A 70,128-nucleotide genomic window follows, 5' to 3' on the forward strand; every position below is an offset into this window, starting at 1 on the left:
GGTTACTTTAACTCAAAGTTTTTCACTGGAAATGCATATGGCTATGAGGACATCTACTGGCCAAAGTAGAACAGATGACAGCAAAGATGTCAGTGCAAACGTGCAAACAAATGAGAAAATGCTTTTGACTCTTATTTGCATGTTTAAGGACCATGAGTGAAACATCGAATGTCAAGCAAAACGCAGAAAACTATTAGAACATGAATTAGAGAATGTTATTTCATTTACAAGTAATCCTCTCTGCACACAACCCCCACTATATGTTTATAAAATCTTATCTCATCTCCACACAAACAATAGTTGCTAGTAGGCTATATGAGGAAATAGTCAGAAATAACGGGGTTCTTTTTAACGGGTGAAACGGGGGCCACAGTTTTCAGGATTTACCAATTCATTCTTCTTCCACTAGATGTCAATACTGCCTCAGATTTCAGATTAAATCCGGTACCACAAATAATAAATAAATAAATAAATAAATAAATAAATAAATAAATAATAAATATGCCTATATGTCCGCGTCATGACAAGTATAGTAGTCTAATTTAAAATGATTCCATCTTAAAGAAAGAAAGAAAGAATTAATGAATCATGTTCCACTGTGACAACTGTGTAAATGCTGGAAACAACTGCTGAGGCTCTCTCTACACCGCTAGATGGCAGTGTCAAGCTGCTGTCTAAGCTGCTATCTATACCAGCTGCTCACTTGTCTCCTTTGGGGTGAAGGCAAAAACAAGCAGCCAATTTGGCCCAAACGCTCATAATCCGATTCAGATTTTTTTCTTCAAATCTTTTGATACAACTGAACTCTCAAACAGTTGTCTGTAAGGGCAACTATGGTGCTAAAATATTTAAGGAGTCGTAGTGTTTGTACTTATACAGCAGAAAAGTAGAGCTGGTACAAAAAAACGGTGGGATAGCCTACTTCTTATTAAATCAGAATTTTGTCAGCATACAGTTGTAAATATTGCTGTAATAATAGAGGCCTACTGGAGGCACTATTGCATAGGCAACAACCAGGCACTCGCTGTTGCATTGAGGAACAAATAATGATATGGAAATTAATAAATGAATTTGGGAAATGAATGTAGCCTATATAGAGATTTCCTAACCTGCATGTCACTGATTGGTCCGTGGCTTTCTGCAGCCTACGGCAGCACGTCTTTTGTGGAGCTGTCCACTGGAGCGTAGTGCTGAACCAACTGTTTCAACAAGACGGAACAAACCTGTGCTTTGCTTTTTGCTGCTGTGCTGCCTGTGCGTAAAAGTATGCACACTACAGATTGCGTTGTATGAGTCCACATAAAAGCAAACGCAAAACTTGCGAACCGAACCCTTTTAGTGATTTCATAAGTTAGGTTATATTATAGCCTACTTAGAATTAGACATTTCAAATGCAAATAAAATTGTCGTGTGCTAATGTAAAGTTTAAACTGAAGCAAGTTTTATTTTTTATTTTTGAAGCAAATGACTGGACAGGAGTTTGGACTCGGTATCTTGTGTTTAATTAGCTAAAGGATATGCTGGAGAGCAGCAGGACTGTGCGTCACAGCCCTCGCAGAAGATGGGAGGGGGGACACCTAGGGAGTCAACAAACTGCAGTGTGTATTCTCTCCACGGCCAACAAAACCAGTCCAGTTGATGTGAAATGATGACATAGCTCACTGCGTTACAGGTGACTGAAGACGAAGACGGCTGGTAGCGTGTGGTGGCGGAAGCAAGGAGCGCAGCCTGGCTTTGGAGACGGACCTCAAACAGAAAGCGCACCGATGGAGCCACCTCGTCTACTATGAGCTGCACGTGAAGTGAACCCCAACCTGGGACAGACGGACTGGAAATATTGTGGCAGCGCGTCACCTGAATGACGGGATATGAGACAATGAAGCAGCTATACAGACGACAGGGATGAAACCAGTCCAAGTCACCACAGTGGAAATGCGCTCGCAATGACGGACGGCGCAAAGCGCACGGAGAGGTAAAGCGGGAGGAAGTTATCCAGCTCATTAACGGGGCTCCCGGTGCTGAATAAGGGAACAAAAACAAGACAGAGCAGATGTACCGAGTGTGCGTAACCCTATAGACACATCAGCTGGGGGAAACGACTTTCTTTTTCAAAAGAGAAGACTTGAGCGACAAGGGGAGAGAATCATGGAGCCGGAGGGGACCACAGAGGGGCAACAAGCCGCTAATTTGGCACAATCTGCCGCCTTGAAACTGTCCCAGATGGGCGAAAGAACTAAACAACTGGGCACTGCCATCCAAATCCAAGACCCAGATCGGCAGAGACGGGTTATCTTAGTAATTGTCTGTACAGCACTTTTGTTAGACAACATGCTTTACATGGTGATTGTGCCAATTATACCCGATTACCTTGTAGAGCTACAGAATCAAGCGGACCATGCCCGTCCCGCTGTCATGCACACTAACTCTACGAACAGCACCATCCAAAAAGTCACCAAGGGGGACTTCGACCTGCAGATAGGTGTTCTTTTTGCCTCCAAGGCGATCGTGCAGCTTCTGGTGAACCCGCTAAGTGGCACGTTTATAGACAGGGTGGGGTATGACATTCCACTTTTCATCGGACTGAATGTGATGTTTCTCTCCACCCTTATATTTGCCTTTGCTGAAAACTATGCTACTCTGTTCCTGGCGCGCAGCATGCAGGGCATTGGCTCGGCTTTCGCGGACACTTCGGGGCTCGCCCTGATCGCAGACAGATACACAGAGGAGGGAGAGCGGACCAAAGCCCTGGGCATCGCCTTGGCTTTCATCTCTTTTGGGAGCCTCGTGGCGCCCCCCTTTGGAGGGGTCCTCTACGAGTTCGCGGGGAAGCGGGTGCCCTTCCTGGTCCTCGCCTGCATCTGTCTCGTTGACGGTATATTGTGCCTCGCCGTGTTGAAGCCCTTCTCGAACCAAGAGAGGGCAAATATGCCCGTGGGCACCCCCATGTATAAGTTGATGTTCGACCCGTACATAGCTGTAGTGGCGGGCGCTCTGACAACCTGTAACATCCCCCTGGCCTTCCTGGAGCCCACTATCGCCAACTGGATGGAGGAAACCATGGACTCCAGTCAGTGGGAGATCGGCATGACATGGTTCCCTGCTTTCTTCCCGCATGTCCTAGGTGTTTTTCTCACTGTCAAATTAGCAGCCAAGTACCCTCACCTCCAGTGGTTTTACGGGGCTATAGGTATGGTGTGTATAGGCGCCAGCTCCTGCACAGTGCCAGCCTGTAAAACCTTCGGCGAGTTGATGATCCCGCTGTGCGGAATCTGTTTTGGCATCGCCTTGGTGGACACGGCGCTCCTGCCGACGCTGGCTTTCGTGGTGGACGTGCGCCATGTGTCTGTGTATGGCAGCGTGTACGCTATCGCGGACATCTCTTACTGCGTGGCCTATGCCATGGGGCCCATCGTGGCCGGACAAATAGTGCACGACCTGGGCTTTGTTCAACTCAATTTGGGCATGGGTCTCGCCAATGTACTTTACGCACCGGCGCTACTTCTATTAAAGAACGTTTACGGGCTGAAACCGTCTTTCTCCGAGCGAAATATGCTCCTGGAGGACGGTCCGACAGGACTGTATGATACTATTAAGATGGAAGAGCGAGAGAAGAAGAGGAAGGGCTTGTGTACGACGATCGACGAGAACGGCGTTAACACCTTTGCGCAAAGGTCCTATTCGGAGGAGGAATCCTCGGGAGAGTATGCGTAATTTACGCATACTCTCCTGAGGATTCCTGCGCAGCGTAAAATATCTGAAACTAAATAGAAAAGTATCAAAGTGCCCATATAGTGATACCTGAATCCCCTCTGTTACACCATCCAGTCGAACCAATTACATAATCTGATTAAGATTGTGCAACAAGAGGATTTAACACCACTACTTCTGGAGACAATTCCTCTGGGCATTGTCATGTCACGTAGCCTAAAGCATTTGCAGTAGAAAGGCGCTGGGCTGGCGTTTTGTTCATGTTAGAGTGAGAGTATAGTGAACGATTTGTTGAGATTAAATGTCTATTCATTATCAGTATTTATCATTGTATCAAAACTGGATTCCATATCATATTCAGGGATTATGTGTAAATGTATTTGAACAAAAAAGATCAAATGAAATGTATCCGTCCTTCAATATAATTCGTTTTGCCAGAGTTGTGCTGCTAAAGTCAATATGCAATATGTCACAAGACACTTTTAGAGAGGTATAAAATAGGTGGAATTGAAGATTAAGTGAAACCTGCGTCTTGTCTGTATTCTATTTATTTTGGATGATGTTCTTCTGGAATGCATAGCCTATATGAATTCGCAACTGTACATACGTGTATATGAATGTACATAAATAAATCAAAGGTATGTGAAACTGTCCTTGTTTATGCTATGTATTTCTTCTTTCAAGAGATTTTATAAAAGAAAATTATTTAATTCAATGCAGCATGGCCTATTTTATGGCCTGATTCCGCACTGTAACAACATTCTCACTGATGACGCTGTCGAAATTATAGGCATATTTATAAACCACAATTAATTTCTGGATTTTCATTTTACATCACGCTCATTAACTCAAAGACCGAATAAATGAATATGTAGAATGAGGCCTTTTCCTGGTCCTGATGAATGCCAATAACCTCAAATGAATTCAGTCAGCCCAGTAGCTTCTTACAAACTAAATACATTTATAGGCTAATAATAATTGCATGTATTCTGTGTTTTTGCCGTGCGTAAAATCAAAAGCGTCTATCAAAGCGTCAACGCCTTTGATGTGGTTGGGCCAAAAATCGCAAACTCTACACAGTATAAAACACACAATGGCAATTAAATCATATCAGTCTGTCTGTCAGTCAGATCAAAATCAGTGAGATAACGCAGTGTACGAAGATACGAAGATGGAAGTCTTGCGCGCAACTGGCTGAAAAAAGTGCGGCGAGAAGATTGAAGTAGCCATAGGAGGGAGATCTTGCAAACCATATCGAAATCTGCACAGTGAGTGAGCATTCAAGGCGTTAAACCGGTGTCTAAATAAGGTGGGGTGAAGATGTGAAGTGCCTAATAAACTTCTCGGCGAATAGCAGAGCTTATGGGAGGAGCCTTGCTGCCAGGAGGGCTAGGTACTCTCAGCATCTCTCCTGAGCCAGCGGAGGAGTTGCGCTCTTTCCATGCCGGGGAGTAAAGGATGCTCAAAATGAGAGTGCATCAAAGTGGTGGAGTTTGAAGGAAATTATCTTCGATGGATTCCAAAAGATGAACAAAGCGGAACTTCAGACGGGTGAGACTGTTTCTTCCTGCTGGTAAGAGATTTTGTCTAATTTGGCACACTCAGTTAGTGTGATTTATCGACACTGATAGAATGTAAACATCACATTAGCATGCTTTCAGTGCAAATGTGTGAATAATGCTGCATGTTAAAACCTTTCAATGTGCATTTTTTTCCCTACAAAGTTATGACAGTATAATAAATAATTTAGTAATTAATGCTGTGCAGTTGGCCGAAACATTTCCCACAGGAGTGCAACATTTAAAGATAATTGCCTTGAGCAGGAGTGACTTGTAAATCACAACGGCTGTCAGTCGGCAAAGCTGTTTGCCGAATTGACCTACAGGGCAGAGCCTGATACTGATATGAATGCCATGTCTTGTATTTGTGCACACAGAGACTGTCTGTCAGGAGTTGCACCTGCTTGACTGCCCTTCTGGACGTCCAGCATGCCAGTTCTGGACAGAGACCCCTCCAAGGATTTGGAGGGGAGTGAGGTAAATATTCTCTCTCTGATTTTTGTAGGATATAGGCTCTTCGTTAGAAATGACATTTGAAATAAAATAAAACTAATGACTCGCAATAACAGTGATTTTTTTAAGACAATATGCTATTTATGTAAAACCTTCAGAATTGACAGCAGGGCCAGCGATGCCTTTATTGGGGCCCTATGCACAATTTGATTTGGGGGCCCACTACCTTGGTGCCGCCAATACTATTGACTATTATAATGCTTGATCATTCGCAAACCTTATCTCTCTCACACACACACACACACACACACACACACACACACACACACACACACACACAGTAATGCAAACATACATTTATCTTTCTGTTTCTTGTTTTCTTCTGATTAATTTTTTCTGCTCCAGAAGGATATGTCCTTTTTGCGACATTACTTTTTGCTGCATCAATGCAGAGGAGAGGACTGTGACATAACGTTAGTCTGTCCTTGCATCAAAGTGGGCATGATTGTGACACCAGCTCTGACAGAGACAGCAGGAATTGATTGGACCAGTACAGTAGTATTAGCTAGTGTCCTCTAGTAAGAGAGTGGCATCAGCGGAGGACCAAAATGCGAGACTCATTAGCCAATGAACAGCCAGGATCTGGGTCTCGTGCTACTTTTGCATGCTAAAATAAAGCTGATAATGTACAATTTGATTCAAGGGACGAAAAACCCTTTCAAAGTACAACACAAACTGTCTATTTTGCTGCAACTCGACAGTGCTGCTTTTTTTTACTCAAGAGTTCCACTTCCTACTTCCTGGAAAAAAAACTGGTCCATTGGAGTGAATGGAGATGTCGGAACTCTTCTATCCATACGGCTCTGGTATTAGCTAGACAGCCTGTACAACATTATACAGTATATAAGTATATATATATATATATATATATATATATATATATATATATATATATATATATATATATATATATATATATATTATGATTAGATTTCAAATGCCCTTGGGGGGGCCTAAGCAGGTGGGGGCCCTAAAGCAGCCGCTTAGTTCACTTATGTATAGGGCCGGCCCTGCACTTCATTGCCAATGGAGACCATCAAAATGCTGTAATTATATCATGTAATTTGAGGAATGAGATTTTATAAGAATGGTTGATCTAGTGAGTGAGGTTGCCCACACTTTATGCAACATTATCTTATTTAGAGTCAGGTAAGGTGAGTACAAATTCAGTAGTCAATTTCAGAATAAAGTTAAAATATCACCAAAGGCATTGGGTGATGAATACCATCATGGATCTCAGAAGAAATTCTGATGTTTTAGATGCTGATGCACTCACAACTGCGGTAACATTTTGATGAAGGGGTGATGGTGGGGGCGGGGGTTGCTGAGTTTCTCATCCTACATGTTGTCCAGGGTCTGCCGAAGCTGCCACTCCCCAGCCTGAAAGACACACTGGACATGTACCTGAGGTGCATGAAGCACCTGGTGACGGAGGAACAGTTCGACAAGACCCAAAACATTGTGAAGCAGTTTGGCGCCCCTGGAGGAGTGGGGGAGCTACTGCAGAACAAACTGACGGAGAGGAGGGAGAACAAGGCAAACTGGGTAACTCAACTTAATCCTCTGTCTGGCGAAAAACACACAAATACATTTAAACCTCCAGAAGAATTGTTTGCACTGTCTTGGAAATAATAAAGCACTATATGGTTGATTTGGATTTACAATAAATAACGGTTATTCACTCGTAAACGTACATAAAGGATTAAGTTAATTTAGGCTTGTCCTCCCAATAACCTTCAGTTACTTTATTGTGTAACTTAATCTAAGTTAAATTCATCACTTAACTCTTTAATTAAATTAGTTTGTGAGTACATTTAAAATAAAATTAATAGGCTACAAGACTCCTTGATTGATTCAAAATGCACTAACAAAAAAAAGGCTTTACTTAGGACCACAAATACAGGATTAGCCTTCATCGTGCCCAATGGTTGGCACTGTGTAGTTTTGTGAGAGAGAAAAAACTGGCTCACATAATAATAATACATAACAGTAAATTGTTTCAATAATCAAAAATTGTGAAGCAAAGCAACAATAATTTAAGTATTTGCTTATGGTAGATCGGTAGGATGTTAAATGCAAATCAGCCTATGTTTTTAACGTCAAACACTACACCTGCATGCAGCATTATTTAGTACTTATTATAATATAGTTGTTGTTATTATTATTATTATTATTATTATTACTTTATATGTATTATTTGGTAGCTACTAAAGCTATGTCACAAACATTTTTGACACTTTAGATGCCTCAAGACCGCACACAGCATGCTTTAAGTGAATGCTTCCCTTCCTATAGGTGTATGACTACTGGCTGAATGACATGTACCTGAACAACAGACTGGCTCTTCCAGTCAACTCCAGCCCTGCTATGGTGTTCCCACAGCAGAACTTCCGGGCTCCCATAGACTCTCTGAGGTACGAGACACTGGACAGTATCGCCCGAGCTCTCTGTGTCTCTGTCTCTGTCTCTGTCTCTGCTGAACTGAACAGCGCTTATATAGTATTAACTGGAGAGCCATGCACTGCACTATATCTACTGAGAAGAATGAGCCGTGATTGTGAAGCACTGTAAGAAAAAACATTGTAAGTGTAATTTGACAAGTGCTTCTTGATTAGGCTATTAAAGTGATAATATGGAAGATTTCAGTCTTGTTCTCTTGGGTGACACCTATTGGCGATGAGTGGTAATTGCAGGTGAGATCCAAACAGTGCTATCATGTGACATTACTCAGTTTGTTCGGCCATATTAACCACCAGTAATGCTAGCAGAGAGCGGAAAAAGTAGCTTGTTATCCTACTTCACACAAAGAGTTGTCAGGAACCTACAGTAACCTACAGAGTGAGTCTATTGTGTTAGCTCCGCCCACCCTGTGAACCTACACTAACCTACAGAGTGAGTCTATTGTGTTAGCTCCGCCCACCCTGTGAACCTACAGTAACCTACAGAGTGAGTCTATTGTGTTAGCTCCGCCCACCCTGTGAACCTACAGTAACCTACAGAGTGAGTCTATTGTGTTAGCTCCGCCCACCCTGTGAACCTACAGTAACCTACAGAGTGAGTCTGTTGTGTTAGCTCCGCCCACCCTGTGAACCTACAGTAACCTACAGAGTGAGTCTATTGTGTTAGCTCCGCCCACCCTGTGAACCTACAGTAACCTTGAGAGTGAGTCTATTTTGTGTTAGCTCCGCCCACCCTGTGAACCTACAGTAACCTTGAGAATGAGTCTATTGTGTTAGCTCCACCCACCCTGTGAACCTACAGTAACCTACAGAGTGAGTCTATTGTGTTAGCTCCGCCCACCCTGTGTCACCACAGACACCAGGTTCATAAATGCTGCAATACTGAAAATGCAAAGGCTTCCATCAATGAGCCATATAGGCTCAATCACCACTGTGTTAAGTCACTATCAGATAGATCGTGACTTAAGTTAACAGACATTTATTTAGATGAAAATCTTCCGTATTATCACTTTAAAGCAAATGTCCAGAGTGTGGCATAGCTTGGTTATATTAGAGCCTAAATTGACCACTTCCTTGCTACGTGAGAGTGCTCACCTTTACAGATAGGGTCATTACCCAGAAGGCCTTGAGGGCTAACGGGGGCCAGGGCGCTGCTGGTGGCAAGGTTAATAGACAATGAAGGTTGTGGTTTGGTCAACATGCTATTGATCCGGGTAGACCGGAACCTTAACCAGGTGATTTACATAAGGCATTTATACTGTTCACTTTAATACAGGTCCACAATCAATCAATAGCCAAGGCCATTTGTAGAGAATCAGCACGCGAGCATGGAAAGGGGTGACCGAGTACAGATAGCGTTTATGTTTTGTGAATGGAAGCATTTCACATGGGAACGCTGTTTCTTTCCTGTAGGTTTGCTGCACACCTCATATCAGGAGTTCTGGAGTACAAGACGCTCCTCGATGCGTAAGTGGATGTGTTGTGAGGAGACGAATGAATCGGTAACACTTTACAATAAGGGTACATTAATTAATGGTTAGTTAGTGCTTAATGATGCTTAATAAGCATTAACCTACCATGGGTTAATGCTTATTAAGGGTTAGTTAACCCTAACCCTAACCATTAACTAACCCTAACTAACGCTAAAACTTTTAAATAATGTATGATACATTAATAATACTTGATTTAACATGAACACCATTAGTAAATAGGTTATCTTCACATGCACTCTCTGTGTGTGTGTGTGTGTGTGTGTGTGTGTGTGTGTGTGTGTGTGCGAGCACGTATGTGTCTGCGTGTATGTGTGCATATGCATCTGTGTGTGTCTGTGTCTGTCTGTGTGTGTGTGTGTGTGTGTGTGTGTGTGTGTGTGTGTGTGTGTGTGCATGTGTGTGTGCGTGTGTGTGTGTGCGTGTGTGTGCGTGCGTGTGTGTGCGTATAGACATGCTCTGCCTGTGGACTATGCACGGGGTCAGTTGGCTGGAACCCCTCTGTGCATGGAGCAGTACTATCGTCTCTTCACTTCGTACCGCCTAGCGGGGCCTGCGAGGGACACACTAGTGGCCCAGGAGAGCAGCGTGATGCCAGAACCTGAACACATCATTGTTGCCTGTAAAAACCAGGTCAGACACGGCACAAAATAAATACATCCAAAATCCTCTATTATCACTATTATTATACAACAAAGGAACGTTTTCAGGTGTTTGTATATTTTCAGGGTCGGATACAAAGAAAGACAGACAAGGAAGTAGGCTACCAAACAAAGATGCAACCTGACAATGCGGAAAATGACTCATTACCAAAAAACATGATTGACACTAAAACAATATTTTTGCCACTATAGTCTTTCAGCGGTTGATTTTAAGTTTGAACAAGAGATGCACAGTTATTTATCTGACATTACCACTTCACTGTGTAATTTAAATCTACTATAGACATCAAATTATTAATATCAAAAGACTGTTCCACTTAATTAGGATGAAAACTAGCCCGCCCATCATGTCCCTGTCATGGCGGAACATATGGATATCCACTGAGTTGTGTCTGATGGTAAACAGGTCCTGTGGGCTCCCAGCAGTGAGTGATGAACAGGTCCTGTGGGCTCCCAGCAGTGAGCGATGAACAGCCACAGCCCCAGTGACAAGTGTTCTCTGTTAACTTCATTAGCGATCGCATGTGTGACATTTGCATTAGATCAGGCCCGCAACCTTCAGCACTGTCGCTGAATTACACTTCCATCATTATTATTATTATGTGATAAAAACCATGATGGGCCTACACAAGTCAGCTACTAATTAGCATGCTAAACAACCACGGATGGATATATTGATCAAACAATTACCAAACCATTGCATGCACCGATATGAACATTTTGGCCGATACGGATACCGATGTGAACATTTTGGCCTGATACCGATAACCGATATTAACATTGCAAAATCGGACAGATGCAAATATATATTTAAAAAAACCCGAATATCTGCAGATACCAATAGCTTGCATGGATCACGCCCATTTGTGACCTCGGCCTTCATTTTGAGGTCAACTACACACCTGAAGTTTCATGACTGCATTTTGCACGGTTTTGACACTATCGCTGTGACAAAATCTGTCCACAGACAGACAGACAGACAGACAGACAGACAGACAGACAGACGACCTATAAACACCTGGCCAAGTACTAGAAACCGCTTCTGTGGTAGCTCCTGCTACAATCGGTGTCTCCAGTAGGGTTGGGGTGATTGACGATGTCGGGCACAGCCGATGGTCTCAGGCCGCCACCCTCGTAACATCGTGATGTCTAGTATAAGAGCCGTGCGCGGCGCGCATTACATAAATGTCTGGCGCACCGCGGGGAAAGCAACGCATTTACTAGGGCTGACCCAGCTTCCATCGTTGCCATAGCAGCCTACCAGCTGCTATTAAAAAAAAAAGATCTGCATGATTGCCACCTCCCCCCAAGTTGGTGGACATCGTCCAACCCTAGTCCCCAGGACCACATTTTGTCATCACACACACACACACACACACACACACACACACACACACACACACACACACACACACACACACACACACACACACACACACACACACACACACACACACACACACACACACACACACACACACAGCCGTCGCTGTCATGGCTGGGAATAACAATCCCAGATCCAGCTGCTGGATATAAAGATGGGAACGTTGTGGTTCATGATTGCATAGTAGAGAGGTGGAGGAGGGGAGTGGCTCTATAGAATATTAGCTGTAATCCAGCTCAGACTGAAATGTACCAGGAACGTTAGTGGGCACATAAAAGTCCCTACAGTATGTGTCCATGTTGTTATAGGTAACAAACCCTCTTATATCACTGTATGGCTGCACCTAATACACACAGGTAGCCTACGGCTAAACCTAAACCTCCGTCTGTCGTTCTTTGTGCTGGACGTGGTGATCAACTTCCTGTCTAAACCTCCGTCTGTAGTTCTTTGTGCTGGACGTGGTGATCGACTTCCTGTCTAAACCTCCGTCTGTAGTTCTTTGTGCTGGACGTGGTGATCGACTTCCTGTCTAAACCTCCGTCTGTAGTTCTTTGTGCTGGACGTGGTGATCAATTTCCTGTCTAAACCTCCGTCTGTAGTTCTTTGTGCTGGACGTGGTGATCAATTTCCTGTCTAAACCTCCGTCTGTAGTTCTTTGTGCTGGACGTGGTGATCGACTTCCTGTCTAAACCTCCGTCTGTAGTTCTTTGTGCTGGACGTGGTGATCAACTTCCTGTCTAAACCTCCGTCTGTAGTTCTTTGTGCTGGACGTGGTGATCAACTTCCTGTCTAAACCTCCGTCTGTAGTTCTTTGTGCTGGACGTGGTGATCAACTTCCTGTCTAAACCTCCGTCTGTAGTTCTTTGTGCTGGACGTAGTGATCGACTTCCTGTCTAAACCTCCGTCTGTAGTTCTTTGTGCTGGACGTGGTGATCAACTTCCTGTCTAAACCTCCGTCTGTAGTTCTTTGTGCTGGACGTGGTGATCAACTTCCGCCGACTGAACGAAAGAGACCTGCTGACTCAGCTGGGGAAGATTGTCAAGATGGCCGACAGCGAGGAAGAACAGCTCTCACCTGTCGGCCTGCTCACTTCAGATGGACGGACAGAGTGGGCGGAGTCTCGCAGTGTGCTCATGAGAGGTGGGTTTGGAGGGGAGGGGTCAAAATACTAACAGGCGGTATTGCGTCAGGTTATAAAAATAGCAGTGCTGTGGCCAGTGTTTCCCAGTCTATATGGCCAGTCTATAGTCTATATGGCAGTCTATAGCCCACCAAATGAATTGTTTGCTGGACTTATTTTGCTGCAGAGTCTACCAACAGGGACTCTCTGGACATGATTGAGCGCTGTATGTGCCTGGTGTGTCTGGATGAGTCCAGCGGGCCGGACCAGACTGACACCGCACGGGCCATGAGGATGCTGCATGGAGGAGGAGTGGCCAAGAATGGGGGCAACCGCTGGTATGACAAGCCCATGCAGGTAAGTGAGCACAGCCAGCAGGTATGACAAGCCCATGCAGGTAAGTGAGCACAGCCAGCTGGTATGACAAGCCCATGCAGGTAAGTGAGCACAGCCAGCTGGTATGACAAGCCCATGCAGGTAAGTGAGCACAGCCAGCTGGTATGACAAGCCCATGCAGGTAAGTGAGCACAGCCAGCTGGTATGACAAGCCCATGCAGGTAAGTGAGCACAGCTGGTATGACAAGCCCATGCAGGTAAGTGAGCACAGCCAGGTATGACAAGCCCATGCAGGTAAGTGAGCACAAGCAGGAAGAAGAAAGGGTCACGTCGCTCGTTGTGTCCTAGAGATCTAAATGATGTTAGAGAATTATTTAAAGCCAGTGGTTCTCAAAGTGGGGTCCGGGGGCCCCCAGGGGTCCCCAGCAAAAAGGGTAATAATTAATTTTCATTCGAATTCCAACCATAAGTAACACAATTATGCCTATTTGGGTCATGGATTTCATACATTATTCTGTAATAAAACAAGTGTGACAACCCTCCCACCAGTCTTGCAGGAGCCTGGTGTTGGGGTCGTTAGGCCGGTGGTTCTCAAATGGGGGTCCGGGGACCCCCAGGGGTCCTTGAGGGGGTTCCAGGGAGTCCCCAGGAAAAAGGGGGGTAATTTATTTTGGCTATAATTTCATTCATAAGTAACACAATGACTATTTTGGTCATGGGTTTTATACACTTTCTGTAATAAAACATCTAAAAGCATCAATCTTATTATCATATGGGGGACCGTGGGACAAAATCCTATCAAATGGGGGTCCGTGGTCTAATCTTTATCATTCATGTGAAAAGATTGGAGAACCACTGCGTTAGGCTGATTGGGTGTACCTGGGCCGAAGACCGTCAGACCATTTCAGTCTCTGTCCATCCTCACCCATGCATCTTTTGTTCCGTTTAAGATAAATTAGATTGTGGCGTCTAGTTATTTTCTCTTAGTTTTAGTTAATACATCATTGTTTTAACTTGTACTTTGGTGTACATCACTCCCCTTTACAACCCGGCTCAAGGGAAATAGCAAATGAGGGGAGTCATATACAAAGTAAAAGTTAAAACACTTATTAATTAACTCTAAAACAAACAAACAGAACAAAAGGTGCATTGTGGAGAGGGAGACAGACTGAATGGTTTGACTATCTTCTGAAGCCCAATGAGTGCACCGAGCCCAGGTGCCCCGGCCAGGAGAGCGGGAGGGTCCGCACAAAAGTTACAATCTGATCAGATGGGTGACCCTGGGACAAAATCTTATCAAATGGGGGTCCGTGGTCTAATTTGTGTCACTTGAGGGGTCCTTGATGTGAAAAGGTTTGAGAAGAACCACTGCTTTAAAGAATACTGTGGGAGAACAAACAAGGAAGCGATGAAGGAATGAGGGGAGGAAGGAAAGAAGGAAGGAGGGAAGGAAGGAGGGAAGGAAGGAGGGAAGGATATACGTGGTTGCATGTACCGTAATGCCAATGGATGTAGTCAGCTAATCCCGGGCCAAATTGGGAACTTGATTAAGAGACATTCTGAAGGAGAGCTTCCCATTGGATTAGAACCCCTGGGAAGCCTGGGAAATGTCATTAGCAGCATGAACTTTGATAGAGATGTTTTGATGAAGAATTTAGATGATTTGATTTACATGCTTCATAATTTCACTACCCAGCGATAAGAGTCAGAGAGACTTCCTTTCCCGATCATATATGCAGGCTGAATCTGTGACTGCAATCTATGGATGATATACAGTAAGAAGTCACATCTAGTGTCTGTGTCTAAAGGAAGGAACCGAGTAGGGCTAGCCCAGGGCCTTTCAAAGTCTGAGACTGTGGGCCTCCCCCCAGACAAAGCTTGGAAAAGGTGCCCCCCCCCCCGCCCCACTCAATTTCTGGATGCCTATGTGAACATGATTATGCTATTTGATCCAATAGACACAAGATAGCCTAATATAATATTGCTGTTTGACATACTTCAGACTGCACCAAATACATCAAAAGGTCTGTCTGAATACATTTGTTCTGACTGTGGGGAAAGCTATTCTACTGTATGTGATCTCCTTTTGATAACTAATGTCATATTTTTTCACTTCCATTCACTGAGCCTCCCCTGAAACTGCTAGTTGGAGCCCCCCCCCCCCTGAAGAGGCCCCGCCTCCCACTTTGAAAACCTCTGGACTAGACGTCTAATCAAAGTGCAACTGCTAAATTAACTTTAGCTTAGCTTTAGCAACGTTCCAACCCAGGAAATCCTGTTGACAACCTGCACGACTGTCTCAGTTTGTCGTAGGCTCCGACGGCTGCTGTGGAGTGGTGTGTGAACATTCTGCGTTTGAAGGAATTGTCCTGGTGCAGTGCACAGAGTTTCTGCTCAAATACATGTAAGGCGCTTTCAAAGTAATAGAAGGGCTTTCAAAGTAATATCATCCTAAAATGCAATGGTTTATTCATTTGTTGATTAATAGTCAAACCCTGTGTCACACCAGGATCGGCAGCCCGTCTAAGCTGGTGAGGGCTGCGAGTGTGAGTGAGCTGCCGGCGCCGCGCAGACTCCGCTGGAAATGTCCTCCGGAGATCCACAAGCTCCTCGCCTCTGCCGCTGACAAACTGCAAAGGTCAGGGTTCACTATACATCAGGCCCCGCCCCCTTTTAGGGGGAAAACACACAAGCCTCTCCCCGTTGACTTCAATGTAAAATAGCACTACCTCAAAAAATTATAGAAAAATAACAGAATCAATCTCGTTTATTAATGACCCCAAAACATCATGACATGATAATATATTACAACTCGTCTGGCCATAGAATGAGCAAGATACACTGGAAATATGACTTTGACCCATCTAAAATCATGTGACTCATGTCACATATTTACATTACAGTCCCGAGCCAAGTAGCCTACAACGACGCTGGGCTCCACTACAACAGCATTTCATGTCGGAAGACTGAATTAGCAACAGGCGGACACCGGAACTAGATCAGAGACGGGTCATGAGTCACATGATTTCATCAAAGTAATATTTCAGATGTATCTTGTGCATTGTGTGGCCGGCCGAGTTGTAATATTGTCATGTCATGGTGTTTTTGGGTCATTAATAAACGAGATTGATTCTGTTACTTTTCTATAATTTTTTGGGTAGTGCTATTTTACATTGAGGTCAACGGGGAGAGGCTTGCGTTTCCCCCCTAAAAGGGGGCGGTAACATGTGCCGCCAGGAGCCGCCTACAAAATGACGTATTGCCGATCTGGTGTATGATCTCCGGTTTCTACAACAAGAACATAAACGTTTCAGCTAATAACACAATGTGTTCTCGTTGACCCAGGATGGTGAGAAATCTAGACATGAACGTCCACACATTCGACGACTATGGGAAAGAATTCATCAAGAAGCAGAAGATGAGTCCAGATGCCTACATCCAGATGGCCCTTCAGTTGGCCTACTACAGGTAGGGAGCAGCTCAGTAGCGCAGCAGCACTGATTCCACGGCTCCACAGCAGCACACAACTACCATGCTTTGTCTCTATGCAGGAGTCATGGAAAACCAGTGACGACCTATGAGAGTGCCTCCATACGTCGCTTTCAGGAGGGCAGAGTGGACAACATCCGCTCCGCCACACCTGAAGCTCTGGCCTTTGCCAAAGCAATGACTGATGGGACCACGAGTGTAAGTTATCATTATTTTTAATACTATAGGTTTTATCCTGCTACGATTAACCTCAACAGAGACGGTTGGTGTACAACTCCACTGTGCAGAACTATACTTTCTATCCTACTATAGAATAAAGGAAATTGTCTGTCTGTCTGTCTGTCTGTCTGTCTGTCTGTCTGTCTGATCTGTCTGTCTGTCTGTCTGTCTGTCTGATCTGTCTGTCTGTCTGTCTGTCTGTCTGCCTGCCTGCCTGTCTATCTGTCTGTCTATCTGTCTGTCTGTCTGTCTGTCTGCCTGTCTGTCTGTCTGCCTGTCTGTCTATCTGTCTGTCTATCTGTCTGTCTGTCTGTCTGTCTGTCTGTCTGTACAGAACGTCTGGTGGGCTTATTTCAAAATAAAGGCCAAGCCAACGACCAGATGTTGTGTCCGGCCGTAATCTTAAAAATAAATGTGGTGAATGCAGAGTGGCAGGGGGGACACTAGCCTGGGTAAACCCAGCCTCCACGTGACCTCTATGTACTATCAGTCACGAAGAAACGTACGCTACGGGCATAGCCTGCAACGTCACGTTGAAGGCTGGGTTTACCCAGGCTAGGGGGACACTGCACAGAAAATGCTCCGACTAAATGTGGGAAAATGAAAAAATCGGCTTCACACACACACACACACACACACACACACACACACACACACACACACACACACACACACAAAATGAAGCATCACATTAGTTCATGCAGGACACGGTCGGACGTGATAGGCTAACACCCCAGCTGTAATCAGCTGACAGCCTAATTGGATCAGCGTTTCTATTAATTCACCAATCACATCCATTCTCACAACAAGGCGGTCCATTTAAATATGGCTCCCTGTTCTCCACTGGTCTTTGCTACCCCCAATGCTGCCACACACTAATATCGGTGCTTGGTCATTCACTTCTCCAGGATACAGAAAAGATGGAGAAGTTACGATGTGCCATAACTGCGCAGACCAAGTACACTATTCTGGTAATCTCAGAGATCTGTTTATAATTTTGACATTCCGTTACGATCATCTGCTTATCAAAGTAAATATAATAATATTAGTAACATACTTGCATTCTCCTTTTCAGGCTATTACTGGGATGGCCATAGACAATCACTTACTAGGACTGCGTGAACTTGCACACGAGCTGAAGGTAGAGAAGCCCGAGATATTCAAAGATGACACGTATCTCATCAGCAATCAGTTCGTTCTCTCTACAAGTCAGGTATGTTTGTCTAATTTCGAAAGGATTAACTAAAAAATATACTTCGGCTCAAAATGATTGGTGACAGTGCGACTGTCTGATGTTAGTAATTAATAGTTTGCTATTTTTGTTAAGATGATCTGTTGATATCAAAATTCACAACACACACTCAACTCACAGTAGCAGTCTTGCCTAGAGTAGTAGTAGTAGTAGTAGTAGTAGTAGTAGTAGTAGTAGTAGTATTTTGAGCTAGAGCTGCAGCAGCCGATTGAGTGGGGAGGGGAGAACATGTTGGCAATCTAGCTTTTGGGTATTTTGACTCAATTTTTGTATATGGATGGATTCTTAATTTCCCTTATGCCCAAGTTCACATGCTCTGTTAATGAAATAAAAATTAATATAGGGAAATACATCATCGTAGTCTCGTGTGTTGATCAGAGTTGTGATTAAAGGGTTGGGTGATTTTCCGATTTCAAAGTGAGCCGCAGCATTCTTAAGTTTGGGAACGCCTGGATTAGTTGATCGACAGAAAATTAATCGTCAACTATTTTTTATAATCGATTCATCGTTTAGAGTCTAAACGATTAGTCTAAACTTTAGACTCATTTTTAAGAGAGAAAAAATACTACAATTATCTTGTTCCAGCTTCTTAAATGGGAATGTTTTCTGGTTTCTTTAGTCTTATATGACAGTAAGCTGATTATCTTTGGGTTTTGGACCAAATAAGAAATTTGAGGATGTTATCTTGGGCTTTGGGGGGAAAAAACATTTTGCAACATTTTATAAACCAAAGACTAATCGATTAGTCGAGAAAATAATCAACGACAGATTCATCGATAAGGAAAAGAAGTTGCAGCCCTAATTTGAGCATACAAATAAGTTCTCAGTCTGAAGCATTCGATCTTTTCCCAGGTCCCTACTACTGTTGAGATGTTCTGCTGCTATGGACCTGTGGTGCCTAAGGGTTACGGGGCGTGCTACAACCCTCAGTCAGACCACATCCTCTTCTGCGTGTCCAGTTTCCGGGAGAGCTCAGAGACATGCTCTGGAGAGTTTGTCAAGGTTGTGGTCCAGGGACTCCTGGACATGAGGGATCTATGTAACAAATGCAATACCAGCTCCAATCCAACGGGGCCAACGAGGGGCAAGACACTGGAGACGCACACACAGACCGAAACAAACTGGCCAAGCAAAACACAGGAGAGACCAGCTCACCCGACCAAGAATCAGCAACCACTGCCACAGGTTCTGGTGGAGACAGCAGACCAGACCAAGGTGGAGGCTCAAACCCAGACGTCATCACAGGCAGCGGCTGCAGCTCTGAAGAATGGAAGGAAGTCGTAGGAAACGGTAGTTAGTTTAGTGTGTTAGTGTGATGTGTGATGTGTTGTCGTGCTGCAACAATGCATCCCTCCTGAGTCACTCACAAAAGGTACACTGCACAAACCTGTCATGCAAATGTTCTGTGAACCTGTTTTGTGATCTATTGTAAAATGTAGTAAGTGCTGATGATGGAATCGGCATATTCTAACAGTTTAGAGATGTTTCCCTGCTAAAGAGGACCTTGTTTGCTGTTGTTACAAAAATGTCGCCCAGTAAAAATGTGCTAACAGGGGTAATGAGGAATCAAATTTGAGTTTTTAAATGCAATACAAAAAGAAGAACATTCCAGATAGAAAATCAGTGAGTGTTGTTTTGCACTAGATATAAGTGAATCAGCCAAACTAGTGAATGTATTGTTGGAAGGCTGACAGTTAAGGCCAGTAAAATTAGAGTTGTAGCATAGCTAATACATGCGAGTGAAAAAAGATACCGACACACAGGGATAAAACTCCCTTTTTTATGTCTGCAACATTTCACCCACATTGATCTGTGTCAGTCAATATAATGATTGGGGAAATACATGTGAGTTAGTTTAATGGTTGATTGTTTTACTATAGGCTATGTCAACTGACAGGTTGCATGCTGCTCTGAAGATTTATACAACTAAAATCTTCTATGCAAATTTAATTTGTGTCTTGATAAATTGCTGTGTCTATTGTACCTAAATGTGGTAATTCTAACAAGTCTGTTTTAAAGGTATCCCGAGTTAAACTCGTTGATCATATTACTAGACATTCAGATCTACTCTACTGCCAGTGTATGCCCTACACTGGGATCCATACTGTGCTAGTGACATAGACAATAAAAAGCAATTGGCCAAGCTAAAGGGACACTTTTTTACTTTCTTAAAGAATGTTAAAGCAATGAAAATTGTGTATTTGTAAATTTATGAGAAGAAATATAATATGAATTAAGTTATTATTTTTGTATGACAGCCTATAGCCTACTGTTGCAGATAATTACAGTGTGTAAAATGTGAATTTGAAAAAGTATTTAAACTTATTGATCAGAGGTGATCACTGTGTTGACTATAAAATGGAAAAATAAAGCTTTAAATATTATATAAATATATCTTGAAATAACATACAGTAGTAGCCTACTTGATACCATCACATCTGTTCATCAACAGTGGGCCATATTACTCTGCATTTCATCAACATGTGATTGTTCTTGAACTGTTGTGCAAAGTAAATGAATAGAAATAAACCAAAATCAACCAAAGACTCACAGTATATTTCTGGCTGTTGTGCTGAAACGTGAAACCCCGTCCACTGCATCAAAACCCACGCCAGCCCACGCGAAGGCAACCAGCCTCCGCCTGCGGCGTCGGGCCGTTCTTCGCATCCCTACTGCGTGTGCGTTCTACTAGGTTGATTATCCCTTACATGTTGCACAAGTCTTTTGATGGGATTTTTTCTTCCCTACGTGAACTTTTTGTGTTGTGGTGATATTCTGTGGCATTTACAACAGGCGGTTTCAGGGGCAGCTTGCTGCAGGCAGGGCCAGGGTCCTTCCACTGTCAACACGGAACAACAGTGGCAACTGGGAACGAACAACACGCTGTCAGCTGTGAGTAAAAGTGCATTAAATCCGCTCAAAACGACTATTTACTGGATAGATATTTATGTTTCTCATGTGCGAGTATGAATACATCAAACCTCATATGAACATGGGACATTCAGCCCAGGTCGGGGCCAGGGAACAAATGCGGCTACCATGATATGTGATGTCTCTCTCGAGACTGCACGCCAAATTCCATTCAAAAACCCCGGGCAAGGTGGCCTTACCAGCTCCAGACTAGTCTCGCTTGCCAGACTTCCCTCCCTGGAGAGAGTCTCACTAACGCCCTGTTACAATACAATACGTTTACCTATTACGTCTCATGACTTACTGTAGCTGGGCACTGAAGTGAAGACGGCTTTCGAATGATGAGAGCCTTTTCTCCGAGTGCTTTTAGCACTTGAAAGAACGGCCATCTTGTACTCACTGCTGCCACCTACGTGCAATACACTACTACGTATGGTGGTCACATAAATATCCATGGTTTGAGGTGCCAGGGGCGGGGGTCCACTGTTCTCGATTTAATTTAGTAATTGAGTATTCCCATAGATTAATCCGAATAGCTAATCGGACAAGAAATACTTTTGCTTTATTAAAGAGCAATAGTAAACAAAACATTTCATAAATGTCTTCGGTATAGTCTACACAGCTGTGTGTGACTAGGCTTGTATACATCGATGCTACAGTGTTATCATTGATGTAGGCAGCGCCAGCCACAATAGTGTTCAGCTAATAGAGTACCGCAAGGATGACAGATTTCTGGAGGCTTACCTACTAGAAGTCCCTGCACTTCCTGGTTCTTAGGGGGGAAAGGCAATTTTTTGTATGGGGATTTCATTTTAATTAAGGTTTATCATTCACCATTAAGAAGTGAAGAATGCGTCGTTTGTGTGGGTGAGTGTGAGAGAGAAACTGAGTTTGGACACCTTGGAGAGTGTCGTGGCACTCATGCTGAGTCCTGAGACATATTACATTAAATGGTCTCTTTGCGGGCCGCCGGGTTGGGTTGGGTTGGGCATTAACACATATTTTAACGGGGCAGGCGGGGCAGGATGGTTGGTGCGGCCCTTAAAAAACCCAGACCCGTGCATCACTACTGTGTAGGCCTATTATAAATATATATATATATATATATACCATAAAACTATCATTACCTTTTGTTCATCATTTAATAGATCTCATCCCTGTCCGGTTTGTTTTCAGCTTCACCCGGAGAGAAAATGGCTTCCAGATCAGAGGAGCATCTCGCCTGTCCTATCTGCCATGACATCTTTAAAGATCCAGTCCTCCTGTTATGCAGCCACAGCCTCTGTAAAACCTGTCTGCAGGAATGGTGGAGAAGGAATCAAATACGTAACTGTCCAGTTTGTAAGGCTACATCTTCACTGATTATACCACCTTGTAACTTGGTGTTGAAGAACCTGTGTGAGGCTTTCTTACTGGAGAGAGATCAGAGAGCTTTAGCGGAGTCTGTGCCTCTCTGCAGTCTGCACAATGAGAAACTCAAGCTCTTCTGTCTGGACCATCAGCAGCCAGTGTGTCTCATCTGTCGAGATTCAGAAACACACACCGACCACAGATTCAGACCCATCGATGAAGCTGCACGAGATCTCAAAGAGGAACTTCAGCCATCACTGCAGGCCTTCCAGAAGAAACTGGCACGCTTTAATAAAGTTAAAGTAAATTATGATAAAGTAGCAAAACACATTAAGCTCCAGGCCCGATGCACAGAGTGGCAGATTAAGAAGGAGTTTAAGAAGCTTCACCAGTTTCTCCAAGAGGAAGAGGAGGCCAGGTTGGCTGCACTGGGGGAGGAAGAGGAGCAGAAGAGTCAGACGATGAGGGAGAAGATTGGGTGTCTGAACAGAGACATAGCAGCTCTTTCAGCCATTGAGAAGGAGCTGAGAGCTGAAGACGTCTCCTTCCTGCAGAACTACAAGGCTACAGTGGAAAGAGTCCGCCGCCCCCTGCTGGAGTATCCACGGCTGCTCTCAGGAGCTTGGATAGACGAGGCCAAACACCTGGGCAACCTGAGCTTCACAGTCTGGGTCAAGATGAAGCAGATGACACTCCTGTGATTCTGGACCCCAACACTGCCAGTGTCAATCCAGCACTCAACCTTTCTGAAGATCTGACCATGGTGACAGTTGGAGGTGGTGAGGCACCAGAGATTCTTGAAAACCCAGAGAGGTTTACTTGCCATCAACATGCTGTCCTGGGATCTGAGGGCTTTAACTCAGGCACTCACAGCTGGGATGTTGAGGTTGGAGACTGTATATGCTGGAGTCTGTGTGTGGCAGCAGTGTAGAATGAATCAGTCAAGAGGAATAGAATGACGACATGTGCTGGACTATGGGGAATACTATTCGATGATGGTGAATACAACACCATCCCTAAACCAAGTGTTGTTCTCTGTGAGAAGAAGCAGGCCCAGAGGATCAGAGTGTATCTGGACTGGAGCAGGCCCAGAGGATCAGAGTGTATCTGGACTGGAGCAGGCCCAGAGGATCAGAGTGTATCTGGACTGGAGCAGGCCCAGAGGATCAGAGTGTATCTGGACTGGGACAAAGGGAAGCTGTCATTCCTTGATCTTGATACTAACACATGCATACACACTATCACACACGCTTTCACTGACAGGCTGTTTCCATACATTATGGCGTGTCCGTGGCAGGAAGCTGTCTCTCTGAAGATTTTTACCAGGGAAGGTCTCTGTAACACTGGAACAGCACAGTTAGGGTGTGTGTGTCCACCAACCAACATGTTGAGCACTGGTGCTGAGCTGAAATGGTCTTATTTTTTTTATTTTTTTTGCACCTTACCTCATAGTACGGTAAGCTTTGTTAAAGTAATTTTCTCTATATTCATCATCATATATTCAGCATTTGTGAAATGTATTTGATCTACCTTTATTCCAGGTTATTTTTCTTCGCCTTTCACGTCGGAGACTGGCCGATATTTTCCTAATCTTTTGGCGATACTGATGTATGCGCACATTTCCCCCCACCTAATTTCAGAGAACATCCTGTAGTAGAATGAACACATTATTCTGCCTACTCTTAACGTGACGGCCCACTGGCAGATGCAGATACAAATACAATGCTTTTCAAAATGTACACATTCACTGGGCAGAATAAGACAACTAATTTAACTTTGGTTATATAAAACATGCCTTTTTCTTTTCTGTTTTTTTGTGTAACATTTTATTTCAAACAAAACTGTAAGATTCATCCTCCTTAAACAGGCTTGGGCGATGCTCTCCCTGGGTTAGCAGAAAGGTTATTTTCTGGCCGATCCCGATATTCCATTTTAAAGCATTTATCGGCCGATACCGACGACGTGCCGATATCATTGTGCCTCCATAATTGCAATGTTGTTGTTTTTCTCTGCCATTTTTGTTGGTAGGATTGGATTGGATTTTTATGGTTTCTTTTTATTTGATGTGTGAGAAACAGCATCGAGGATCAACTGTTTTTTTTCCTCTACAAAAAGTTATTTCCAATGTATTCATAGCCATATAGGCCACAAGATGCCACATACAGTTTTGTTCAAAAATGTTTTGAGGGGATTGTTGTTGTTCTGTACACTCCTTGTAATCAGTGTTTTTCTTTTCTTGTGGCAGAGTGTACATCCCCATCCTCCATAGATAAGCACTGTTCAATAAACTTGATGAGGAGCCTTCTACCTCCTCCCATAACGTGCAGCTTTTGTGTTGTGCTCTTTTGGAAAGTAGCCCCGCAGTAGCCAGGCGTGGAAGCATGCATTGCTGACGTTGGGTCTGACCACGTGAGACTAGGTGGGAAAGTAACTTAAGTACATTTACTCAAATACTGTAGTGTACAAATTTGAGGTACTCATTTTACTTTATATTTTCTGCTACTTTATACTAATACACCACTACATCTCCGAGGCCAATTGTACAGTTATCTGACAGCTTTAGTTATTTTGCAGATTCATATTAACAATACAAAATAATATAATCAATCAATATTATATTATATCTTCTTATAAAGATTAGACCACGGACCCCCATTTGATAGGATTTTGTCCCACGGTCCCGATAAGATTTATATCTTTAGATGTTTTATTACAGAAAATGTATAAAACCCATGACCAAAACAGTCATTGTGTTACTTACGAATGGAATTATAGTGGAAATAAATTACCCCCTTTTGGCTGGGGACCCCCTGGAACCCCCTCAAGGACCCCTGGGGGTCCCTGGACCCCCACTTGAGAACCAGTCTTATACACTACTTGAAAATGCACTGCTGTTACTGTGGCTTGCTAACAGCCAATGTATGTAGAGCTAAAGCCTGGGGCAATGTGCCATGGAAAGCTGAGCGACCTTTCCTAGAAATGAAAGCAATGTGTGTGTGTGTGGGTGTGTAGTGCAGTGTATGTAGTGTGTGTGTGTAGTATGCTGTGTGTATGTGTAGTGCAGTGTATGTCGTGTGTGTGTGTGTGTAGTGCTCCTGTGTATGTAGTATGCTGTGTGTGTTTGTGTGTAGTGCTGCAGTGTATGTAGTATGCTGTGTGTGCATAAATAAAATACAGGAAGATACTACACTACAGTATCTGGCTATCGCATTACCGAACAAAGCATGTCGTCATAGACCCTTTTCACAGGGGGTCATTTTGTGTCGAAAAGGCAGAATAAACACAGGTGCGAGCAAAACACTAATGAGGGTTTCCACATTCCAATCATGGAAGTTGGAAACCCTCATTAGTGTTTTGCTTGCACCTGTGTTTACCCTGCCTTTTCGACACAAAATGGCCCCCGTGAGAAGGGTCTATTATAGTGGACTGTGGAGGCTTGCTCATTCCGTTTATGGAACTTGAAACTGACGTAGACTAGAAGCTACTATACAATGTTACCCCCCCCCCCCCTCAAAGGGGCGTGTTCTTTATAGCAGCCATGGGTGTGTCCACCTGACCAGTTGCATCATGTGGTCAGAAACCAAACGGCTTCGCTTCCTTGGCAACGAGGCCACTTAGCAACAGGTGCATGAAGACAAAGGAAGCAGAAGATAAGGGGGTTACCTAGTGTTCACAACAAATGCCCAAACACGCACAGGTGACCCTGTGTTATGGACCATATGAGTCCAGCGGACTAGTACAGCACCGGACCTTCCGTCTGGAGGGTCTGCAGGGTAGGTCTCTTTTCCCATAGCAGTCTGGTTACGATCAGGATATGTGTGTAAACTGTGTGACCATGGGTGTTTTTTCACAGCAGCCATTTTGTGTCTAAAAGGCAGGGTAAACAGGTGCAACCATTAATGAGGGTTTCCCAACTTCCAATCCATTTAAGTGTTCCAGTGCTGCGGCCCTAATGTTAATGTTTTGGTTGCACCTGTGTTGCTTACCCTGCCATTTGGACACAAAATGGCTCCTGTGAAAAAGGTCTATTGTTTTTGATCATTAATTGCTATATCTCTATCTGACAAAGCTGCGCTAAGGGAGAATGGACATCGGTGTGTCTTAGAAGAAACCAGTGACTGGAACAATGTGACGCTCGTGGTCAAAGGGGAGAGAGTCTACACCTGTTCCATAAAGCAGCTGGAGTTTGGTGAGTTTGGTTTCCAAACAAGGCTGAAGGAGTCATGACATCATACGCTTCCCACCACACACCCCATGGTGATGTCAGGTGAATGACTGTGATGTCAGAACTAACAATGTGAGAGAGTGATGCTGAGCTGCTGAATTGTTATTACTGAGTCACAGTGGAATATAGAAAAAGAACGCATTGATGAAAGCCGAACAAATCTGTTCTTCTTTCCCCCAAGGCGGAGATGGTAAACTGGACCCTCTTTGCAAAGAAGCTGTTACTGCCGTGGACAACGCTTACTGACAATAATAGAGGCCTGCAACTTCGGCATTAAATAAATTTAAAAAATCCTAAAACACCCACAGAAAGTTTTTTTTCCCATCGTTAAACAGCAAAACACAATGGGCTGTTACTTTGTGTTATTGTATTTTATTGTTGCATGAATTCACAGTTGTATGCTGATGATTGTGCTAATAGGCTACTGTAGGTTTTTTTTTGCATACAGTAACATTGTACATTCCTTTCCTTTACAAATATATATATTTTTTTTACAAATAAAATGCATAATCTGCAATGAAACAATGTTATTGCTCTGTTTATTTAAAATGTAGCACAACTGCATCCAGCTGTGCAATAGTCTTTTTCAACAGCTGTTTCAGCACCACACTGACATGAGGATATAAGCTTATTATTCCAATAAAAAGGGGCGTCTTTGTGGTGTCGAGTTTGAAGCACTTGCCTACAGGGGTGTAGTGGTAAATACAGAGGTGGGTAAACTCTCCAAGGTGAAGCACTTGCCTACAGGGGTGTAGTGATAAATACAGAGGTGGGTAAACTCTCCAAGGTGAAGCACTTGCCTACAGGGGTGTAGTGGTAAATACAGAGGTGGGTAAACTCTCCAAGGTGAAGCACTTGCCTACAGGGGTGTAGTGGTAAATACAGAGGTGTAGTGGTAAATACAGGGGTGTAGTGGTAAATACAAAGGTGGGTAAACTCTCCAAGGTGAAGCACTTGCCTACAGGGGTGTAGTGGTAAATACAGAGGTGGGTAAACTCTCCAAGGTGAAGCACTTGCCTACAGGGGTGTAGTGGTAAATACAGAGGTGGGTAAACTCTCCAAGGTGAAGCACTTGCCTACAGGGGTGTAGTGGTAAATACAGAGGTGGGTAAACTCTCTAAGGTGAAGCACTTGCCTACAGGGGTGTAGTGGTAAATAAAGAGGAGGGTAAACTAAGGTGACCACATTTCTCAAAATGAAATTCGGGGACATTTCCAGTCCGGCAATCAATATATCATTAAAATATCCAATGTTATTCCCTATGAAATAAAAAAGGGGGATGATTCCGGTTTCGTTTATTTTGCCCATGGCTGTTGTACTGTAACAAACAGTCGGCTTCACGAAGAGGCCCCTGGTGCCACCCCCACACACACACACACAAACACTTCATTCACTGTGCCCCTTTACAAAATGTTAATGTGTTCTCCAGCAGCATTAGGCCTGGCCGTCCGAACCTATGAATAGCCTCAGATCTCAACAAGTATTTTCGGTGTCGTCCTAAGTGCTTCTTCATTGTTCAAGATTTCCTGAAGGAGCTGCAGCAGAACATGTAAACACTTGTTGGATGTCTGGATCGATGGGCTACATAGACGTGTGATGCTTTGATATGCTTTTAACCCGCCCGTAAGCCTCCCGCAACCTTCCTGCTTGAGTGGTTGACCAGTGGGCACGTCTGTAAAGGGTAGACTCATAGGTACTCATAGAATCCATTCTCATTCAGATATCTTGAGGTGAGAGGTCAGGGGTCCCCTTTGAAATTGACCATGCTGGTTTTTCAAAATTCATTATTTAGCCCCCTTCTTGATAAGGTAGCATGGCATTGTTGGTCCCAATGGATGCTGTAGGTCTTACAGTTTCACACCCTATAAGTATCTTCACTCTAGATTTAAGAATGAGCCCATTAGAGCCAGAGTCATATCGGCCGCAGACGTCAGTAGAAAATCTGGGCCATTTTCGGGGACAGCTCCAGTCGGGGACAGGTCACCAAAAACGGGGACTGTCCCTGAAAATCCTTTAGGGTAAACTGTGTTTACTTGTGTTTACACTCCACTACGCCCCTGCTCGCCTACCACGGTGGAGACCCGGGGTCAACTCCCGGCAGCGGTACTTCCGGCTTGGTCAGACGTTCCTACAGGCACAATTGGCCGTGTCTGCGGGTGGGAAGCAGGTGGGGGTCTTAGTCGTGGTCACTGCACTAGTGCCTCCTCTGGTCGGTCGGGGCGCCTGCTTGGGGGGACGTGAACTGGGAGGAATAGTGTGATCCTCCCACACGCCACGTCCGACCGCCGACCGCAGAAACCGCTGTCAGGTGAAAAGAAAGAAAAGACGCGGCTGGCTGGCGACTGCACATGTATCGGAGGAAGCATGCGCTAGTCTAATAGCTCTCCCCAGATCGCAGAGGGGGTGGAGCAGTGCTTGGGACAGCAGGGGGAATTTGCCAAATACAATTGGGGAGGGGAAAAAAAGATTGATAAAGAAAAATTATTCCAATAACAAACTAAAGATACATAATTTTTGTTATCACTAAAATATGTACAATTTTGTTTGTACATGGCTTATAGCTACTGTAAATCTCCCAGCGTTAACTGGAGAGGGTATGGCTTAACAGAAAGCGTAATTATATGGCGCAGCATTTCTAAACAGTGATAACTAATATCAACTATGTTCAGTGCCTGGGGATTTTAAAAATGTGACAACCGAGTGTCAATGTTCGCCTCATCCCAAAGCATCCAAGGCTTTGCTGTGTTTACGTGTGTGCATCCCCCGAGCCTCACAACACCAAGCTGAGAGCCGTATTGTATGTCCTCGCTAGACAGCTGGCTCACGTCTCCTGGTGAAGTGAGGCATGACAAGAACTAGAGACTCACTAGCAGCTAAAAGATCACCAAGGCAAATGCGGGCAATAAACCTACTCGGAGCTGATGTAGCTTATGCTATCCATCTACAAAAACAGATCTACAATCTCTGATTCAGCATAGAGGCAATGGAGGTATCTACTGTGCTAAAGCCACAGAAATGACAGAGATCGTCCGGAATCTGAACTTTGGTATGTGAAGGTTTTTCTACGGGTAAATTCACGGCCATAAGCACTCGGCTACACTGCAGATTGTCACAAATCTAAACTAGTTTTGTAAAAATGTCTAATTTTGCCACATATCAGAACTTAATCAAAAGGTCCATGGTGGTTGCAGATGGAACTGCTCCTCCTCCCTGCTTCTTGTTCTGGTTCTCCTGAGGCTCACTAGAACGTCCTCCCCTCGAAGGTGCTCAGGTTGAATGCCGTGTCCATGAATCTCTTGAGCTCGTTGAGGTGGGTGGACTTGTTGCCTGTGGCGGGAGCGGCTGCAGGGTCGCGACCCACATACCTGAAGGGAACAGGTCCGTTATATGGAGCTATAGTGAAGGGAACAGGTCTGTTATATGGAGCTATAGTGAAGGGAACAGGTCTGTTATATGGAGCTATAGTGAAGGGAACAGGTCTGTTATATGGAGCTATAGTGAAGGGAACAGGTCCGTTATATGGAGCTATAGTGAAGGGAACAGGTCTGTTATATGGAGCTATAGTGAAGGGAACAGGTCTGTTATATGGAGCTATAGTGAAGGAAACAGGTATGTTATATGGAGCTATAGTGAAGGGAACAGGTCCGTTATATGGAGCTATAGTGAAGGGAACAGGTCCGTTATATGGAGCTATAGTGAAGGAAACAGGTCTGTTATATGGAGCTATAGTGAAGGAAACAGGTCTGTTATATGGAGCTATAGTGAAGGGAACAGGTCTGTTATATGGAGCTATAGTGAAGGAAACAGGTCTGTTATATGGAGCTATAGTGAAGGAGACAGGTCTGTTATATGGAGCTATAGCGAAAGTTCAGAAAGGAACACCTTTGTTTCTCACTCACTCATTCCCCTCTCTCTTTCAGCTGCCCTGCATTCAGCTGATTAGGGGGGTGTTAGCGCTTTTGCTAAACCAATCACAGTTGGCCAAATCGTCCCATTCAGCCAATCTCAGCCTTAGCGGCAACCTTTAAAAGCTGCTCTCTTCTCATACTCTTGTCATTGACATTTCATAATTATTGAACATTTCATAATCATTGTTGATTCATCATAATCATCATTCACTGTAAATAAATCATTGCGCATGTAAATAAATCATTGCTAACTAAATAGTAGCGTCTCCTGATTGAAATGGAGAGATGCACTCTGTCACCAGGGTCTCAAACTGTTTTGGCTTCAGGACCCCCTTTCCCTGATTCCTGAGTCCAAGTACCCCCTTTTCCCGACTACAACATTTTGCTTAGAAAACTGCACAGCATACAGTAGGATCAATATAACATTGCAAAACTAGAAGTGTACTTGGAGAGTGCAGAGCTCCACCAAGGCAAATACTCCAGCCGGCTATGATGCACATTTTGTGAGTCGGATCAGGACCCTGAACCTACCCACATCCCCCCGAGCCACTCCCCCTACCCACCCCTCGAATCCAGACTCTCTCCGAAGCTATGCCTAAGCTACGGGAGTGAAAGAGTTGCAATTAGTGCCTCCTGAGCAGATTCATTGTAACGTTTAATTTATTTTCATGATTTATTCTTTCATGTGCCCCTTTCTCTCAAGTACCCCCCCCCCCCCCCCCTGCAGTACCTCCACGTACCCCTCTGGGTTACGCGTACCGCAGTTTGGGAAACCACGGCTCTAACCTGATTCTTCATCTCCATTCTTACCGTTTGCCTATAATAATCATCTCACCATGAACTCCTCAGACCAGATGCAAAGTGAACCAACCCCCTTACCAGATGGCTTTCTTATTGGCCACCACAGTGAGGAAACGTGGCCGGACGTAATCATAGTAGCCCATGTTCTTGTGCTCCTCCTGACACCAGATCAGCTCAGCGTCCGGGTACTTCTCCACCTCTGCCCTGACCAGGTCAAAGGGGAACGGAGAGATCTGTAAAAGCAGCAGCAGAATGACAATGAAGTGTGAATTATTATTAATATATATTAGGGATGTCACAATATATCGTCCCACAATATATCGCGATATCAAAACGTGACAATACGTATCGTTGAGATGAAATCTCATATCGTGAGAAAAAGAAGCTGAACATGGTGGCACTGATCTGCATCTGATTGCATGCTCGCTCTCCTTTGCATTGCTTTGTCTGAACAGACGTGGGACGTTACAGACACGGAGGATGAAAATGGTGAAATGACTCAAATTAGCGTGGAGGATGCCCCCTCAACTTACAAATCGATCGCAAAAAAATATTGCTAAAATATCGTATCGTATCGTTTTCGTGAACCCAATATCGTGTATCGTATCGTATCGTGTACTGAGTGTATTGTCACGTGACACCCCTAATATATATATATATATATAATTATTCAACACGATTGCATCGCGCCCTCCTCAGACGCCGCGGTATATCACGTACTCGGACTGACGGGAGCGATTAAGCACCTGTTCGAGTCTGACGATGGCGACGTCACTCTCCAAGCGTTGCTGTTTCCTCTCTTTAGCCAGTTCATAGTAGACTTTTCCGGTGCAGAAGATGACACGTTTCACCTGACCTGGCCTTTGACTCGCAGGGTCCTCGTCAGGAATCAGCCTCCTGAATGTAGTACCTGCAGTCATACAGTACAGAGCTCTATAATAGTATCCCCCCAAAATGTAGCACATCTCATTAGGACTCATCACAGAGAATAGGGGAAACTTTACCTGCGGCGAGGTCATCAAAACTGGACCTTGCATCTGGGTGCCTCAGCAGAGATTTAGGAGTGAAAATGATCAACTGTGAGGGGAGAGTGAGGAATTTCTGTCAACTACACGCAACAGATTGATTCTGTCATCCGTATCTCCGTTGTGTGCTTTCGAAAAAACAAACGTTTTTTTTTATCTCTTTTTTTACGCTCATTTGTTGCCACCATATAGCACGCAACGTCGACATTGGGGAAAAAACAAAACATTTCTTTAACAATCAAATAAATAAATAAAAGCCTTTGCTGCTCAACCAGCCGAGTCCATATTTTCAGACTTCATAGAAAACAAAACAATATGATTCCCTTCTGGCCCCCCGTCTCTAATTTGCTCAGGAAATGATTTTCTCATGCTCCGCAAAGCATTGCATTTACGTGCGACAGGGGATCAGTTAAGACATTCACTGTAGCTGAAAACTAAGAGGGAAAAACCCAACTGTGCATATGCTAGAAAATAATGCAAAAAAAAGTTTAGACCCATTACTTACTACTGTTATTTAAATTAGATTACCACATTTGTAGTTGGGTTATAAATGCTACCAAAAGTGTTTCCTGCAAATAGACTAGTTTCCTATTAAACCACGGTTGTAATGTAGTTATTACAGTGTGTCTCTCACTATGCATGCAGTAATGGCTCTAATCAATACGTAGATCAAATATTTTCAAGGCAAAGCTTTATCAAACAAAATGCACCTCACCGGTTTTCTGAATGGCAGCAGGATCTGCCGTCTCAGCGCGTGGCAGTAGTTGGCAGGTGTGGAACAGTTGACCACAATCCAGTTACAGTCATAAAGCTGCTTGACTTCAAAATCTCCACTGATCTCCTTCACAGAAGATTCATTCAAAAAGGATGATGGCATCAGAGTAAAAAAAAAATATATATATCAAACTTTGGATAGACAAAATTACATTTGTGTTGGTTGCAGCCATTTTTTTTTACGCTTGGGCAGAAGATGTAGTGCTCAAGCACAGCGTTGCACAAACGATCTCACACACACACACACACACACACACACACACACACACACATGCGCTAGAGAATGTTAATCCCCAGTATGCTCCCACTAATAGTTTGATCAATACTCCATTTGGAGATGAATCTAGTAGGCTCGTGCTGAGCCTGCCTGCTGAGCCTGCCTGCCTGCTCCCCCAGTCTTCCTCCAGGGCCAGCTCACCCCGGAACAGTGTAGTAGGACATTTAAACAATATTTGGCCACTTTTGCCCACACTGTCTAAAAAATGGGGGCATATAAGAAAAATTGGGGGCACTTAAACAAATAGTAATTAGTGCATACATTTGCTAAAGTGTAGTGTGAATAACAGCATGGTTTGTGTGTGTGTTCTTCGTCATCTTCTGGCAACCAGCTTGCAGGTGCTGAGTGTGTGTTAGAGATGGAAATGAAAATTGAATGAAAATAAAATGATCAAAAATCTTGGGGGCAATTTTTGACCATGATCTTTGGTTTTTAGGGGCATTCTGAGATTTCTTGGGACATATTTGTCCTTGGCCCTGGCTAATTTCCACTTACTCGTGAGACTTTGGAGGCCATAATGAAGAGGCTCTTCAGCTCTAAGGAAATGGGCGATCACGCCAGGACCTAAGTGGTCATGAAATCAGGATGGCTCATTGAGAGAGGAAGTTATTGGATAGCAACTGCAGTTCACTGTGCAATGTAAATGGGTTCACTTTGAACCGCATTTCTTGGAAATATACAATTAGATTACCATTTTTATCAAAGTGGTGTATATACTGTATATTGGGGTACTGTATATTGGTGGCTCAGTGGTCAAACGTGCGTACCATGTACATGCATCCTGCGTTCAAATCCGGCCCAGGACCTCTCTTTCATGATTTCCTCTCCTTTTTTAATCACGCCATTCCCCCCCCCCCCCCCCCCCCCCCCCCCCCCCAGTTCCTCCTCCCTGTCTGACCAGAGGAGGCGCTGGTGAAGCAACGCGGCCAATCGTGCCTGTATGGATGCCCAACCAAGCCGGAGAGGTAACACGGAGGGTGGGACCTGCACGGAATCTACCCCTGCACCACGCCCTGTCCCCTGATCTTTCCTAAGGCAAATGTAATTGGGGCCATATTGTAATGTACATGCAGACATACAGGGAAGCGATCGGGGTCATCTTTGCTCATCTGCAGGAAGCGCTCGGGTCGAGCCGAAGAATGTTCTGGGCCCTGAGGAGAGAGGAGAGGAGTTCTGTCATTAGCCATGTTTCCATTTAAAATACGAATTCGTTTTTGCGAATCTTTTTAAAATTCGCAGAAACTAAATGCGAATTAGGTGCGTTTCCACCAGGTTTCCATTAAACGGGTTGAAGCGCAAATAAACAATGCACGTAGCCTACGTGACGTAGGTGAATACGTTTTGTTTTCTCCAGATAGTCCCGTATTCTGGTTTAACACGCTTTCTCTAACTTGGACCAGTTGTCGTTGTGGCCGCTGGTAGATGTGATCCATAACACACAGTCAAACTATAGGCTATTCTGTTGCCCACTGAATGTATTCTGTTACACACTGCTAATGAGTTAATTGTAGCAATATACAAGTTCATATTCTCGGCTTGTAGCGTGTGAATCGGAGGCTGTAACAGAGATCAAAGCGGCTGGATCAGGTGAGCTGGCGCTGCGTATACATTTATTTTAGTTTTAGATGACAGTAAAACTAAATTACAACACTGATTTTCATTTCACATTGTCTCTAGCGATGGGAACTTCCTTGCAGTGGAGGCGTATACCGCTGCTAAATTAATACAGAGAAACACTGTATACATCTCACTACTATACTAAGGCGGCGAGGCAGTTCCCGCGCGGCGGAGCACAATCGCTCAACTACAGGCGAGCGTGTGAAGTGTGCGATCGAGGCACGATAGAAATGAGCCCGTTCTCGTATAAATTATGGGTCGGCTCCAACGACTCATTCTGTAAAGTCTAGAGTACCTCATATTTAATGATCAAATTGTGTCTTCCGAAGCAGCTTATAGACCAAATCACCGTGACGTCACCATGTAAACAAATTTACTTCCGGGTACCACTTGGGGAAGGCGGCAGGTTTAAATGTGCGTGTTGTCAAATAAATGCTGTCAAACCCTCTCGTTGTTTTCGGCCGACTACTTTCAATTTAAATGGTTAAACGGTTGCCATTATAATGTGTGGACCCAGGGGTACCCGGAAGTAAATGTAAACATCCCCGCTGATTTGGTCTATTGATTTTGACATATTCTTCTCACCATCCCCTCCATGCCATGGGGCAGCAGCAGGACAATGCCGTTGTTGCGGACCCACTTGGCCTGGCCCGGGCTGATGAACTGGTCGATGATGCACTGGGCCGTGTTGTGGAAGTCTCCAAACTGGGCCTCCCACAGGACCAGAGCATTCGGGCTGGCCATGGCAAAGCCCAGCTCAAAACCTGGAGTCACACTCACCATTAACAGCCACAATTAGCAGAGGACTTATCATGCTGTTTAGCCAATAGAGAGCCAAAGTGGAACGTCACTTCCTGCTTCAGCACTGTACCAGAGATTGTCTTCCGCCATTTATTTTCCCATAGACATTTCGTGAAATGCTTATAAAAAATAGTTTTACTTGTTCAAAACCAAACGGTTCAGCTATATTTAGAATCGGGAGAGACCATAGAACATTTCACTCGGACCAAAAACAAACAAACAACAACATCATTTATTTTACGTTTTGGTCCGAGTGAAATGTTTTGCGATCTCTCCTGTTTCTAAATATATCTGAACCGTTTGGTTTGACCAAGTAAAACTATTTTTATGAGCATTTTACAAAATGTCTATGGGAAAATAAATGGCGGAAGACAATCTCTGGTACAGTGCTGAAGCAGGAAGTGACGTTCCACTTTGCCTCTCTATTGTGTTTTTCCAGTCTTACCTAGAACTCCGTACTCGGATAGGGAGCTGTTGCAGACAGTGTAGGGGGCCTGGTCGGACCACAGGTGGTTCATGGGGACACAGAAACGTTTGTCCATCTCTTGATCATGTAGAACATGATGACGGTGACTGAGAGAGGCGGGGCCGGGGACGATAGGAAGGACACAGCAAAAAATGATCAGCGTTGTCCTGCCAAGTCATCCATTTGTACATGTGGTACTTAACCCATTGATACCTGATGCAGCATTTGTGTGTGTATCCCTTTAAGACCGCGAACCGCGTTAACGCGGTTCGCGGTCTTAAAGGGATACGCACACAAATGAGGGATATACACACAAATGCTGCATCAGGTATCAATGGGTTAAAAGGATTTTGGAGCTGGTGGAAAATAAATCAGGATAATGGCAACATCTGTTCCTAAGAGAGCGTACAATAGCAATGCATCACATCCACTTAAACTGAATGGATGAAATTAATTCCCCAAAAAAACGATCAACCCATTTAAGTTGCGTGGTATGGAGGTTTCCTGAGGAGAAAAGACCATGTATAAGTAGCAGGGTTTTTCCGGCATAGAGTCATTTTTGGCACGCCACTAAGACGTTTTATCCACCCACAAAGGCCCACGGACCAAACAAATCCTGACAATAACTGATTTATTTGAGTTCAGGACAAACCTGACCGCATACAAAATCAACCGTTTTTACTGTATCATTCAGACTAGAGAGAATTTCAAAGTTAAAGTCCCACATTCTGTACTTTCAAATGGCTTCCTTTATGAAACTGTGAAAACACGTTTCTCCATAAGATCTGACAATGACTGATATAGCCTGATTTGAGATCAGGTCAACTCTGGCTACTACTGATGAAGATTCCTTGTGATCGAAACGTCAATAAACTGAGCGGGAGCTTGACACTTCAGTGTGCAGACTTTATTTCTTCCTTCTGACTCTGACTACACAGTGCACCACCTCAAAATCAAGCATTTTCTTACTCTATCAATTTAGAGAATTTAAACGTTAAAGTCTCACATCTGTATGTTGAAGTGACTATGTCTGACGTGGGGTGCTGTGGAAACACGTTGCTCAATCATTTCTACGTGAATCTACTATCGTGCATAGACCCTGCCCCCCGCCCCCAGGCCCATTCTGAGGTGAGGGAGGAACGTTGCCACGGGATCCAAAGATCTTCAGGACACCAAGCTGTATTAATGATGATGGTGCTAACAAGAGGTTTACTGAGGCATGGGGGGTTGTCCAAGGGTCGTCACACTCACACAGCAGGAGAATGCATGCAAATGCATGCAAACACACACACACACACACACACACACAGACTGCAGTCAGTGTCCCAGCCCGGGACGTCCCATCCACGAGGAGCAGCCCCGCTCGCTCCTCATCTCAGCTGGGTATGAGGAGGAGGCCCGGCACGAGATGATGGGAGCAAAGAGCCGAGCGCTAACAAGCTCTGGCGGTCTGCTCGCTTCCAATGTAGGAGTCAGCCATCAGAACCAGCCCGATGAGACAATCACTTCAACCCCTTTAACATCACCGTAATGATGTCTCCACACACACACACACGCACAGAAACACACACACACACACACACACACACGCACGCACACACACGCTCAAACACACACACACACACACACACACACGCTCAAACACACACACACACACACACACACACACGCATGCACGCACGCACACACACACACACACACGCACGCACGCACACACACGCACACACACACACACACACGCACACACACACACACACACTCATACGCTCAAACACACACACACACGCTGAAACACACACACTACTTGAGGTTATGCAACGGTCAAACGGAAGAGCTTCAGGAAATAACCTAAATGTATTGATTATTATCTGGTGATGTATAGTGTCCACAAGAATACACGATTGTGATTTGATTTCTGCGACTCGTATCAAACATAATTATGGACTAATGAGGGCAGATACTGCTTAATTGTTTAGTTTGATCCTTGCTCCGATTTGCAGGATATTCACTTTCTTTCAAGAAACCCCTCTGACGAAGGGTTCAAATTTGAGAGCAACAACCTCTGCCACTGATTTTCTCAATACACTCATACTGTATACACTATGAAAATACATTCATACTGTATACACTATGAAAATACACTCATACTGTATACACTATGAAAATACACTCATACTGTATACACTATGAAAATACACTCATACTGTATACACTATGAAAATACACTCATACTGTATACACTATGAAAATACACTCATACTGTATACACTATGAAAATACACTCATACTGTATACACTATGAAAATACACTCATACTGTATACACTATGAAATACACTCATACTGTATACACTATGAAAAGAGGATCCAACACCCGGACGAGAGTAGGGTCTTTCCCTGGGATTGCCTCATACACCACACACACACACACACGCACAGACACACACACACACACACACACCTCCTCTGCCTGGGGGCCCCATTAGTGAGAGGAAAGGGGTGCTGGGGTGCAGCACAGGCAGCCCACCCAAACAGACGACGGAGTCCATTAAGTCCACGCCGTTACGTACATCACTGAGACGCGAGCAGGCCCAGTCAGCTGTGACACGGCAATATGCTCAGTTCAGTTCCCTCACAACTATGAAGGCAAACGAGCAGAGTGGAGGCAGAGAGAACGAGGAGGTGTGAAGGAGGAGGAGAAGATGCAGGGGGGGGAGGTGGGGGGAGGAGAAGATGCAGGGGGGGGAGGGGGGGGGAGAGGAGGAGAAGATGAAGGGGGGGGGAGGGGGGGGGAGGAGGAGGAGAAGATGCAGGGGGGGGGGGGGGTTGAGGAGGAGGAGAAGATGCAGGGGGGGGGGGAGGAGGAGGAGAAGATGCAGGGGGGGGAGGTGGGGGGAGAGGAGGAGAAGATGCAGGGGGGGGGTTGAGGAGGAGAAGATGCAGGAGGGGGGGGGAGGAGGAGGAGGAGAAGATGCAGGGGGGGAGGTGTGGAGGGAGGAGAAGATGCAGGGGGGGAGGTGGGTGGGGGGGAGAGGAGGAGAAGATGCAGGGGGGGGGAGGTGTGGAGGGAGGAGGAGAAGATGCAGGGGGGGGGGGAGGTGTGGAGGGAGGAGGAGAAGATGCAGGGGGGGGGGAGTGTGGAGGGAGGAGGAGAAGATGCAGGGGGGGGAGGTGTGGAGGGAGGAGGAGAAGATGCAGGGGGGGAGGTGGGTGGGGGGGAGAGGAGGAGAAGATGCAGGGGGGGGGGGGTGTGGAGGGAGGAGGAGAAGATGCAGGGGGGGGGGTGTGGAGGGAGGAGGAGAAGATGCAGGGGGGGGAGGTGTGGAGGGAGGAGGAGAAGATGCGGGGGGGGAGGTGTGGAGGGAGGAGGAGAAGATGCGGGGGGGGAGGTGTGGAGGGAGGAGGAGAAGATGCAGGGGGGGGGGTGTGGAGGGAGGAGGAGAAGATGCAGGGGGGGGAGGTGTGGAGGGAGGAGGAGAAGATGCAGGGGGGGGGGTGTGGAGGGAGGAGGAGAAGATGCAGGGGGGGGAGGTGTGGAGGGAGGAGGAGAAGATGCAGGGGGGGAGGTGGGTGGGGGGGAGAGGAGGAGAAGATGCAGGGGGGGGGAGGTGTGGAGGGAGGAGGAGAAGATGCAGGGGGGGGGAGGTGTGGAGGGAGGAGGAGAAGATGCAGGGGGGGAGGTGGGTGGGGGGGAGAGGAGGAGAAGATGCAGGGGGGGGAGGTGTGGAGGGAGGAGGAGAAGATGCAGGGGGGGGAGGTGTGGAGGGAGGAGGAGAAGATGCAGGGGGGGGGAGGTGTGGAGGGAGGAGGAGAAGATGCAGGGGGGGGAGGTGTGGAGGGAGGAGGAGAAGATGCAGGGGGGGGGGGAGGTGTGGAGGGAGGAGGAGAAGATGCAGGGGGGGAGGTGTGGAGGGAGGAGGAGAAGATGCAGGGGGGGGGAAGTGTGGAGGGAGGAGGAGAAGATGCAGGGGGGGGGGAGGAGAAGATGCAGGGGGGGTGGGGGGTAGGAGGAGGAGATGCAGGGGGGGGGGAAGGTGTGGAGGGAGGAGGAGAAGATGCAGGGGGGGGAAGGTGTGGAGGGAGGAGGAGAAGATGCAGGGGGGGGGGGGAGGAGGAGATGCAGGGGGGGTGGGGGGTAGGAGGAGGAGATGCAGGGGGGGGGAGGTGTGGAGGGAGGAGGCATAGCGAGTCCAACGGCCAGAATAAAATGTTGGCATTTTACATCTACAGACCAGGAACACGTACAACCCAGTGGGCAAGCCCCGCCCCCTTCCCTCTGAGGATGGGGAAGTGAATTGAAAAGCGGTAGTTCCTCGAATGGCCACTAGGCGTCGGGGGCAGTAGGCATTACCTCCATGTTAAAATGCCCGACTTTGTAACATGAGTAAACATCTTTCAAAACATTGAACAAAACATTTTACGTTGGCTAAAACGTCGGCACGTTATGTTTCTCAATTCAATTCAATTCAATTCAAAAAACTTTATTAGTCCCGCAAGGGGCAATTCAAGGCATGAACACTGCAAACAAGCTGCACCCCGCACACATCCAAAAACAACACAAAAAACAAGACAATAAATACAATAAATGACACCGATAAAGCAAGATCCCTGATTAGAATGTATCCAACACCACAAAGGAATATAGGTGTCAGATCAATACAAATTAAATTCAGTCAATACAATCCAAGTGCATATTAGACTTGTTCAAGGGTTCAAATCAAAAGGTCAAGGTGCAGACTTAGTCTAGATAAACTGACCATTTCTTGTACTGTGGCTGTTCACCAGTCGAATGGCCTCTGGAACAAAACCAAACTTCCTTCTGTTTGTTTTGCAGGCAGGCTGTCTAAAGCGCTTTCCTTATGGCATTAAGTCAAAACAGACATGAAGGACATGTGTGGAGTCATTGATTATCTTGTGCGCTTTCTTGAGCACTTGTGCACTATTAAACTGTACTAGGGATCTTTGTGTTTTGCCTATAATTTTAGAGCTAAGGTTGACAACACCTTGAAGTCTGTTCTTGTCTTTTTGACAGAGGGATGAGAACCAGCAGATAAATGAAAATGTTAGAATACTTTCAATAAAGGAAGAATAAAACGTGGCCAGAATTCTCTGGTCGACTCCAAAGGAGTTTAGTTTACGAAGACAGTACAGACGCTGATGAGCCTTTTTTACAACAATATCTGTATTGTCACTGAATCTCAGTTTGTCATCAAACACAGTTCCCAGATATTTATAGTTCTGGACAATTTCCACATCAGCTCCGTGGATGGTTGTTGGAGCGATGTCTATGTGTTTTGGTGAAATTACCATTTCTTTGGTTTTGGACACATTCTGCAAACCTTTAACCTACAATCTCAATGTAAATGTGAAACACAAAACGGCGGTTAATTTGAAAACCTCGCCGCCTTCCCAACGTTAAACGTAAATAAAAACAACTTCAAGAACTTTGGTTATGTTTAGGCAAGTAGAATAATTTATGGATTCGGTTAGTCTTAAATAACAAAAAATAAATAAACGTGAGATGGAGACTTTGAACATGCCGGGACGCGAACACGGTTCTCCGGTGTGAAAGGCGAGTGTTTTGTTGTTGGTGATGTTGAAAACGTTGATATTCTATGTATCTGGGGATTGCAGACATTTTGCTGACATTTTATTCTGGTGAGCAGGCTGACAGCAGATGACACAGAGGTGAGTGGTGGACATAGGTCTTGGCTGCTGTCTGCACTCCGTGCATCTGTGACTTTATTACTTATTTATTCATAGCCAGGCAAATGATCCTGTTGGAAGGGGACGCAGGAGGGAAGAAATACATGTCAGTTTTAAATGCGAGGCATAAAGGAAAGCCCCGTAACTGTTGTTAGTTAGCGTGATGTACGGCCTGGGTGGAGGAGCGGGCGGGGGCTGGGTGGAGGAGCGGGCGGGGGCGGATGAGACAGGCGCAGTGAGAGGGGGGAGCTGAATTGGTTCACGTGTCACTCGTTTTCCTCCGTACCATGACAGCACCATGTGGGCTTCACTGGTCCCGGGAGACCACGACGCTGACGTCTCGTCTGTTAGTTCCCCCCCTTGACTTGTTCTATCTTCAGAGGAAATGTTCCTAACCCTGTGAAGCTGCTCAACGCGTACATGCTGAGCAAATGTGCCAATATTAGGCATGGGACAACATATCACAATTCAATATGTCCCAATGCAAAAATGTGACAATACACGTGGGGGCCGAAAAAATGAATCGCAATATTCGCTACATTTGACTCTGCTGTGATAACAAAATGAGACGGTGTCACACTCTCAAAATTATATTATTTGCACTATAATGACATTTTATAATTGTTGTCAATTCTAGCAGCCAATGTTGTAGAGACAGTCCACATTTCTGGGAATGCCCACAAAATGTTAAACGGCTGGCGCGCGAGTGGAGTAAGACCACCGATATATCTCATGGGCTGACTCACCAAAAGACGGTGCTGCCGATCTAAACTACATGTTTGGGGGTTCTAGAGCAGAACACAAGACGTCTGCTCAGATGTGCGTTTACTGCGGTGGTTAAATCCCCGATCGTGTCTGCCTGGGCTGGGCTATCAGCTAAATTCTAACTTTGCTGAATGGCTAGAACGGGGGAATTTACCCCACCCTGACCCCACCCCCAGGCTAACCCAGCGTCTATTGTGGGCGTTCCTAGAGCCTGTATGGGCGTTCCCAGACATGCGGACTGTCTCTATTGCTCGAAAGATTTGTGGTTCAGAAATAAACATAATTCTACACAGTCATACTTTGTTGAACTTCATTGAACTTTTCTATATTATTCCATCACACCGTGGTTGCATCAAATCCCATATCACGTATCGAATCATAACCTCCCATCCTTAGGCAATATCAATTTGAACCTGTATGGGAATAATCAAACTTGTTTTTGATTGGAAAACAACAACAACAAAAACAAACAAAAATCTACTGCTGTACAGTAGAAGCTCACTCAGAGCAGTAGACAAGCTATGACTCAGCTCCCCGGCTGGACAAATACTGTCGAAGCAGGTTTGTAATTGACAGACTGCTGCTTTTTACCACTTGGGAAAATGTGGATGGGCAAAAGTCAGCGTGCTTTCAACACTGCCTTCCTGCAACTAAATTGTTTTGTGAGTGTGAAGCAGAGAGTTGCTACAAACAGGAGGGTAGTGATGCATCATCTGTCTGTCGTCTTCACATCGAGACACTGTGGAGCGCGTCATCATTCAGAAACCACGCCCAAAACGGGGAAAAACACAAACTCTCCGCCCAATCCTGGTGTTCTCCTATGTCGCGTGCATGGTCGTGTGTTGCACACAAAGATCATATATATACGGAAGATGAACACTCCAACTTACTTCCTTGACCGCTAGATCCACAGATTCTCGCCAATTCTCAATGGATTCCTTGTTTTGCTCAGGAGTACAAAAACACTTTTATTTATTTATTTTTATACATTTGTTGTCTGCGCAGCCCACCACACAACAGCTTTTAGCTATGTTTAATTCAAGGAAAATGACGCTGGTGTGTGTGGAAGTGAATGGAGAGCTTTCCCCCGTGATGGGCGTGGCCTATTCTATGCAGTGTCTCTAATATGGACTCACCTGAAGGTTCCCCGCTCCACATCCTGCCCGCTGAGTCGGACATGGCTGCCATCTTTGAGGAGAGAGCCAAAAGCCATGTACTCTCCGAGAGCCCAGTCCAGCTGACGCCTCTTCACCAGGTCCGCTCGGCCACGCAGGATACGAGACACGCCTGGAGAACACACACACACGCACACACGCACACGCATGCACGCAGGCAGGCACACACACACACACACACACACACACACACGCATGCACACGCACACACACGGTCTCAAATGACTGACCACTGTTTTTACAAGCAGCATGGGGATATAGGGGAGAGGAAATGGAGGGATAGCTTAGGGAGAGCAGCAGGGAGACAGGGTGTAAAAAGCAATGGACTGGCATACTCTATTGTAAATAAAAAAGTGTGTGGCGGTCTGAAGTGCTACAGCATGGGCCCAGCCAGCTGTGCAGGCCAGACACCTGCTGTTGGGGAGGGATGTGTTTACAGGGGAACCGCTTTTATCGACTTTCTGAAGATTGTCCCGGTAGAAATATGTCTACGCAAGGTCATAAAAGAAGAAACAAAAAAGTGAGACTGAGGTGCATGTGGTTTGAGGATCTTTAGTGACTTACTGGATACAGAGGTTTGAGTCCCATAGAGACACTGCATGAAATAGGCCACGCCCATCACGGGGAAAAGCACTCCGTTCACTTCCACACACACACCAGCGCCATTTCCCTTGAATTAAACGTAGCTAAAAGCTGTTGTGTGGTGGTGGGCTGCACAGACAACAAATGTAAAAAATCGGCAATTAAAGTTTTTTTGTACTCCCGAGCAAAACATTGAGAATTGGCGAGAAGAAAAATGTGGATCTAGCTGTCAGTAAAGTAAGTTGGAGTGTTCATCTTCCGTATATATGATCTTTGTGTGCAACACCCGACCATGCACGCGACATAGGAGAACGGCAGGATTGGGGGGGGGTTTGTGTTTTCCCCCGTTTTGGGCGTGGTTTCTGAATGATGACACACTCCGCAGTGCCTCTATGCTTTTCCATGGACATGCAGGTGTGTTCTTTCGTCGCATCAGCATGGCGGCTAGCCGTTGTGACTGCAGAACAGGGCGCACAGGGCTGCAGCTGGGGGTAAATGCTGTTTACGTTCCTTTTTAAAATGTGAAATAGAGTTTACTCACCTTTCTTTTAAAGATGGTTTATGCACTTGTCCTCGGCCAACATTACCGTCTTTCATTTCTGTAGTGGGCTCATTTCTAAGCGGTGCAGCAGCTTCTATAAGTGACTGTGTGTGTTAGAGCACGAGATGTGTGTGTGAGCGAGATGTGTGCACAGAGATGTGTGGATGAGATTTAGCCTAGGCCCCGCCCCAACCCCCCCCCCCCCCCCCCCCGGTCTGCACGGGCAAGAACAGACACATAGCACTTCAAAGACGGTAAAACACACGCACACACGTACGCAGGCCTCAGACTCACCGGGGTGGATGTTAAAATGTTCCAGGGGCACGGAGCTGGCCGCCTGGCCTATGTGCTGCAACACCTCCTCATCCAGTCCTGTGGAGGGACAGCTCATGCTCTTGGGCTCTCCCTCAGCTGTGAAGAAATCTAAAGAGACACACAGGGAGATTCATTACCTGATACTCCTTTCAGAAATAAGCTTATATAGGGGCAGGGTGGAGGAATATGCCTTCATCAGCCAATCAGGATTGAGCATAGTAATATAGTGCTTCTGTAGGGTCGCGAAGGGTTGCGCTCCCATAAGTGAGTCACCTCACTCATAAAACCGGGGTTATATACATAACCTCTCAAGTTTGGAACAGAGAAGACACAAAGTCAATCAACAAAGAAAAGCAGAAGTAGCATAATAAACCAGATTTTAAATAAGTCAGAGTGCAACACAGGAATATGAATTGTTGACCAAACCATCTCTTGAAAGTTGACAAAGTACAATACGGTATTTACCCGGCCAGGGGGAGTCTAGCCAGTGACGGATGTGGAGGATCTTCTCATCCTTGGAGCTTGTGTACGCCTCTTCACAGATCTTGTCATATTTGGCAACTTCTTCCTGTAATAAATAAAATAAATAAATAAAACTGACAGAGCAAAACTGTGTGTGTGGCACACACAGAGAGAGAGAGAGAGAGAGAGAGAGAGAGATTGAGAAGGATGGAGAGAAAAGAGAGGAGAGGAGGGGGGGATGACATTAGGGGCATGGGGAAGTCTCCACCAGCAGCAATGGTTCTGTCTTGGTGTATTACAAATGGGCTTCTTTGCAAGAGTCCAAACACCGGGACCACACAACAGAAAAGAACGTCGATCAAGTGCCAAGAACTATTACACCATAAAGGTTCTGCGGTGTTGCTCTGGCGTGCCTGTATAAAACAACAGTTCAGAATGGATGTTACCATCAAAGTTGGTGTTTTGGGTGGCTACTTCAACTTCATCCAGCAATATATATGAGTGTGAGGGATTGTGATTGAACTGATGCAGTAAATTGAAACTCAACTGCAGCAGTGCTGGCGCAACAAATTTACTTGCATGACAGGGTAATATTTAAATATGATTTAATGCACTTAGTCCAGCGGCGGCGGTACACACACAAAACTGCATACAGTAGCAGCCAGCGCTATATATTTATACAGCGTTAGATCACAAACCTCAAATTCCTGCAGTGTCACCACTCCCTCTGCGATGAGCTTATCTGAATACTTCTTCAGCACGTGCTCCTGCCGGTGGATCTGCTTGTACATCAGAGGCTGGGTGAACATGGGCTCGTCCATCTCGTTATGACCAAACCGCCTGTAACACACCTGTAAGTGCGCACGCACACGCACGCACACACGCTCGCGCACACACACACACACACACACACAGACACACACACACACAAGCGCGCGCGCGCACACACACACACACACGCTCGTGCGCACACACACACACACAGACACACACACACAAGCGCGCACACACACACACACACACACACACACACACACACACACACCACACACACACACACACACACACAGACACACACACACACACACACACACACACACACACACACACACACACACACAGTAAAAGCAGAAACTATTACCACAAAGTCATATTTCTTTTCTTGGATTTGCCCCCATTTTTCTCCCCAGTTGTACTTTGCCAATTCCCCCTGCCGTCCCAGTCATTGCTCCACCCCCTCTGTCGATCTGGGGAGAGTTGTAGACTTAGCACATGCCTCCTCCGATACATGTGCAGTCGCCAACCACTTCTTTTCACCTGACAGCGAGGAGTTTCACCGGCAAGGACGTAACGTGTGGGAGGATCAATATATACCCACCCAGTTCCCCCGAACAGGCACCCCGATCAATCGACCAGAGGAGGCGCTAGTGCAGCGACCAGGACACAATACCCTTAATCCGGCTTCCCACCGCAGACACGGCCAATAGACCCTTCCAGGTCCCTTCCAATAGACCCTTCCAAGGTTTCCAACTTCCAATCATGGAAGTTGGAAACCCTCATTAGTGTTTTGCTTGCACCTGTGTTTACCCTGCCATTTCGACACAAAATGGCCCCGGTGAAAAGGGTCTATCGTGCCCGTGTGGACGCCCAAACCAAGCTGGAGGTAACATGGGGGCTCGAAACTGCGGCCCTCGTGTTGGTAGTCAGGGAATCTATCGTCGCACTACTCGGGCGCCCACCAAACGACGGAGCTTGGCGGTGACTCACCAGGTCGATGACGACGTCCTTGTTGAAGGTGTTCCTCCACTCTGCAGCCACCCGGCAGACGTACACCACAGCCTCGGGGTCGTCGGCGTTCACGTGGAAGATGGGCGCGTTGACCACCTTGGCCACGTCGGTGGGGTACGGCGAGGAGCGAGCCACACGAGGGTCTGTGGTGAAGCCAATCTGAGAGACAATAATCATACGCTCAAGTTGATAATAACCCATTTATATAAATATATATGGAGGTATTTGCTGATATAACCCACCTACTCCAGCCTCTACGCTAACCAGGGTCCATATCCCACCCCTATCCTGATGACCATGTCTTGGTTTTTGCCACTTTCCTTTTGCTTATGTGATCTGATCATGCTTCTGCTCGTCTTGATCGTGAAATACTTTGGACATTTTGTTCTAGAAAAGTGCTATAAACATTTTTACTATTAGCGGTCAAAGCTAAACTGGGGCAGATGTTTACCGTAAAGTAGATTTTTACACCAGTAAAATGTCATCAAAGGAACAGTACTTCTACTTGAATAGATTTTCTTTGGTACTCCTTTCCACCTCTGGGTAGTAGTAGTAGTAGTAGTGAGTAACAACAAAATGTGTGCATCATGGTATTAGTGCTAGGCAATATATTATATCGATAGTGTGATAGGAGACTAGATATTGTCTTAGATTTTGGATATCATAAAATGGTGATATAGCAAAAGTGTTGTCTTTTCCTCGTTTTAAAGGCTGCATTACAGTAAAGTGATGTCATTTTCTGAACTTACCAGACTGTTCTAGCATTGCGTAAATATTTTGTGAAAGTACCAAGTTACAACTGAACATTTCGCCCACTCCGTCGAGAACACAGAGAAATATATTGTGTATGACCATTCCGCCTGAAAATATTGATATGATTTTTGGTCCATATGGCCCAGTCCTACATGGTATGTGTGTGTCAGATGACGTTACAATATCTACTGAATCAGTGCACCCTCCCATACCTGATTGTTGACCACCACGTGGACTGTACCATGAGTGGTGTAGGAGGGGAGCTCACTCAGGTGGAAGGTCTCATATACAACCCCTTGTCCGGCAAAAGCAGCATCCCCATGGATCAAGATGGACATGACCTGGTAAACCATCATCAGGACCAAGTATTCATCTAAATCTACATTTATATTGCCTGTACATCATGCCATCATGTTGTAAAACACAAAATATGCCCCCCCATGCCAACTGTTACCTTCTGTCCCTGAGTGTCTCCTCTGTAGAACTGCTCCGCTTTGGCTTTGCCCTGCACCACCGGGTCCACCGCCTCCAGGTGGGAGGGGTTGGCCATGAGTGACAGGGTGATGTTCTTGTCGGTCTCACGGTTAATCCTCTCGTGGTACATCCCCAGGTGGTACTTCACATCCCCTGAACCCTAGCAGTACACAGACACACATGAACCCTAGCAGTACACAGACACACATGAACCCTAGCAGTACACAAACACACATGAACCCTAGCAGTACACAAACACACATGAACCCTAGCAGTACACACAAGTTGTCTGCTGAGTCTGCCTACTTACCACCTTCCTTGCCACTCGGGCTAACTTCACACTCTGAGTTCCCACATCAGGTACTACTGGCCCATACCTCGTCAGTAGCCTCTAATTTGGGGTCAAACTGGCAGAAGATCTGATCCAGCTCCTTTCGAACCACATTGGCCAAGACATTCAGTCGACCCCTGGTAGAAGAGTTCACACATCCATTTCAAATGTGGTCCTTTAGTGGAAGAAGGACAAATGTAAACGGTATGTATGGAGGAGAGAGAAGTAATGCACAGTACCGATGAGGCATCCCCATGATCACGCTGTCGATACCCGCGGCGCTCGACTTGTCGATGATGGTCTTCAGTGCGGGGATCAGCACCTCGCAGCCCTCCAGACCAAAACGCTTCTCAGATGACCACTTCCTGGCCAGGAAGTCCTCAAACCTACATAGAAACACAGTTCATCACTTCCTGGTCAGGAAGTCCTCAAACCTACATAGAAACACAGTTCATCACTTCCTGGTCAGGAAGTCCTCAAACCTACATATAAACACAGTTCATCACTTCCTGGTCAGGAAGTCCTCAAACCTACATAGAAACACAGTTCATCACTTCCTGGCCAGGAAGTCCTCAAACCTACATAGACACACAGTTCATCACTACCTGGCCAGGAAGTCCTCAAACCTACATAGACACACAGTTCATCACTTCCTGGTCAGGAAGTCCTCAAACCTACATAGAAACACAGTTCATCACTTCCTGGTCAGGAAGTCCTCAAACCTACATAGAAACACAGTTCATCACTTCCTGGTCAGGAAGTCCTCAAACCTACATATAAACACAGTTCATCACTTCCTGGTCAGGAAGTCCTCAAACCTACATAGAAACACAGTTCATCACTTCCTGGTCAGGAAGTCCTCAAACCTACATAGAAACACAGTTCATCACTTCCTGGTCAGGAAGTCCTCAAACCTACATAGAAACACAGTTCATCACTTCCTGGTCAGGAAGTCCTCAAACCTACATAGACACACAGTTCATCACTTCCTGGTCAGGAAGTCCTCAAACCTACATATAAACACAGTTCATCACTTCCTGGTCAGGAAGTCCTCAAACCTACATAGAAACACAGTTCATCACTTCCTGGTCAGGAAGTCCTCAAACCTACATAGACACACAGTTCATCACTTCCTGGTCAGGAAGTCCTCAAACCTACATATAAACACAGTTCATCACTTCCTGGTCAGGAAGTCCTCAAACCTACATAGAAACACAGTTCATCACTTCCTGGTCAGGAAGTCCTCAAACCTACATATAAACACAGTTCATCACTTCCTGGTCAGGAAGTCCTCAAACCTACATAGAAACACAGTTCATCACTTCCTGGTCAGGAAGTCCTCAAACCTACATAGAAACACAGTTCATCACTTCCTGGTCAGGAAGTCCTCAAACCTACATAGAAACACAGTTCATCACTTCCTGGTCAGGAAGTCCTCAAACCTACATAGACACACAGTTCATCACTTCCTGGTCAGGAAGTCCTCAAACCTACATATAAACACAGTTCATCACTTCCTGGTCAGGAAGTCCTCAAACCTACATAGAAACACAGTTCATCACTTCCTGGTCAGGAAGTCCTCAAACCTACATAGACACACAGTTCATCACTTCCTGGTCAGGAAGTCCTCAAACCTACATATAAACACAGTTCATCACTTCCTGGTCAGGAAGTCCTCAAACCTACATAGAAACACAGTTCATCACTACCTGGCCAGGAAGTCCTCAAACCTACATAGACACACAGTTCATCACTACCTGGCCAGGAAGTCCTCAAACCTACATAGAAACACAGTTCATCACTACCTGGCCAGGAAGTCCTCAAACCTACATAGACACACAGTTCATCACTACCTGGCCAGGAAGTCCTCAAACCTACATATAAACACAGTTCATCACTTCCTGGTCAGGAAGTCCTCAAACCTACATAGACACACAGTTCATGTATGTACAACAGAAAAGGCAGCGGGTGGAATCAGAGATGATAAATGACTAAGTGTGTGCTGGAGGTTCTGCATGTACATTATTCTGAAATGCAATAAGCCAACCATAAACAGAACCTAATGAATGTCGGGGCCACTTGAGACCAGATGACACATCAAACATCGTCTGTGTTGCGCCGTGTCTGTTTATGTAGACTGATGAGTCCTGATGAGAACAATGTGCCACTGGCCCATTACAAAAGATGATATTTAGATAAATATCTGAGATGCTAGCAAACAAATAGCTCACCCAAATATATGGGATGCTAACTACTAAAAACTAGAAAAGATTGTAAGGTCAGATGAACCCCCGGTGACCTGAGGTCATCTGACAGAGATGGAACTGAGCGTAAGTTAAAGATAAGAACAGTAATATTATTAGCTTTGTTAATGCTAATAATATCACTATTATTTGTTTGTTGTTTTTTCTGCTGTGTATATCTATGTATATACTGTACATATACATGTATCCCATTTGTTCGCGGTTTCTAATGAAAAGGGTAAAGTTTAAATCATAAAAGATTGACTATACAGTTTGAACATTTGAGTTTGGTGTTTATTGCGTGCTAACCGTGTGGACCTGACCAGCCGGGCCAGCAGAGTTCTCTTCTCAGCGTTAGTGAACTGCAGGATGCCAGGAGTCTCGAACTTCTGACGGATCCACTGACACTGAGCCACGTTGTTAATGAACATGAATTCCACCCCGATGTGACCACAGTAGGACGTCTGAAAAAGATGAGGTAAAAACACATAGAAGGGCTATGACTCCCCCCCTATTCATTAAACACATACAGTACCTACCTGCCAACACTCCTGACTCCCACGGGAGTCTCCCTATTTTTAACCCTTTCTCCCGCTGTGCTCTGGCCCGTAAGTCCTCCTGTTAATCTCCCCGATTCCAAAATAGTACATCTCGATAGGCTTAGTTTTAAAGCCAGAGTGAAGTTTCTGGGATCATATATAAGCCTTAGGTCATCTAGTTTCAGCATGAAATCTAGCTATGTGGTTCATATCAATGGATGCCTTAGGTCCAACCATGTCATGATGCTAGCTTGTCGGGACGGGGGCTACAGTGTAAATACAGTAATGCTCCAAAGTCGGGCTAAATCTTGGTGAGGGAAAAATCATTTTCAAAGGGGTCCCCTTGACCTCTCACCTCAAGATGATGATGATGAAAATGGGTTCTATGGGTACCCACGAGTCTACCCTTGCCATGAGTCTACCTTTGCCTTCAGAGATAAGGTTGCACTTTTTCAATAGGGTAACAAGCATTTTTTAACGAGGCAGCTTAAATCGACGTTGGGGGAGGGGGGGGGGAGTTAGGGACATTTGCCGAGACCCCAGAAAATCGCCCTTTTTCACATCCTAGTGTTGGCAGGTATGATTACACAGAGACACAGACACCCCCACAGTACCTCCAGTCTGCAGAGACACAGACACCCCCACAGTACCTCCAGTCTGCAGAGACACAGACACCCCCACAGTACCTCCAGTCTGCAGATGATCTCTCTCAGGGGAAGAGTGGCGTCGACTCCTCCGATGAAGGTGGTGGAGGGCAGCTGGAACCTTTTATCCAAGTCAGACTCATCTAGACCATAGAGACCTGGATAGCAATGTGTGAGACAGAGGTTTGATGAAGATATTTCAGTCAGGCATACGAAAATATTCTAATGCCCAATACTGATGTAAGTATTGTCACATGTGTCATCGCTTAGATTTCACCATCAAAATATTTGCTGTCCCAAATTAAGGAGTTAAAGGATAATTCCAGTTATTTTCAACCTGGAGTCCTGGACCGTATTTTTTCTTAGAAACCCATCAGACATGTCCCTTTCAACACATGTAATGAGACCTGCCTGCATCTAAAATGTCCAATTATCCGAGGCCTGAAACTTGAGTATATTGCTGTTTTAGATACAGTATGTATGTTGTATGTTGTATGGCAGAAGACCAGCACATCTGATTTGATTTGATTTATTAGATGTTTGGTTGGATGTTTGCTGCAGATTTTTGGGAGTGTGCGGTCCTCATATGGACTTGTTCCTGAGTAGTTTGTCTTTTATCTAGTATTTTGATTTATCTTGCTGCGACCAGCACCCCCCGTTTTAGATGCTCTCCTCTTGATCAAAACAACAGGCATTAGTACATAAAATTAGAAAACTATCAAAACAACTACTATTTTACAATAATAAAAACTGTAAGCACACAAACATTGCTAAGCTGTAACATCTTATATAAAATTGACAAGTAGGCAATCTGTTTCAATTTTGTCCCAGAAGTGATGTCACCCAACTGGAAGTGATGTCATCAGTGATGTCATCAGTGATGTCACTTGAGCAATCAGTGATGCCATACGAGCAATTTGGATGTCAACTGTGACATCATCAGTGATGTCATAAGAGCAGGAGAGCCAGGATTTGACCGTTAGCTTCTTAAATAAAAGCTGGTAACATATTCCATTTAGCAGCTCCACCAAACCTAAAAGAACATTTGCACATATTAGTTTTCAACTGTTCAATCACAGTTTGGAGATGTGTAACTACAGTGTGACTGTTATTGTGTTGTAAGGGTATGTTTTTGGATTGCATTTCCTACAAACAGAGGTATAGTATATTATACAATTTACAAAAGTGAAGTAATTTACAACATTTTAATCGAAATAAATCGATGTGATGGCAAAAACGAGGAAAACAAGGCGTTGCTTTTAGCGGTTGTATTTTCAGACAGTATTACAGGTTGTGGAAACAGAGCTTCATTATCGGCGGCCCCGCACATACGTTTCTGTGCTGACAGAGCCCACCTGAGAGAGCTGGTCAAGCTCAAAGATCCCAGGCAACACAAGAGGAGACAGGTGCAAATCATATTACCAACACAGCAAAGAAGAGAAGGAGCCAAGAATAGACTTGTGTACTATCAGCTGACCAAATGAGGGGCCGGTGAGGCGGTCATTAGCTTTCATTAGTGAACTATAGGCCTGGTGACAATACATAACACAACGCTATGTCCTGACACACACTGATCGCTGATAACAGCAGCGAGCAGAAACAGAGAAGTCTCTCTCTCTCTCTCTCTCTTTAGTAGCTATTACTCTAGCCTTCGATCGGTTACAATGGCCGTCCCGCATCCTCCAGTCCTCAGTCTACTAAATGAAATGGAGAATGACAGCAGCTAGGCCGGAGATTAATGACAGCATTAGGCTGGCCGACCTGTATACAGACTTTGCGGAGAACTGTGAAGGGGCCTGGTGTAGAGAGAGACTGTGATGGGGCCTGGTGTAGAGTCTGTGATGGGGCCTGGTGTAGAGACTGTGATGGGGCCTGGTGTAGAGACTGTGATGGGGCCTGGTGTAGAGACTGTGATGGGGGCCTGGTGTAGAGACTGTGATGGGGGCCTGGTGTAGAGACTGTGATGGGGCCTGGTGTAGAGACTGTGATGAGGCCTGGTGTAGAGAGAGACTGTGATGAGGCCTGGTGTAGAGACTGTGATGGGGCCTGGTGTAGAGACTGTGATGGGGCCTGGTGTAGAGACTGTGATGAGGCCTGGTGTAGAGAGAGACTGTGATGGGGGCCTGGTGTAGAGACTGTGATGAGGCCTGGTGTAGAGACTGTGATGAGGCCTGGTGTAGAGACTGTGATGGGGGCCTGGTGTAGAGACTGTGATGGGGCCTGGTGTAGAGACTGTGATGGGGCCTGGTGTAGAGACTGTGATGGGGGCCTGGTGTAGAGACTGTGATGGGGGCCTGGTGTAGAGACTGTGATGGGGCCTGGTGTAGAGACTGTGATGGGGCCTGGTGTAGAGACTGTGATGGGGGCCTGGTGTAGAGACTGTGATGGGGCCTGGTGTAGAGACTGTGATGGGGCCTGGTGTAGAGAGAGACTGTGATGGGGCCTGGTGTAGAGACTGTGATGGGGGCCTGGTGTAGAGAGAGACTGTGATGGGGCCTGGTGTAGAGACTGTGATGGGGCCTGGTGTAGAGACTGTGATGGGGGCCTGGTGTAGAGACTGTGATGGGGCCTGGTGTAGAGACTGTGATGGGGCCTGGTGTAGAGAGAGACTGTGATGGGGCCTGGTGTAGAGACTGTGATGGGGCCTGGTGTAGAGACTGTGATGGGGGCCTGGTGTAGAGACTGTGATGGGGCCTGGTGTAGAGACTGTGATGGAGCCTGGTGTAGAGACTGTGATGGGGGCCTGGTGTAGAGACTGTGATGGGGGCCTGGTGTAGAGACTGTGATGGGGCCTGGTGTAGAGACTGTGATGGGGCCTGGTGTAGAGAAACACTGGACATACAACCTTGGCTCTGGTCGGTTATAATCAGAGAGGATGTATGTATAATAATGTATGTGTTGTTAACCCTTTTTGTAACTGTGTTGTTACTGAAGCTGTTAACCCTTTTTGTAACTGTGTTGTTACTGAAGCTGTTACTGTAAGTGGGTGTATACAGAAATACAGTGTAACAGATACAAATCAAACATTGACATGACTAATGTGGAAGAAAATTCAACAATAACAGCTGAACCGGGGTCAGCTCAGGGAATGTAAGGCTTCATCATGATGTATGGCCACCTCACTGTTTCCCCTTGTGCCATACATAACTCACCAGGTTGTCAGAATATCTGCGAGATGTCTGTGAAGCTCTAACTGATCTGTTCTCATGTCAGCTCACTCTGGATGTCCTCGCAAGAGACTTAAGAGACTGGTTCAATCTCGGCTTCTTTGAAGAAGAGTGTCCAGCTGTGTGCACTACTTCCTCTCGCAAGACCTTCTTTGAACACATATATATTCAAGTGAGACGAACTAACTCTGCATCCAGAACTTCTCTCCAACAACGGGCGTAATAGACCTTTTGATGAAAGCCCTGCCAATAAAAATAGCGTGGCTACGACTGAAATCCTTACGAGCTAAAGAGTACGATGCCTTAATTAGGAGGAAGGACACGCTGGGAATCTCATGAGCATAGGCCTATATACAGTACCGCCTGACTGTGTCTTCAAAAAAACATGCGCCCTTGGTTAGGCAAGGAATTATGATTGGGGGATGTAATGTAAGCATGTACCACATGAAATAAGACAAGTCAAGTCTACTACATCATGCAAACCAGTTATAATGAGATCTGCAGTCGGATGAGAACCTTGTATCTCTCGTCAACGTTTTGGGAATTCATTAAAAAAAGAACATGTTTTCAGGGGGTCTGGGTAGTGTAGAGGTTAGCCCCATAAATTGACCCTACTACTGTACATACAGTACTATACACTCGTGCAGTATTAGGATCCATAAGGCAATAGGGGGGAACGGCTGTTCAAAACGCTCTCCGAAGTCCGATTGCAGATCCGAAGATATGATGGTCCTCCTACGGAAGCCAGTAATTTAGCCGGTGCTGTTAAAATGACACTGCTGCGTGAAACAACCATTTAAAAGCAGTCTTTCCACAGCCTTTGCTGAATTACGGCAGGGTGTGTTTGATCTCACTATCATGGTGCACCGCTTGCACGTGGCGAGCAAACAACATTGCAGTCACACAGAGACAGCGGCTCGGTGATCAAATCATCAAATCCAGCGCACCTGGGAAGCAAAACATGTCATGAAATACTCAAACTCCCAAGGTTCCTGTCGGCACTAGGAAGCTTCTCCTCTCCGAAATATGGCACAGGCTGTGGAAACACTATGTAGAGGTAAAAGCACTCGCCTACCACCGCGGCCGGAGACCCGAGTTCAATTCGGTATACAGTGGTACTTCCAACTTGGTTAGACGTTTCCTACAGAAACAATTTAAAAAAATAACTGGCAGGTGATTGGATGAACCATCTGTCTATCACCGTCTATCACTGTCGTCACACCTACAGTAGATCCCGCCCATAGCTGCATCTAGATGCTGATTGGTCCGGCCCACTGCTTGGACAGAGTTAAACTAATAGTGTACCACAGGGATGAGTCCTAAGACCTGTCTAAGACGCAGATGTTAGCACCTCCGGTTCCGTCGTCTCAAAGTCAATGGGATCTTTGTATGGGGATGTTGGTTAGATGCTTGAAATATAAGGTCTGTGGTGAATGTTTATGAAACTGAAAACTTTGTGTTCAGCGAAGATCATCTTCACAAATGAGCACCACTTTTATGATTTTTATCTTGCTGAACACAAAGTTGGCAGTTTCATGAACTACAGAGCTCATTTCAGGCATTTGACCAAAATCCCCATACAAAATCCAGTTGACTTCCCGACAAGGGAACCAGGAAGTGCATGACTTCTGCGTTGGCCTACAAAAAGACGTCATCCCTGTGGTAGATCTATATAGCTTGGAGATGGATTTCTTGCGCCATCGTGATCTCATGAATCTGCTGCGTCGTGTGCAGAAGCTGTGATGCTCACCCAGTTTGTCGATGGTGGTGATCAGGTCGGAGGGAACGAAGGAGTCCAGGTCAGCTCCCAGGATTCCCAGAGGGTCTAACTGGGCAACATGGTGACCACGAATCTGCACAGAAGAAAGAGAGAGAGAGAGAGGGGGGGGGGAGGGGTTTGGGGTAACAGAGAGAAAGTGACAGGCAAGAAAGAGTCTCAAAACGCCTCAAACCACGCAGCTAATGGTCTAATCTGTTAACAAAGGCGCCGAAAGTAAACTGGCTGCGCTTTTAGGCAACTAAAGCAACTCGGTTAAAGTTATAGTTCGGTTTGGTTTGAGGTTAAAATCTAAAGTAATAACACAATGTGCCTCGCTCGGGAATCGAACATGCTCACTTGTGAGATGGGACGCTACAGGTCCACCACACCCCTTCACCCGTAAACCCAGTTTACACCAATGACTCGTTGAAACTTGCAACTACTTGCAACCAGTCCCTGCTGCGACTTGACACGCTGAATTGCGGGCGACGCCATCAGCCGGCTGGAGTCGAGATGACACGGGCCAGTTTAGGCCGCTGCAACTTTTCCCTGCAACAGTTTTCTCTCGTTGCGAATCATTGTGGTGTAAACTGGGCTTTAGGCGCCAGCGACGTACTTCAACAGAGACAGTCTGTGACGTGTATAATGTTAATATTCACGTATATCTACAAATGTGATAATTTATGCAACGTCGTATTTTGCTTCAGAAATGTTCATATTGCAGAAAGGTACGATGCCTACATTTGAGTCTGGCGACTGGTCTGCTTGAGGACATCCAGAATAAATCAGCTGCAGAAGAAACTGACCCACAGGAAGAGGTCATCCTTAGTGAGAACACTGCCACTTGAGAAGGTTTTTGTGTGGGTGTGTACACGCGTGTCGTGTACACACCCACACACACGCACACGTATACACACACACACACACACACACACACACGTATACACACACACACACACACACACACATATATACACACACACACACACACACACACACACCACATTCCCTACGTGTGTGTGTGTGTGTGTGTGTGGGTGTGTACACGACACGCGTGTACACACCCACACACACACACACATGTATACACACACACACACACACATGTATACACACAAATATACACACACACACACACACACACACACACACACACACACCAGGCTAGCAACAAGCTGGGAATAAAAATGACGCCTTTGCCAAAAGACAGAATTTAATAGATCCCGTGGATAGTTCCTCTAATTAATTGGAGGGCGAGGGGAAATGTTACCACCTGTTTTGTTTAAGTAGTCTCTTTGATATTTCCATTTTCAAAAAGCAGCCAGGCTAAGTAGGTTAGAGTTAATCTCGCAATTTGCATAACCTCATGCGGTGACAAACAAATTGTATCTTCCTTTTTAATAAGACGGCTCTCGTGTTGCCAACAGTGTCGCTGCTCTCTGACAATTCTGCTGGATTTCGTTTGATACATTTTTCACAGATAGAGACACAGACAGCCAAGCGATGACATCATGACTCTGTAGTCTGTACACACTGATGACATCATGACTCTGTAGTCTGTAGTCTGTACACACTGACACTCGATTAAACATGAAATAGATGCTGCCCTTGAGACATGCGATCAACCTGTTCATTTGTAATTATAATAACCCACATTACATCATAAGGCAATAGCTGTATGGCGCATGTGTGTGCGCGCGTGTGTGTGTGTGTGTGCGTGTGTGTGTGTGTGTGTGTGTGTGTGTGTGTGCGTGTGTGTGCGTGCGTGCGGGTGTGTCGTACCTGGTAGGCCCTAATGAGCGTGTGCACAGCCAGGTGGTCGTCCACCACCTCCTGTGCCACGCCCGGGGTGTGGGCCAGGGGGCGTCCCTGCAGCAGAGTGGAGGGCCGTCTCCCGTCCGCCTCAGCAGACGGACCGGAGGCCTGGGCGTTACGGAAGAACGCGTCCCAGGACTGGAGAGACACACAGAGACAGATGCATCACAGGTAAACAGCTCCATCAGACACAAGGACCCAGATTAGCAGTATACAGTTTATTATTGACTGGGGGAAAAAACTCACATTTATGGACAGTTTGAAAGTGCAGTGGCCAGAGATATGGTGACCAACATGGCCGAGAGCAGTTCCATCCTAACTGCAATGGTTTCCATGGTTGCCTTGATGTGACCAAAATACTTTTTTTAATCAAGTTTTTTTTTTCTGTTTTTCCCCCCTCCCCAATTGTACTTGGCCAATTCTTGGCCAATCCACCCACTCTGCTGATCTGTGGAGAGCTGTAGACTAGCGCATGCCTCCTCAGATACATGTGCAGTTGCTTCTTTTCATCTTCAGCGAGGAGCTTCACCGGCCGGTCTTGGCACGTTGGGAGGATCACGATATTCCCCCCAGTTCCCCTCCCCCTCGAACAGGCGTCCTGACCAACCAGAGGAGGCGCTAGTGCAACAACCAGGACTCATACCCCATCCGCTTCCCACCCGCAGACCCGGCCAATCGTGTCTGTAGGAACGTCTGACCAAGCCAGAAGTACCGCTGGGAATTGAACCCGGGTCTCCATGGTGGTAGGCAAGTGCTTTTTCCTCCTACTACCTATGACCAAAAGAGACTAGTTTCTAGCAATGCTGGACATTCTAGGTCCCTTGATCGTTTTAATAGTAGTTATTAATATATAGTTAATAGTTATAGTGAATTAATAATAGTTTTTAATACTGTCGTTTAAAAAGGCATCTTATCTTGTTAGATTTTCTCCTCTTTATTGTTGAGTGAATGTGTGGCCTCTGTTCAGTGAAATGTTTCATTCTTCTATCTATGCTCGTCAGCACAAATCAAAATTTCATGGACAAGTAAAGCGTCTAAGCTTTCTTCTGTCGTTACTCACCACCATGGACGTTGCACACGCTGATTTGTTTGATTTGATAGTGTTACCTCATGGACGTTTTTATGATCCTCCAGCCAGGCAAAGTACATCTCCTCAACATAGCCGGAGCTGCTGGACACCGCTGAGGGAACCGCAGCCCCGGAGGAGCAGCTTCTCCAGGGTTCAAACCAGCGCCTGACGACCGCCCCGCCGCCGGGCCCTCGCAGCCACTGGCACCCCCCGCCCTTCAGGACGCCCGCCAACGCCCGTAACTGACTCATGGCTGAGAGAGAGGGAGGGGAGAGGGGGAGGGAGGGGAGTGGGGGAGAGAGAGGACACAGAGGAATGAGAGTAATTGTGACACAGCTATAGTGTGCAGTTTTAATAAAAGTATTTTTGCCAACAGGTCCCTCTATACAGTATGTATTTACCGGTAATTATAGGTGAGCTTGCGTGTAGTGTTGGGTTTTGTTGGTGTCATTTTGGTATGAATTTTGCTCATCCAGAAATTCAGTATTGCTCCATTAAAAGAGAAAATTCTGGGAATGACTCATTTCTAAACCCTGGCTACGGCCCTGCTGGGACCCACCATGGAACACATCCATAATACATCCGCCCATGGTAGTGTCAGTGCTATATTAGTGAAATAGTGGTTTGGGTTGGGGGGGTGGGGGCATTTAGGGCCCCAAAATGTTCAGAAACGGCCCTGTCTACAACAAGAGACACGTTGGAAAGTGTTCAGTGCAGTATCCCAGCTGCATATCGCATGCCAGAGCGCACTGTCTCTAAACTAACTGCGCACAGTGGTTTAATTAAATGAATTACGGGCGTTTATTGTTGATTGGGTCCCCAGAGGATTTCGCAAATGCGGCAGATTTTACACAAAAGGGCGACTAGACTGACTGCGTAGAGCAAAGCGTTTACGCTACGGCTGTGCGCGCCCAATCGTTGCAAATCAAATAGCGCAGAATCTTGCCAGTACTTCTTCACATACAACTTGTACGAGACAAGTAGACCTCACCTTTTTCCTGCCAGATGCTTAACACAGAGGAACGGCTCCTTGCGCTACAGGCTACAGCACCGACATCAATACCAAAACATGCCTCTGTCACTCTGGCTCTGTTTACGTTACACCGCTAATCCCGCAATGTCAAAATAAACCCTTATAATCTCCTCTATTCTTCTGTGCCATTAATGACACTACAGCGCAGTATCATCACGGAACAGGAGAATGCCGGTGTAACAACCGCCTATATGCGCTATTCTCGCGACTGCATTTACCTTAGCAGACAGATCTCCCTTTAGCCTACTAGTTTGTCATCGTAGATGAGGGCAGTTTAGGACAGGTAGCTGAGCTGAAGGTGACACCTGATCGGATCCACCACACCAGCAGCCTGAGCAGCGGTGCGACACGCCCCCCCTGGCCTGGGTGACACGCCCCCCCTGGCCTGGGTCAGCTGGTGCTGCTGTGCGGTGCTGATGGAGCCCAGGCAACAAACAACACACACTTACCATCATTACCTACAACTCATTACTATGTGATGGCAAATAAAAGATACAATATCCTGATCATCATTTGGAAAACAATCAATAATACACAGAAAAGCAGTTTTATTTATGTTTGTTTGTTTATTTTTCAGAAAAACATTTCATTTATTTATTTAATTGTTTGTTTTTACTTACCCCCCCCCCTTAAAATACTCGTCCTAGTTTAGGCCTAATCTCATGCTAATTTATGTAATCATGAAAAGCAAATACACTTTCACTAAACTAAACTCTGCAGATAAAACATTATTATATAAAAGCTTATGTGGGTTATATACATTTACCTCCACTAGCCTACATCTTTGCCTACAGAACAAGAGCAATTATTTTGAGGGTAAAGCGTGGGTCTTTTATTCCACAATTAAAAATAAATCAATAAAATAATGATGAGTAAAACGTACAGTGTTATAATCTGTTAATTGACTGTGCTATTTTGTTTATGGTGCTAAAACAGTAATCGATGACCATAACCACTTTTTGTAATCCTACTATAATCCTGTCAGTCCTTGCACACACCACACTCATCATGAAAGAGCTAGTTTTTCAGTCGTTACATCATATAGTGTGTCTGTCTTTCCCCTCACTGTTAATTATATAAGCCAATTAAACTTTTATAAAGACTGAGCATGAGCCATCTGAGCAAGTGCTTTCAGATTGATGGGCTTCTACCTTGAGTGGGTTAAACAATAAGATAATTGGCCCTCCCTCCCCAACCCCGCTCTCTTCGTCATCTAGATCTCCATCATTCATTCTTGCTGCTGGCACTGAAGGAAGCCGTATTATCAATCATAACACAAACACACCATAGGAAAAGGAGAAAACAGAGTTGGGTTGTGTGTTGCACTATAGGCTCTTCTAGAACAGCGTTTAGTGGCTTTAAACATCAGCACACCACATTAAAACCAACATCACAACTGTGTGCAGTTTCTGAATTCTGGCTAAATTGTTATTTTTTACATACTATGTAACTAGAGTGCTGTCTCTGCTTTTGACAATACCAACATGTATACGTTGATGATTAAAGTTCCAATTTTATGCATTTTTTTTAGCTGTATAAACATGTCTCATGGGTCTTTAAAACAAGGTTATGAATTCTGTTGCAAAAAAACCTCTAATCCAGCCTCTGTGGACTTCTCGATCAGCTCTGTCTCTCCCCTCATTAACTATGCGTTGTTTTGAGGGGGCGGGACCTCTGATAAGATGATCTTTAGTTGATTGCTTTCTGGACATTTTTCCATACTACACAGCTATGCTACAGACAACAAGGTGTGTCTTCCACATTCAGTTGGCGGGGCGGCGCTGTAAGCGGGCACATTAAATGAGTGTTACGTTGTGATGTCACAAAGTTACGGAAGTCAAAACGGATCGTTTGGAGGCATCTTTATCCTTACATGGTGTGGATTTATCTGGGGGACCATGGAAAGAGAAGCAAGGGAAATCATCTTTCGCGACCATTAAACTATTTATCAGCATGCTTCTCAACACAGATAACCAAACACTGAAAACAAAAACGATTCACTATTAGGGCTGTGCAATAAAATCGATACGGCAATATATCGCAATATTTTTTCCCCGCAATACTGTAGTATCGATATTTCAGAAAAATATCATGATATATCGCCGTATCTTTTTTTTTTTTGCACGGCCGTGTGTTCAGTGATGCAATAAAAATACTTTTTATTTCAGTACGTTCAGTAAGACACTCAACACTCAGTAGTTTTGACTCAATTTGTCCACTTAGTTATCAATATAAAGTGATGTACATTGATTGATTGATTGATTTTTATTAAATGTGTCATGCACTTGACAGTGCCCAGCCCTCATGGGCTTACAAGACACACATATGATATATTATGCAGTACAACATACGTACATCTCATTACACTACCTGGGTGGTACACAGCTAATCTAATTTTCAGTAAATTATGTAGAGTATTGCAATATATTGTATCGCAATGTATCGTGATACAATCGTATCGTGATACATATTGTATCGTGAGGTCCTTGCCAATACCCAAGCCCTGCTCACTATACTTTTGACTCTAAAACTGTCTCCCTGAATAACAGTCTTCCCTAAAAGAGAATTCTGTTTCCACCATTATTCGCATCCCCGTGAGCAATTCTGCTTGCCGCTGCTCTCTCGGCGACCTGGAGAAGGCGGGGTCAGGCAATTATGAATGGAAATGCCATTTTGTGGTGGGGACTCTGGTGCCTGACAAAGATGGAGCGAAACGCGCTTGTTTTCTGGCGTTTTATTAATAGTGTTCATCGATGAAGGGACCTGTGTGCCGCTGGGTAACATTATAGGCTTTGTGCTAAATGACATGCTGTTTAGAATAATTACCACATTCTACAGGCCAAGCTTGGAGCAGTTGTTCAATATAGTACAACCATTTTTTTTGTCTGGGAGGAAATTGAACAACTGACCGCTCTCTCTCTCACAATCTCCCCTTTCAGATTAAAACTGCTTCTGAAATTAAGGCAGATGGCGGGGGTTATTCACAGACATCTTCAACCGGTCCCTCTCCCTCCAGACTGTCCCCACCTGTTTCATATCCCGCAAACCATCATTCCCATTCCCAAACAGCAGAAGATGCTCAGCCTCAATGACCGGCGCCCCATAGCCCGGGCTCACCCCCATAGCCAGCAAGTGCCTAGAGAAGCTGGTTCTATTACACGACCCCCTGCAGTTTGCATACCGCCCCAGCAGGAACACAGCGGACGCCTTCGCCCACATGGGCCCTCTCCCAGCTGAGGATGCTGTTGGCTGGTCAGTAAGCTGAAGGATCTAGGTCTGAACACAGAACTGTGTGGCTGGATTCTGGACTTCCTGACCATCCGCCACCAGGTGACCATCGGCGTAGGAGTGCGGCAGGGCTGTGTCTCCAGCCCCTTCTGGTATGACCTCTACACCGACGACTGCGTGATGGAGACTCAAACTTCAAACACCATCGTGAAGTTTGCGGACGACAGCAACGGTGACGAGGTGGATATACAGGAAGGAGGTGAACGCCCTGGAACAGTGGTGCCAGGACAACCACCTCGCCCTGAACGTCTCCAAGACCAAGGAGGTCATTGTAGGCTAGAGGAAGGGGAGCGGGATGCACACACACCAGTCACCATCAATGGCACAGTGGTGGTGGAGAGGTTGGACAGCTTCAAGTACCTGGGAGTTAACATCCACCAGGATCTGACGTGGGCCAGCCGCACCACCACTGCTGTCAAAAAGGCCCAACAGCGCCAGTGGTTAGTACTGTTGCCTCACAGCAAGAAGGTCCCAGGTCCTTTCTGTGTGGAGTTTGCATGGTCTCCCCGTGTTTGTGTGGGTTTCCTCCCACCATCAAAGACATGTATGTTAGGGTTTAGTTTAGATTCAACAGAAAACCAGAGTTCAAATATATTTATTGACTGCAGGCTAATATTCAGAGGAGCCTGCGACATTCAGTTAACCTTCGGCACCACATGGGCGACGACCAACTCAAACAAGCGACAAGCCTTTGATTTAATCCAGGTGAAATCAGTAACCTAGATCAAGTTCATGTCGAGACGACCCCGAGCTCCCAGGCAGCAGAGCCACCAGTGGGGCTGCCGCTGCACAATTGATCAAATATTAATCAAATATTAATCAAATATATATATCAAATATTAATCAAATATCGAGATGGGACGCATTCCATTTAGCGATGTTGCGCTCGTTTTGTCTTTTGTTGTAAATCCAGTGCCCCTCCTCCATAGCACATGCTCTGGTGCGTGTTTGTCCGTTTTCCTTTTAAGCCTCCCTTGGTAGAAGATTTTTTGTTGAGTTCAAATAAATGCATGTTACAAAAGTCAAAGAGTAATCGCATTAATTAATGATTATCATTTTGACCGTTATCATGCAGCCCTATAGCCACCAGCAGCTGAGTCTGCCAAACCGACCTGACTTTGGACACACATCCACAGCTGCTGTAGGCAACGCGGGGCTCGCTCGGTACAAAGAGCAGAAGAAGCAGCAGATAATGTGTAATCCAGTTAGCCGAGCCTACACACCATCTAAGCAAGTCCACGTCATGAGGAGCCTACACACCATCTAAGCAAGTCCACGTCATGAGGTTATTTAGGAACCCTAATCATCTAATAAAGCATGTTGCAGGCTGAATTCAATTGGTCTCAAAGGCCCTATGCCGTCCCACAAAAACACAATCCTATTTCAAATGATTAAGTAACGCATGTATCATGATTAAGTGATAGATCTATTGTGTCAAAGCACTGTAACAAACATAAAACATAAAACACAAATTCATTCCCTCTGCAGAGCTGGCAATAAAAACTGCATTTCTAGACGAGCAATGAACAATTGAACTAAATTGATGTAAAGAAAACCTGCTCAGAGTACAGCAGCTTCTATACATCAGTTTAGCTGATCATTAGCGTTTTAGCTCATCGAAATAAGGCTAGGCTACACAGTAAAATAAATCAAAAATAATAACTGCAGAGTATAAAAACTAACCTTGATGACTTTGCTTTGTATTTGATCCTTTGGTAATAGAGCTGCTTCAACGTCCTCCAATGACTTAATTAAGCAGAGAATACATGTTTAGCAGGACATATTTTAATTAAGAAATCATAATAAAAAGAGTACAGCCTAAAAACCTACAGTACTATGCATACATACATTTACAGAATTTAAACATTTTTTTATATCAACCCCATCATTAAATAGTATCCATATTGTCAATCAAAAATACAGTAAAAAAAAACATACCTAAAGCAAACGTTTAGTAAAAAATATAAACAAAAATAATATTTTGCATGCACAAGTATTTCTATATCTGCTCACCCTTTTCATATAGCAGTAGTGTGCTTAGTGCTGTACTGTGCTGTGAGCTTTCAGTAATCAATTCCTTTGGGGATGATCAACTTACTCATAACAACTGAATCAACAATCTGAGATGAAGCCAGCCATAAATTACTTGCGGCTGCGTCTCTTTCATCTCTTAAATGATTCTCGGTGACCATTTTATCAAATTTTTAGACCCATATTAAAGGGACAGCTCACCCTAAAATCCAAAATACATATTTTCCCTCTCACCTGCAGTGCTATTTATCGGCCGCAGAGTTTCTGGCTTCTCTCCAATACAATGGAACTGGATGGCGCTCGGCTTGTGGTGCTCAAAGTGCCAAAGAAATACGTTTGATAAACTCAACAGCAATGTCTCTTTCCAGAAATCATGACCCAGTTAAACTCAAGATAATCCACAGACCTTGTTATGAGCAGTTTCATGTAGGAAATATTTTCTTTTGACCGAACTACACCCGCTAGCAGCTAGCTAGTTCCTACAAAAGAAAATAGTTCCTACATGAAACTGCTCACAACAATGTCTGTGGATTATCTTGAGATGGCAGCCATCTCTACGGGCCAATATCTCCAAAACTCAGGCAACTAACACAAAACGATATAGATGGATAAATAGCACTGCAGGTGAGAGGGAATATACGTATTTTGGATTTTAGGGTGAGCTGTCCATTTAAAATTAGCCATAAAGGGGATGACGACGCATGATGAAAGTCAAATAACTTAAGAGGATAGAAAACAGCAGCATATATTGTGTAGAATATTTGAGAAATAAATGTTTACCCATGCATAGACTACAGTATGGCATCTCATCGTTCTGCATTCAGGAACCTCTCCACTGCCTGGATATGGTAAATAAAGAAGACAACTCATCCAAAAAGTAGTAAACACAATATAACAAGATAACCAGGGAGGAACCATCACGCCCTCGGTATTCAATATTGTCATATTCAATATTGAAAGTGTCCAGTCCGTACAATCATGCATATTTGGGTTTGATCAACCGTTAACTCGTGTAAAAACAAAATTCTCCACATCACAACCTAGGCTAAAGAAAGGCCTAACAGCAACCGGGATTTACTATTGCTATAAGTCTCTGGAAACATCTCAGCACATTTGGTGACTCACTAACAAGGCTCCTATAGTACCACCAGTATAATACCACCAGTATAATACCACCAGTATACTGTAATACCACCAGTATAATACCACCAGTATAATACCACCAGTATAATACCACCAGTATAATACCACCAGTATAATACCACCAGCGAGACAAAGGCAAAATCGTGTTTTGGTCGTTTGCGTTGTTGGGGTCACAAACTTAAAGGGAGTAGTGTGTGTGAGCGATTCTGAGCAAGAGACTGAGAGGCAGAGCGCACTGAGGGGTTTGTTTTTGGAACCTGGGAGTCTCTTTTATAGAGTCGGTTGAGGCTGAAGGGAGGTGGGGATGGAGAGGGTACGAGTTGCTGCTCCCCCTGGTGTTCATGACCGGTCCGATGTTACGGGGGGGGGGGGCGGGGCATCCCAGAGTGCTCCCCCTGGTGTTAATGACAGTCTGATGTTACGGGGGGCATCCCAGAGTCCTTGGTGGCGTCCGAGGCGTCGGCAGTGGCGAGGGAAGAGGAGACCCTCTCGTGGATGAAGCCGTAGAGACTGAGGTCAGGGCGGATGGTGCGACAGTTCTTACACACCACACTGGAGTATTGGTTCAGCAGGCCGTACAGCCTCCCTGGGAGAGAGAGGGAGAGAGAGCGAGAGAGAGAGAGAGCAAGTGAGAGACAGAGAGAGAGAGAGAGGGAGAGAGAGCGAGAGAGAGAGCAAGTGAGAGACAGAGAGAGAGAGAGAGGGAGAGAGAGCGAGAGAGAGAGCAAGTGAGAGACAGAGAGAGAGAGAGAGAGAGAGAGAAAGAGAGAGGATTGAAGATACAGGGTGTGGGGGTCAAGAGAGGGAGGAGGAAATATAGCGCGACATAAAACACGAGTTGAGTGAGGAAATAGACAAAAGCACACGAGGGCTGAGAGAAACGGGACAAGAGAGACCGAAATTGGCTCAGAAAAAAAAAGAAAGTGTTCAGTCTCATTTATAAATCAAACGCACACACACACACACACACACACACACATACACACACACACACACACGCACACGCACACACGCACACGCACACACACGCGCGCACACACGCGCACACGAGTCGTGAGCGTTCTCTCTGTAGCTCCACTTTAGAAAATGGATGGCTAGAGGGGAATTTCTCTGAAAGGCTTCAATAAATGTCAGCAGAAAGAAAAATGAAAGGAGAGGGAGGGGAGAGGAGGGGGGAGGGGAGGGGGGAGGCTGGGGTCAGCTCAGGCAGTAATCCACTCGGCGGAGGAGGAGGAGGAGGAGGAGGCTGAATGGATGGGCCAGAGAAAAGGAGATGGCCCATAAGGTGGAATAACTTAACATAGCCACGGACAACGTTCCGTTATTTATGTGCACTGTCCCTTTAATGAAGCCAGCAAGGACAAACTGCATGTGCTATACAAGCCTCGAGAGCCTCGTATAGATACCATCCCAAGAGCACTGCTGTGGCTGAAATCATGACCGCTCCCTGTCCACGATGTCATCTACTGTCCATGATGTCATCTACTGTCCACGATGTCATCTACTGTCCATGATGTCATCTACTGTCCACCATGTCATCTACTGTCCACGATGTCATCTACTGTCCACGATGTCATCTACTGTCCACGATGTCATCTACTGTCCATGATGTCATCTACTGTCCATGATGTCATCTACTGTCCATGATGTCATCTACTGTCCACGATGTCATCTACTGTCCACGATGTCATCTACTGTCCATGATGTCATCTACTGTCCATGATGTCATCTACTGTCCACGATGTCATCTACTGTCCACGATGTCATCTACTGTCCACGATGTCATCTACTGTCCATGATGTCATCTACTGTCCATGATGTCATCTACTGTCCACCATGTCATCTACTGTCCATGATGTCATCTACTGTCCATGATGTCATCTACTGTCCATGATGTCATCTACTGTCCATGATGTCATCTACTGTCCACGATGTCATCTACTGTCCACCATGTCATCTACTGTCCACCATGTCATCTACTGTCCATGATGTCATCTACTGTCCATGATGTCATCTACTGTCCATGGTGTCATCTACTGTCCACCATGTCATCTACTGTCCATGATGTCATCTACTGTCCACCATGTCATCTACTGTCCACCATGTCATCTACTGTCCACCATGTCATCTACTGTCCATGATGTCATCTACTGTCCATTA

General features: G+C 45.3%; 6 protein-coding genes across 7 annotated transcripts in view; 4 read left to right on the forward strand and 2 right to left on the reverse strand.

The window, feature by feature from the left end:
• Positions 1-2,145: 2,145 nt before the first annotated feature.
• Positions 2,146-3,711, forward strand: slc18a3a (solute carrier family 18 member 3a; the record flags this gene model as incomplete). The annotated part of the gene is made up of 1 exon (XM_083658742.1): positions 2,146-3,711. One exon carries the CDS (start codon positions 2,146-2,148, stop codon positions 3,709-3,711), a length of 1,566 nt encoding a protein of 521 aa, XP_083514868.1.
• Positions 3,712-5,696: 1,985 nt separating this feature from the next.
• On the forward strand, positions 5,697-19,476 carry chata (choline O-acetyltransferase a; the record flags this gene model as incomplete). Its single annotated transcript, XM_083658224.1, has 14 exons — positions 5,697-5,744; positions 7,134-7,325; positions 8,076-8,194; positions 9,653-9,706; positions 10,182-10,362; positions 12,739-12,916; positions 13,084-13,253; positions 15,536-15,636; positions 15,742-15,870; positions 16,578-16,700; positions 16,784-16,919; positions 17,849-17,911; positions 18,016-18,153; positions 19,045-19,476. 14 exons carry the CDS (start codon positions 5,697-5,699, stop codon positions 19,474-19,476), a joined length of 2,064 nt encoding a protein of 687 aa, XP_083514350.1.
• Positions 19,477-22,295: 2,819 nt separating this feature from the next.
• LOC310796076 (E3 ubiquitin-protein ligase TRIM35-like) lies at positions 22,296-23,153 on the forward strand (the record flags this gene model as incomplete). Its single annotated transcript, XM_083658227.1, has 1 exon — positions 22,296-23,153. The coding sequence occupies one exon, from the start codon at positions 22,296-22,298 to the stop codon at positions 23,151-23,153; it is 858 nt and encodes a 285-aa protein (XP_083514353.1).
• A 2,978-nt stretch (positions 23,154-26,131) lies between these two features.
• cUnh10orf53 (chromosome Un C10orf53 homolog) lies at positions 26,132-26,923 on the forward strand (the record flags this gene model as incomplete). Its single annotated transcript, XM_083658756.1, has 3 exons — positions 26,132-26,225; positions 26,522-26,641; positions 26,859-26,923. The coding sequence occupies 3 exons, from the start codon at positions 26,132-26,134 to the stop codon at positions 26,921-26,923; spliced, it is 279 nt and encodes a 92-aa protein (XP_083514882.1).
• A 2,979-nt stretch (positions 26,924-29,902) lies between these two features.
• On the reverse strand, positions 29,903-60,724 carry ogdhl (oxoglutarate dehydrogenase L; the record flags this gene model as incomplete). Of its 2 annotated transcripts, XM_083658150.1 has the most annotated exons (22): positions 29,903-30,042; positions 31,465-31,619; positions 32,133-32,296; positions 32,391-32,463; positions 33,127-33,252; positions 34,542-34,613; positions 35,665-35,843; positions 36,326-36,453; positions 43,953-44,103; positions 45,409-45,537; positions 45,895-45,997; positions 46,590-46,742; positions 47,659-47,838; positions 48,645-48,773; positions 48,887-49,066; positions 49,284-49,374; positions 49,477-49,623; positions 51,790-51,944; positions 52,706-52,821; positions 57,581-57,683; positions 59,372-59,542; positions 60,512-60,724. In XM_083658150.1, the coding sequence occupies 22 exons, from the start codon at positions 60,722-60,724 to the stop codon at positions 29,919-29,921; spliced, it is 3,042 nt and encodes a 1,013-aa protein (XP_083514276.1). In that variant the 3' UTR covers positions 29,903-29,918. The 2 variants fall into 2 exon arrangements, with proteins under 2 accessions (XP_083514276.1, XP_083514277.1); XM_083658151.1 differs by lacking the exon at positions 59,372-59,542 and having other exon boundaries at positions 60,512-60,553.
• A 5,904-nt stretch (positions 60,725-66,628) lies between these two features.
• The window catches only part of parga (poly (ADP-ribose) glycohydrolase a), a 60,045-nt gene continuing 56,545 nt past the window's right edge, over positions 66,629-70,128 (reverse strand). The window contains exon 17 of the mRNA XM_083658041.1: positions 66,629-68,554. Coding sequence (XP_083514167.1) covers positions 68,370-68,554 — 185 coding nt within the window. The 3' untranslated portion in view covers positions 66,629-68,369. The remainder of the gene's footprint in view (positions 68,555-70,128) is intronic.

Source organism: Poromitra crassiceps (genome assembly GCF_964638095.1).
Source record: "Poromitra crassiceps genome assembly, chromosome: 22".
In the NCBI taxonomy this organism is placed as follows: domain Eukaryota; kingdom Metazoa; phylum Chordata; class Actinopteri; order Beryciformes; family Melamphaidae; genus Poromitra; species Poromitra crassiceps.